Below are 72,089 nucleotides of genomic sequence, written 5' to 3' on the forward strand. Positions count from 1 at the left end.
ATCCTCGCACGACTATAACAACAGTGGGTTAGCCCAATGTACACCACACAAGTCACACGACATGTAAGCATGAGGCCGGACGGTCAACCTGGCTATCCACAACCATAGGTCATCTTACAGGCATACCAGAAACTGATGTTACCTAAACGAAACACCATTATTATACTATATTACTTAATTTTATTATATTATATTTTCATGTCTAAACTTATTATTAGTAAGATGTCTTTCCCCTGTTTGAACTTTAAAATCTGAAACAGCCAGTCACTGCAAAACTATTAGCCATGTATCACTACTTAACCTTCATACCTGATAGCAGGACTAGTATGACTCTGTTTACCTAACAAAATGTGCAATTCAATCATATGTTGTTACACTAAATACCTTGTTATGCCTGCTGCGGCTATTGTGGCACTGCAGGCTTATATGTTAACCTAAACACAAAGTCTGGACTCTAGTACAGACTACAGGGTGCCACAAGCATTAAGATGTGTGGTGATCTAATTAAAGATGATACTGAATAATTCAGAATAATGTCATAAAAATACCATATGTGAAAATGTAAAATCCAATTTATTAGGACAATATCTAAAAGTGCAACATGCACAAAAGAATCAAGAGCCCCTAGAGGTAGCAGCTATACTTATACAATGCTTGAGTAAAGTGCCAAATGCTAAAGTGCAGGACATACAAAGTGTCAATGATATTATCTTTAAGCAAAAGAATGCACAAATACTTTAACAGAAAAAAGCATGTAAAACTAGACTGCTATACCAAAATAGTGGGGTTCTTGCAGGTGCTCGGTGCTCAACGCGTTTCGTCGGTAACGACTTCCTCAGGAGCTTGCTGAATTCCTGCCGGTCTTCTCTCTCTTTTAAATTCGCCGGTCTGGCCGCCAATTAGCGTTTGCGCATGCGCAGTCCGTGCCGTGCGCGCCGTCATACGTAATGACGTGCGGTTAGTCGGAGTGCGCATGCGTCATCCACACTGGAACGCAAATAAACTTTATGTGTAATATACACAGCCACAAAACGAGCAAAACTCCACTTGGAGCGCTCGAAAATAATGCGGTCTGTATTCACAGACCTGCCTACATCCAATCTTTGTGTAATTACAATTTCAGCATCCTAAATAAAGATGCAAATCGGGCCTTAAAGATAGAGAAGACTAATTTTAATTTACTTGCAGAAAATGTGGTATATAAAAAATCTATATATGGTATATGAAAAAATGTGACAATCTACATGTATATATATATAAAAAAGAAAAATAGGACCTGATAGCCCATTTGCATCACTACATTCATGATATAAATAACATATATATATATCTAAGGCTAACATAGAAAAGCTATCTACAAGAGGTCATAAAAATGAACAATCAATCAGTGGATTCTAACGAAATATATGGAGAATATCAAATGGTGGGATATCAAATCCATGAATACAAAATATAGAGATTAAAAAGAGAATAAAGTTCAACTTAATTGGATAGGGAACAGATATAAAATAAACAAATAATATCAAAAAGCCATGGAAGGTTATAAAAAATGGCAACCTCTATATAGTGAGGATCATTTTATGAGATTCAACGAATGGAGGAGCTTTCTCTTGTTTTCTTCATTGCACAAACCGGACCAAAGGTAAATATAAAAAATAATAAAATAAGAATAAGGATATATATATATGGAGAAATCTAGATAAAAAGGGGATATAAACACAAGTTAATATATGCAGGTTAATCCATAAAAACCAGTATGTCAAGATCCGTATTAAGACCCGAGGGAACCGATGATTTCATTCTATATATCCATTCGGTTTCCCTCATTGCCAACATTTTCTCTGTATTCCCCCCTCTCCAGTGTGGTTTAATGAAATCAATCCCAATGCAAATAAAATCCTTCCAGTTAAAAACATTGCAGGTAGTACAGTGTTTCGGAACGCTATGTTTCAAGTTTTTATTATTAATCCCATTAAAGTGTTCAAGCAGTCTAACATGAAGTTTTCTGATAGTGCGACCTATATACTGGACGCCACATTTACATTGTAATAAATATACAACATTTTTACTCTGGCAATTAATAAAATGTTTTATTTTAAAAACCTCCTTTGTGACTGTGCTCCTAAATTCCATAGTTTTGTTTGCTTGAAATTTACAAGTACTACATCTGCCACATTTAAAAAAACCATTCGGTTTCCTGGATAAAAAATGCTCCTTATCCTTGCCTTCCTTAGGTAGTATACTAGGTGCTAGAATGTTTTTCAAATTATTAGTTTTTTTGTATAGCACTTTCGGTCTTGATGGTAAGACCCTTTTTAGATACTGATCCTGTAGTAAGATGGGCCAATTCTTCCGTATAGATCTTTCGATCAGATTCGCCCTGCCATTATACTTAGTGAGGAAGGCAAAATCAAAGTTATTCCTATGGCTTTTATTATTCGTAATCTTATATTTATCTTTATCTACTAGGAGATCTTTCCTCTGGAAACCTTCTATCTTTTGTTGGGTTTTAAATAAAAGATCATTGGGATAGTTCCTGTCTTGAAATTTTTTGTTTAAAATTTGTGCTTGTTGTTTAAAATCGTCCCTGTCTGTACAATTTCTAAAGATTCTCATGTGTTGCCCCCTTGGGATATTTGTCAACCAATTGCGATTATGGCAGCTAGAAAATTCAATGAATCCATTCCCATCTGTGGGTTTAAAATAGGTCTTACTTCTGACTTTTCCTTCTTTTATAAATAGAGTCAGATCTAAGAAGTTTATGTGTGTATCGTGAATTTCCTCAGTAAATTTAAGGCCATAGGTATTAAGATTAATAAAAGATAAAAACTCATTTAAAATCTTCCTTCCCCCCTTCCAAATTATTAAAACATCGTCAATATATCTTCTCCAATGTACCAGGTTCGCACCGAATGGGTTATTCTGCCAAATGTTCTGAAGTTCCCAGTCTGCCACAAAAATATTAGCATAACTCGGTGCGAACCTGGTACCCATTGCTGTTCCACAAGTTTGAAGGTAAAAAATCCCCTCAAACCAGAAAAAGTTGTGAAACAGAATGAACCTTATGAGGGTCAGGATAAAAGAAATCTGCTCTGTGTTCATTTCTGGGTCTTTCATTAAAATCCTATGGACGGCATCTATACCCTTCTCATGATCTATAACGGTATATAAGGATGCTACATCCACAGTTACCCAGATATACTCATCACACCACTCAAAATCTTCGAACTCCCTAATGATCTGGGCAGAATCCTTGACATACGATCTCGCTTGTGCCACGTATTTCTGGAGAAAAAAATCTATGTACTGTGAGATGTTGCTAGTCATTGAGCCAATCCCACTAATGATGGGTCTTCCTGGTGGGGATGTGAGGCTCTTATGTACCTTTGGTAGGTAATAGAAGACTGCTGTCTTGGGGGACGAGATGAACAAATAATCAAGTTCTCCTTTATCTATAATGCCTTTATCATAACCCTCATTTAAAATTACATGTAATTTTTTCTTAAAATCACATGTAGGGTTACTTTTCAAAATTTTATAGGTATTAGTGTCACCCAATATTCTTTGGGACTCTTTCATGTAGTCGTCTCTGTTTAAGACCACAATACTCCCCCCTTTATCAGCCTGTCTAATTGCTATCTCCCTATTGTCTTTCAGTAATTTAAGGGCTTGTTTCTCTCTATTAGTTAGATTCTCTTTTTTCTTATTCGTGGAAATGTTTTCGAAATCACTCATTATCATCTCACAAAAAAACGGGATATGGTCCCCCTTCTCCCAAGTGGGAAAGAATTTGGATTTGTTTTTAAAACCTGAATGGATGGTCCCTGGAGTTTGTCTTGGATCAATAGATGTTCCATCTTTGTCGGGAATATCTGAAACAGTTCCTATCATTGGTGTAATGTCTTTCCTCTTTTCAAAAAATCTTTTTATTGTTAATTTTCTCAAAAACTTTTGAGTGTCAATGAACAATTCAAATAAATTTGGTTCAGCCTGTGGGGCGAATTTTAGGCCTTTGTTTAAAACACTTAATTGTTCTGGACTTAAGATCACTGAGGATAAATTTAAAATGCCCTCACTACTAGGTGTTTTGTTTAGTCGGACATTTCTCCCTCCTCTATGTCCCCTAGTCCTCCAATGGCTCCCAATAATTTTCTCTTTTTTGGTGGTGTCTGAGTAATCTGTAGGGGGGAAAACCTGTTCTTGTGGGTCCATACATTCTGATTCTTTGAATAATGGCCTCTTGGTCGGCTCTCTAAAAAAACTTCCTGCTGGCTGGGCTTATCTTTTGTTTTCCTATTGATAGTGTTAACTTGTATTTCTTTCCTTCTAACAACTCTATCCGTATCTTCGTGGTCCACAACCGTTCTAAATTTCCTAGGAGTATTATTTATACCATAGGGTTTTTTAGCTATTTTGGTTTCATCAGAAGTAGTGTATGTTTCATATCTCTTTCCAGCCCCCTGATTATACTGATGGGGTCTATTATTTCTTATATTCCTACCCTGGGGACCCATAAATCTATTCATCTTCCTCCATTTCCTTTGAGTGCCTTTCTTGTAATCTTCCTTATCACGACTTAATTTATTCTCCTTATTGTTTAAAATTTTTTCTTCTAGTTTTTCCACATTTTTATTTAGTAATTTACTGTTCTCTCTGATGGTTTCTTCGTCAAATGCTTTGTTAATTTCGGATTCCACCAGATGGATCTCTTCCTCGATAGTTTTCAGGCAATCTTCCTGGTATTCCACCAGGATTTCCATTAATTGATTAGAACATTTATCTAGGGCATTATTCCATTTTTCCATAAAAATGGGGTTATCATTACCAAAGGCTGGTTCTTTCTCAATCCTTAGTCCTCTTGGTATGATCCCCAGATTTAAGTATTGTTGGAGATATTTAATCTCCCACCATTTTTTAACCTCTTTTTCTGCCAGTCTCTCTAATTTTTGAAATGAGAAGTTATTCACAGCATGACTCATGGTGGTTTCTTTTCTTGAGAAAAGGCTTTCAACTCGTTTATTTCTAGCATCTCTTATGGTCGTAGTCATAAGCCTACAATATGCCATATTTTCTAGTATAAGATGCACTGGACTTGAAACAGAGAAAAAGGTATATACAATCCTCCACACACCCTATAGAGTGAATTCAATACCCAAAAGGTATAGTGAAGACAAAAGGATAAATTGGTGGGTGGTGAAGGAAATTACAAGTTTTAAAACTTAATGTAGGCAAGCCACTGTTCTGAGGTCACTCCAACCTCTATACAAAAATAAACACAAAGTCTGGACTCTAGTACAGACTACAGGGCGCCACAAGCATTAAGATGTGTGGTGATCTAATTAAAGATGATACTGAATAATTCAGAATAATGTCATAAAAATACCATATGTGAAAATGTAAAATCCAATTTATTAGGACAATATCTAAAAGTGCAACATGCACAAAAGAATCAAGAGCCCCTAGAGGTAGCAGCTATACTTATACAATGCTTGAGTAAAGTGCCAAATGCTAAAGTGCAGGACATACAAAGTGTCAATGATATTATCTTTAAGCAAAAGAATGCACAAATACTTTAACAGAAAAAAGCATGTAAAACTAGACTGCTATACCAAAATAGTGGGGTTCTTGCAGGTGCTCGGTGCTCAACGCGTTTCGTCGGTAACGACTTCCTCAGGAGCTTGCTGAATTCCTGCCGGTCTTCTCTCTCTTTTAAATTCGCCGGTCTGGCCGCCAATTAGCGTTTGCGCATGCGCAGTCCGTGCCGTGCGCGCCGTCATACGTAATGACGTGCGGTTAGTCGGAGTGCGCATGCGTCATCCACTCTGGAACGCAAATAAACTTTATGTGTAATATACACAGCCACAAAACGAGCAAAACTCCACTTGGAGCGCTCGAAAATAATGCGGTCTGTATTCACAGACCTGCCTACATCCAATCTTTGTGTAATTACAATTTCAGCATCCTAAATAAAGATGCAAATCGGGCCTTAAAGATAGAGAAGACTAATTTTAATTTACTTGCAGAAAATGTGGTATATAAAAAAATCTATATATGGTATATGAAAAAATGTGACAATCTACATGTATATATATATATAAAAAAGAAAAATAGGACCTGATAGCCCATTTGCATCACTACATTCATGATATAAATTACATATATATATATCTAAGGCTAACATAGAAAAGCTATCTACAAGAGGTCATAAAAATGAACAATCAATCAGTGGATTCTAACGAAATATATGGAGAATATCAAATGGTGGGATATCAAATCCATGAATACAAAATATAGAGATTAAAAAGAGAATAAAGTTCAACTTAATTGGATAGGGAACAGATATAAAATAAACAAATAATATCAAAAAGCCATGGAAGGTTATAAAAAATGGCAACCTCTATATAGTGAGGATCATTTTATGAGATTCAACGAATGGAGGAGCTTTCTCTTGTTTTCTTCATTGCACAAACCGGACCAAAGGTAAATATAAAAAATAATAAAATAAGAATAAGGATATATATATATGGAGAAATCTAGATAAAAAGGGGATATAAACACAAGTTAATATATGCAGGTTAATCCATAAAAACCAGTATGTCAAGATCCGTATTAAGACCCGAGGGAACCGATGATTTCATTCTATATATCCATTCGGTTTCCCTCATTGCCAACATTTTCTCTGTATTCCCCCCTCTCCAGTGTGGTTTAATTAAATCAATCCCAATGCAAATAAAATCCTTCCAGTTAAAAACATTGCAGGTAGTACAGTGTTTCGGAACGCTATGTTTCAAGTTTTTATTATTAATCCCATTAAAGTGTTCAAGCAGTCTAACATGAAGTTTTCTGATAGTGCGACCTATATACTGGACGCCACATTTACATTGTAATAAATATACGACATTTTTACTCTGGCAATTAATAAAATGTTTTATTTTAAAAACCTCCTTTGTGACTGTGCTCCTAAATTCCATAGTTTTGTTTGCTTGAAATTTACAAGTACTACATCTGCCACATTTAAAAAAACCATTCGGTTTCCTGGATAAAAAATGCTCCTTATCCTTGCCTAAATTAGGTAGTATACTAGGTGCTAGAATGTTTTTCAAATTATTAGTTTTTTTGTATAGCACTTTCGGTCTTGATGGTAAGACCCTTTTTAGATACTGATCCTGTAGTAAGATGGGCCAATTCTTCCGTATAGATCTTTCGATCAGATTCGCCCTGCCATTATACTTAGTGAGGAAGGCAAAATCAAAGTTATTCCTATGGCTTTTATTATTCGTAATCTTATATTTATCTTTATCTACTAGGAGATCTTTCCTCTGGAAACCTTCTATCTTTTGTTGGGTTTTAAATAAAAGATCATTGGGATAGTTCCTGTCTTGAAATTTTTTGTTTAAAATTTGTGCTTGTTGTTTAAAATCGTCCCTGTCTGTACAATTTCTAAAGATTCTCATGTGTTGCCCCCTTGGGATATTTGTCAACCAATTGCAATTATGGCAGCTAGAAAATTCAATGAATCCATTCCCATCTGTGGGTTTAAAATAGGTCTTACTTCTGACTTTTCCTTCTTTTATAAATAGAGTCAGATCTAAGAAGTTTATGTGTGTATCGTGAATTTCCTCAGTAAATTTAAGGCCATAGGTATTAAGATTAATAAAAGATAAAAACTCATTTAAAATCTTCCTTCCCCCCTTCCAAATTATTAAAACATCGTCAATATATCTTCTCCAATGTACCAGGTTCGCACCGAATGGGTTATTCTGCCAAAATAGCTAAAAAACCCTATGGTATAAATAATACTCCTAGGAAATTTAGAACGGTTGTGGACCACGAAGATACGGATAGAGTTGTTAGAAGGAAAGAAATACAAGTTAACACTATCAATAGGAAAACAAAAGATAAGCCCAGCCAGCAGGAAGTTTTTTTAGAGAGCCGACCAAGAGGCCATTATTCAAAGAATCAGAATGTATGGACCCACAAGAACAGGTTTTCCCCCCTACAGATTACTCAGACACCACCAAAAAAGAGAAAATTATTGGGAGCCATTGGAGGACTAGGGGACATAGAGGAGGGAGAAATGTCCGACTAAACAAAACACCTAGTAGTGAGGGCATTTTAAATTTATCCTCAGTGATCTTAAGTCCAGAACAATTAAGTGTTTTAAACAAAGGCCTAAAATTCGCCCCACAGGCTGAACCAAATTTATTTGAATTGTTCATTGACACTCAAAAGTTTTTGAGAAAATTAACAATAAAAAGATTTTTTGAAAAGAGGAAAGACATTACACCAATGATAGGAACTGTTTCAGATATTCCCGACAAAGATGGAACATCTATTGATCCAAGACAAACTCCAGGGACCATCCATTCAGGTTTTAAAAACAAATCCAAATTCTTTCCCACTTGGGAGAAGGGGGACCATATCCCGTTTTTTTGTGAGATGATAATGAGTGATTTCGAAAAAATTTCCACGAATAAGAAAAAAGAGAATCTAACTAATAGAGAGAAACAAGCCCTTAAATTACTGAAAGACAATAGGGAGATAGCAATTAGACAGGCTGATAAAGGGGGGAGTATTGTGGTCTTAAACAGAGACGACTACATGAAAGAGTCCCAAAGAATATTGGGTGACACTAATACCTATAAAATTTTGAAAAGTAACCCTACATGTGATTTTAAGAAAAAATTACATGTAATTTTAAATGAGGGTTATGATAAAGGCATTATAGATAAAGGAGAACTTGATTATTTGTTCATCTCGTCCCCCAAGACAGCAGTCTTCTATTACCTACCAAAGGTACATAAGAGCCTCACATCCCCACCAGGAAGACCCATCATTAGTGGGATTGGCTCAATGACTAGCAACATCTCACAGTACATAGATTATTTTCTCCAGAAATACGTGGCACAAGCGAGATCGTATGTCAAGGATTCTGCCCAGATCATTAGGGAGTTCGAAGATTTTGAGTGGTGTGATGAGTATATCTGGGTAACTGTGGATGTAGCATCCTTATATACCGTTATAGATCATGAGAAGGGTATAGATGCCGTCCATAGGATTTTAATGAAAGACCCAGAAATGAACACAGAGCAGATTTCTTTTATCCTGACCCTCATAAGGTTCATTCTGTTTCACAACTTTTTCTGGTTTGAGGGGATTTTTTACCTTCAAACTTGTGGAACAGCAATGGGTACCAGGTTCGCACCGAGTTATGCTAATATTTTTGTGGCAGACTGGGAACTTCAGAACATTTGGCAGAATAACCCATTCGGTGCGAACCTGGTACATTGGAGAAGATATATTGACGATGTTTTAATAATTTGGAAGGGGGGAAGGAAGATTTTAAATGAGTTTTTATCTTTTATTAATCTTAATACCTATGGCCTTAAATTTACTGAGGAAATTCACGATACACACATAAACTTCTTAGATCTGACTCTATTTATAAAAGAAGGAAAAGTCAGAAGTAAGACCTATTTTAAACCCACAGATGGGAATGGATTCATTGAATTTTCTAGCTGCCATAATCGCAATTGGTTGACAAATATCCCAAGGGGGCAACACATGAGAATCTTTAGAAATTGTACAGACAGGGACGATTTTAAACAACAAGCACAAATTTTAAACAAAAAATTTCAAGACAGGAACTATCCCAATGATCTTTTATTTAAAACCCATCAAAAGATAGAAGGTTTCCAGAGGAAAGATCTCCTAGTAGATAAAGATAAATATAAGATTACGAATAATAAAAGCCATAGGAATAACTTTGATTTTGCCTTCCTCACTAAGTATAATGGCAGGGCGAATCTGATCGAAAGATCTATACGGAAGAATTGGCCCATCTTACTACAGGATCAGTATCTAAAAAGGGTCTTACCATCAAGACCGAAAGTGCTATACAAAAAAACTAATAATTTGAAAAACATTCTAGCACCTAGTATACTACCTAAGGAAGGCAAGGATAAGGAGCATTTTTTATCCAGGAAACCGAATGGTTTTTTTAAATGTGGCAGATGTAGTACTTGTAAATTTCAAGCAAACAAAACTATGGAATTTAGGAGCACAGTCACAAAGGAGGTTTTTAAAATAAAACATTTTATTAATTGCCAGAGTAAAAATGTCGTATATTTATTACAATGTAAATGTGGCGTCCAGTATATAGGTCGCACTATCAGAAAACTTCATGTTAGACTGCTTGAACACTTTAATGGGATTAATAATAAAAACTTGAAACATAGCGTTCCGAAACACTGTACTACCTGCAATGTTTTTAACTGGAAGGATTTTATTTGCATTGGGATTGATTTAATTAAACCACACTGGAGAGGGGGGAATACAGAGAAAATGTTGGCAATGAGGGAAACCGAATGGATATATAGAATGAAATCATCGGTTCCCTCGGGTCTTAATACGGATCTTGACATACTGGTTTTTATGGATTAACCTGCATATATTAACTTGTGTTTATATCCCCTTTTTATCTAGATTTCTCCATATATATATATCCTTATTCTTATTTTATTATTTTTTATATTTACCTTTGGTCCGGTTTGTGCAATGAAGAAAACAAGAGAAAGCTCCTCCATTCGTTGAATCTCATAAAATGATCCTCACTATATAGAGGTTGCCATTTTTTATAACCTTCCATGGCTTTTTGATATTATTTGTTTATTTTATATCTGTTCCCTATCCAATTAAGTTGAACTTTATTCTCTTTTTAATCTCTATATTTTGTATTCATGGATTTGATATCCCACCATTTGATATTCTCCATATATTTCGTTAGAATCCACTGATTGATTGTTCATTTTTATGACCTCTTGTAGATAGCTTTTCTATGTTAGCCTTAGATATATATATATGTAATTTATATCATGAATGTAGTGATGCAAATGGGCTATCAGGTCCTATTTTTCTTTTTTATATATATATACATGTAGATTGTCACATTTTTTCATATACCATATATAGATTTTTTATATACCACATTTTCTGCAAGTAAATTAAAATTAGTCTTCTCTATCTTTAAGGCCCGATTTGCATCTTTATTTAGGATGCTGAAATTGTAATTACACAAAGATTGGATGTAGGCAGGTCTGTGAATACAGACCGCATTATTTTCGAGCGCTCCAAGTGGAGTTTTGCTCGTTTTGTGGCTGTGTATATTACACATAAAGTTTATTTGCGTTCCAGAGTGGATGACGCATGCGCACTCCGACTAACCGCACGTCATTACGTATGACGGCGCGCACGGCACGGACTGCGCATGCGCAAACGCTAATTGGCGGCCAGACCGGCGAATTTAAAAGAGAGAGAAGACCGGCAGGAATTCAGCAAGCTCCTGAGGAAGTCGTTACCGACGAAACGCGTTGAGCACCGAGCACCTGCAAGAACCCCACTATTTTGGTATAGCAGTCTAGTTTTACATGCTTTTTTCTGTTAAAGTATTTGTGCATTCTTTTGCTTAAAGATAATATCATTGACACGTTGTATGTCCTGCACTTTAGCATTTGGCACTTTACTCAAGCATTGTATAAGTATAGCTGCTACCTCTAGGGGCTCTTGATTCTTTTGTGCATGTTGCACTTTTAGATATTGTCCTAATAAATTGGATTTTACATTTTCACATATGGTATTTTTATGACATTATTCTGAATTATTCAGTATCATCTTTAATTAGATCACCACACATCTTAATGCTTGTGGCGCCCTGTAGTCTGTACTAGAGTCCAGACTTTGTGTTTATTTTTGTATAGAGGTTGGAGTGACCTCAGAACAGTGGCTTGCCTACATTAAGTTTTAAAACTTGTAATTTCCTTCACCACCCACCAATTTATCCTTTTATATGTTAACCTCTTTGCATAACAAAAATAAAGAATAAAAAAAAAAAGTTAAAATGTTGTTATAAGTTTGATTGAAATAGCTTTTGATTTCAGTAAACATGCTGCAAACACAACAAATGAAAATTTTCAGTTCTTTACAACCTATAAAGTGTTTTGAAATTTACTGTGCGTAATAATTTGGAACAGTGCATTGTACGTTTATGTTTTTTAAAAAATACTGTTATCATTAGGAGGTTTGTTCAATAAAATTTGAATTGTACTCTTAATAGTTGATAACATGAGAATTATGCTGACTGTTATTTACATCAATTATTTAGGTAAATGAGAAAAATATATTTTACATAATAATTTGAAACAGGGTGTATATACTTTTTATGTTGCTTTTTTTTGTATTGCCCCCGTCTGTGCAACTGATTTTGCACTACTGATCCATTTGTTTTTTTTTATGAAAAAAGAAACAGGAGTAGAGAGACATTGTCAGGTTGCTGCAAGCTAAATTGGGGGGTAACCCCTATAAGTAATTAAAGCAAAAAAGAGGAAGAAAAATGTACTAGTTATACAGAGAGAAGAAGGAGAGAAACCAAAAGGGAGTGTCTCATTCTCAACTCCCTAACTGGAGCTAGTACGGTATAGGCAACCCATAGGCACAAATGTATAATAAATGTAAATATTAAAAAATAACTTTCAATGAAAACATTAAAAATGTCAAATGAGTAAATATGAAAATAAATAAAATTAAATAAAGGCTGTAATAAATAGACCCTCTAGAATGATAGCAAAAATGCTAAATCGCCTTAATCTAATAGCAACATGAGTGGGTATGGTTGAGGAATAAAACAAAAGCAATAAATTGTAGTAGAAAAATAAAATCCTACATGATCTATAATCCCATAGTGGAATCCTCAAAAAAACAAATCTTTAAACCACCCCGGAGATAATAAAATGAAAAAACCTCCTCACAGTTGCAAAACACGTCCCAGCAGCTAAAGGACCTCAATCAGCTATCTACTGAAGTACGTAATGGAAACTAGGCTAGGTAGTTGAATAGGAGAGACAAGGATAACTATAATCCGTTATCTAAACTCTAAGAGCCCTAGGTAGCGAAAACGAAAAACTCCTACTTGCTGAGCGGCCCTGCGGCTAGAAAATAGAGCGACTAAAACTTAAACATATCAACTGAGCTAGAAAGTAAACTGGAGAATTAGTGTCAGCAAACATCCTGTCGATCCCTTATCTTGAACTCCATAAGTAGCTATTGAATAATTGTCCCAACGTGCGTTTCGCCGTAAACTCGGCTCGTCCAGGGGAACCGGGTCAGAGAAAGGTAGTAGTTTAAATATGACTCCCTCTATTGCAATTGGTTGGAATTTTCGTCAACCGTTGCAGAGAGGGGAGGGACAAAAGAGCAAAATAAATTAACCCTTTATGGCCGGGTATAAATAGGCACATCTAGTGATATGGTTAACTGATATAAAACATTCGGCAAATAAAAGAAATAAGACGAATATAGTCTTATCTGAAATGATGATGCAATTATTATCAGATGAAATACAGAATCTCTCAAGGAGATTCGTTATAAATGTCATTATAAATGTAAACTGTATTTCAAAAACCATGATATAAGGCTCGAATGTGGCCTTCCAATTTCACGTGACTTTTCACGATACCTAAGGCTTATACTACATTCCCTATATTTCCCTCGTCCGAATGCGAGATCATAAATTGAGTTTTTGCTGCTTAGTTTAAGTAGAATATCTATCTATCTCTATATCTATCCCTATATCTATATCTATATATATGTAGAAAGGCCATTAGGCCTGAATTTGTGGGAAACTCCCAGCCCCTACTCAACTCTGCCGATCCAGTTGATTGACTATCTCCATAGCAACCAGCACTTCCGGTCTGAGCTTCCCGCCAAGCAGTTCCAGTCTCCAGCAGAAGAGGTGTCCAGCTGAATCCTCCGTCGGTTTTGCAGCCCTGCCACCCGTCTTCTCCCCGGGCACGGTACTTGGCTTCCGGTCACGAGACCGGCACGCTCACGTAAGCTAGTGAGGGAAATAGCGTTCGGCTATTTCCCTCCGTTCGGGCCTAATAAGGTGGGGGTAGGCTCCCTTTTTCTCTCACATTACCCGTTCACATATACTTACCTGTTCGTGCATTTCCGCATTCGCACGACTAAATTAGATGAACGCCCACTATACTTACGTTTCATGGGGCCGTCGTACGGTCAAAAATGCCGATCTACGTACGGGCAAAACTCTGATGCTAATCATTACTACTATTGATTTACTGTTCGGTCATACGCACAAACCATATACATATATACTTACCCGTTCCGACAGTTTAAGTGATTCGTGTATATCCCGTTCATGCCTCGCATACTTACCTGATTCATGCTATTACTATTCGTGCGGAATTAAACAAACGCACATCATACTTTACCTAAGCAGGTCCCTAGTACGGCTAAAACTACCGATCCCTGTTCAAACTAATACAAGCATTTCATGCACACAAATCCAGATAAAACATATTTTCATATACTTTCCGTTCGGTTATGTCACTGTTTGTATTAAACCTGTCAGTATGAGTTATTAAACCCGTTTAGTACTACAACCATTTACCACAAAACCTGTGTTTCCCGGTTAACCCCTTTAAGGACACATGACATGTGTGACATGTCATGATTCCCTTTTATTCCAGAAGTTTGGTCCTTAAGGGGTTAAACTAGGTTTAAAATATAAAAACCTCAGTCACTTCACCCTAGTAATCAGTTATTTATTCCTACACCTACGTGCTTATTAAACTATGTTTATACGTTCATCAATCAATTAACTAAATTCCTCCAGACACCAAATTAAATTGGCAGAATTCTTCAACTCCACGCCAACCCTGTACAAACACTACAAACATATATTAACTAATAACACGATCTTCTAGGGTTATACTGGTAAAACCCTACATTTTAATTTGTATTTACTACGTTTTCTCCTTAGGTTACGCAGTCATTAATTTTAGCCTCTGTTACATTTCTTTGGCTCCACAGATTGCCTCGTTTTCTTGTATTTCTGCACCCTACGTTAAAAAACAATCGAAGGTTCCAGTTCCCGGTTAGAACCCCTTCAAGGTTAGTGTCTACACATCACACCAGAATTACCATTCAACCCATAAGTATACAAGTGAACTGACTTACAGGGTCTAGGCTCCGGCCCTAGCTCACCAAAGTAAACAATCCGGTCCTACGAGGTCATCTCCCAACTCAACACGGAGGTACGGCCCCACGCCCAAATCATAGTTATACGCCTCGCTCTTCTACAGGGCTGTAGTCAGGGCCTCACCTGTCACGGCCACACGTTTTGATTCTCATTACAGTCACCGAGAGGCCAACACCCCGCCACCACGTCTGTGGCTACGAATTTTCCTAAGCCAAATCATAGTTAGAGCCTCTCACCGCCACTCGGCATTAGCAGGGCCTCACCTATCACCAAATTCATAGTTACGTTTTTCGCTTTGGCACTGTCAGGCCTTAAGCCTCCCGATGTCTCCTCATGCTTCCGGGTTTGACGGAGCTTAGCCACACCCCCATTGCCGCGGTCGGCTATTTAATGCGACCGCACCAGCTGATAGACGCTGGATTATTGAAACACGTACCTCGCCAAACTCACCGGCTCACATATCTCGCTGAGACAACCACTCGCTACTAGACCGGACCCGAGGAATATTCAAGTCCCCAACATCTCTCCTCATCGGAGAAAGATACCAACACTCTCGACAACCAAACACTGAAGCAACCGCCTCGGAGGAGAGCTGGGGACACAATCCCTCTACTTCTAGAAGTTAAGTAACTTACAGTCTCTGAGTTAAGAGCTAATAATGCTAAAGCTTTATTTCAACTTACTAAAGTCTGCTATCAAGTTCTCCAGCAAGCCTGCTACAGCTTTCCTCAAATCAAGTATTATTCAAGTTCAGCTGTACCTGTCTTGCTACAGATAATCTTATTTCTTCATACTAAAGTCTGCTATCAAGTTCTCCAGCAAGCCTGCTACAGCTTTCCTCAAATCAAGTATTATTCAAGTTCAGCTGTACCTGTCTTGCTACAGATAATCTTATTTCTTCATACTAAAGTCTGCTATCAAGTTGTCCAGCAAGCCTGCTACAGCATCCCTCAAAACAAGTACTATTTAAGTTTTGCTGCACCATTCTTGCTACTGATAATTCCAATGTATATCATCTCTTATAATTGAACTGTTAACAAGAATAATGGACTCTAATGATTTCTGAACCTTGTCAATGCTAAATGAAACAAAACGTTTATTATTTAAAGAAACAGTACCTGTAATTCTGGAACTGAAGTCTCAGTTCCAACTAAGTGTCTTAATAAAAGATCAAAGTCCTAAGAAATCTGCAGTTGTGTTCCACATCATTTACTGTGAACGTGACAGGCACTAGCATTACCGTCCAGTTCATCTATAATAACCCCCTAATATCCCTCCCGGTTCTCCTACTCCCCGTCTAATATCTCATTCACTAATTCATTTTAGAATGTCTCAAGAACCAGCCCCCATCAATGAGTTGCCCAAAGAGATCCCGGTTACTCCCATCAGACCAGAGTCACCATGCAAATCTCTCACCCCCTCAACTCCCACGTCCTTGAGAGCATGGACTATTCCTAAAATTACGGCCGAACTTAGGCTCAGGGGAATCCACTTTCCAGCTACAGCTAGAAAGGCGTAACTCTACAGACTGCTGACCTACCAAGCCCCTGAGCCTAGGCCAGGCACTAGCTCTCAAGGACAACCACCAAGCGCTGGCACTGCCACCCAGGATACCCTAGCAGCAATTTTGGCCAACCTACAAACTTTGAACAGCAGGCTGTCTAAGGTGGAGAGCGCCATCGCCTCACCAGGTAACACCCCAGGCCTCCCAGCCACCACCCTGGCAGTCCCTGCTGCACCACCATGCCCCCCTATACTCCCTTCTCCAGCACCAGCCACAGCTATATCTCCTTTAGAGTCACCAGCCCACTCCGTCCCAGACTCCATCAGGAAAGAAATCCTAGACGGGAAGGACGTGTGTCTGGTGTCTCTGCTTATAGCATCCCAAGACATACTTGAAAACAGGGCATACAATTATGGGGACATCTCAAGACTAGAGGCCCTAGGCTTAACAAAAAACTATCCATCCCTTAGTTCGTAATCGCCTTCGGGATATACCATGACGTCATCTGCACGGTGTATCCCCACAGAAGAGAGGAGCTAGACCTCTACCTCCACAAGGTGGTGGATTTAGGCATCAAGTACGGGGGCTCCTCTTTTTACGACTTTTTATAAGTCAGTATCAGCGAAGGCGGCGACCCATCTGAAACAGTTTCATGTCAGAATTAACTGGTGTCAGATGGACAGAGAACTATTCTGTTGCCGCTTCGCTGGTCTCAGGCCCCCGTCTTGAGCCGTATGTAACTCTACATCCCATACGGCGGACTTATGCCCTTCCGAAGCCGATCCTACCACCTCCACTCCCACCCCTCATCCCACTTTCACCCCTCACAGCAAATCAGCGGGTGGTCAATGTGATAAGCTGGGTAGGCCCATCTCCTTTCTAGGTAAAGCTCAGGTGTGCAATAATTTCAACGCAGGCTCCTGCAGTTTCAGCGCCTGTCGATTAATGCACATCTACTCCATATGCTTTAGGGCACATATCAAGACCATGTGCCCGGCCAGGTTGTCCCCTAACAAATAACTAACCGACATCAATGTCGACAACCTGTTTTTTTACCTAAGGACACACCCTAGCAGGCATTTGGTGATATCTGACCACTGGGTTCACACATGGTTTTTTCACGGGTATTGTAGCCATCCCCACAGGCACACTGGAATGTCCCAATCTATTGTCAGCATGCCAAGATCCAGTTTCCACAGACACTCTCCTTTCCTGTGAAGTTTCCAACGGTTTCATGATCGGCCCCTTCACCTCCTCACCATTTTCCTCCTGGCGCACTAACCCCATTGGTGTCGCAGTACACAAATATTCTAATAAAAAAGTCTAATTATTGATTTATCGGCACCGCACTCCTCTTTTGTTCCCAGCATTAACGCACTCATACCCGCAGACGAATTCTCACTTCAGTATGTAACAATTGACGATGCCATACAATCCATTATCTCAACTGGTAGTCGCCCCTGGCTCAGCAAAACGGACATCACAAATGCTTTTAAATTACTACCCATGCACCCCTCACTCTGGCACTTGCACGGTGTTAAATGGCGAGAAAAGTATTACTTCTCCACACGACTCACTTTTGGTTCTCGAAGCAGCCCCAAACTGTTTGATATCTTCGCTGAGACTCTATGCTGGCTGCTTCTGAACGTCCTCAGGTGTCACTCTGTTATCCATTACTTAGACGACTTCTTACTGATAGAGCCAGGGGCACATTATCTCCATCAAAAACTATTGGCCCCACACCTAAATTAACCTTTTTGGGGATAGAGCTAGACTTTGTTACCCTACGAGCTAGCCTTCCCCACGACAAACTGATCCGCTTGAGAGGGGAGATAGATATGTTCCTGCGGAATGATGTTTGCACCAGAAGGGAACTTCAGTCCCTTCTGGGATCCCTTAACTTCACCATGCGCATCATCCGTCAGGGAAGGTCTTTTATATCCAGGCTTCTTTGCCTGCTCCACGGAGTACTTGACTCCTGCCCAGTTTCATTGGACCCCCACGCCAAGTCTGACTTAGCTATGTGGGGGAAGTTTTTGGCAGATTGGAATGGTATCTCCATGTTTATCCCCCTCTCTCCATTTCTTCACCCATCATTCACACAGATGCTGCAGCCAACACTGGTTTCGCAGCCATCTTCAGGAACCACTGGTACAGGGGTCACTGGCCCGCTGAGACGGATTCCTTGCCAGGATTCAGGGAGAATTTATCCCATTGTGGCGGCCGCACACACCTGGGGTCATCTCTGGTCCGGCAAGGCAGTAAAATGCTATTCCGATAACTCGGCAGCTTGCGAAATCAAGGGGCGCTCATCGTCCCTTACCATCACGCGGCTGATTCGCAAGCTGACCTGGCTGGCAGCAACCGTCCAGTCTCACTTAGTTTGTTTTCACATCCTGGGTATCCACAACACAGCCGCTCTTTCTCGCTGTCAATTCCAGCTATTCTTTCAGGCACTCCCTAGGGCTCACCACCAGCCATCCAGGACACCACGCTTTCACGAACTAATCCTGGATTGAGCACACTAATGCACCATGCTAGGACGCTCACTCACCAAGCAATATCACCTAACACAGCTATCTCATACAATAGGGCACTTACCATTTTTAATAAATTCACTGCAGAATTCGGTTTACAAGGCGACTTTTCTACACAAACCATGGTGGCTATTGCCTCTTTCTGCCACTTACATCTTAAACTTTCTCACAACACCATTAAACTTTACCTCACCGGGGTTCAGCACCATAGCCTCACCAATTTTCCTAACACCCCCTTCTTGTCATCATATCCCATTAAAAAGGTCTTGAAAGGTATATTAAAGATTTCGGTTCCACTCACCACCACAAGACTACCTATAGATGGGCCTATCTTTAGATCACTTAGCAATCTCCTTGACGAATCCCCGTTCGATCCCAACACAAACCTGGTGATCAAATCTGCTATTTATCTTGCTTTCTACGGTTTTCTCAGACCCAGAGAGTTCACCGTTATTTGCCACGGAGATATCACGCATAGCCTGAAAGCCTCAAACCTCACAAAGGTAGAAGATCATTACGTACTGTTTTGGATCAAAGAAAACTTTGATTATTTGTCTATCTACACCTTCCAAATTGATTGATTGAATGCGTGCACGCTTTCCCTAGAAGTAATTCACACCGGAGACAAAGTTTCTGATCAGTGAAATACTAAGGAATGCTTTATTCCCCAGAGGGGGGTCTCCTTCTTAAAGAAAAAATACGTCACAGTTTAAACATACAATATCAATTCAACAATTGGTTAACAGTCAAAAAGGGTCCCACCCTACAGGATGTGATGTCATCATTACAGAGCTCTTCCCCCCATATTCCAGCTCTGGCTTGGATACATGAAGAAAGGGGAAGTGAGTAGTTTCTTTGTTACTTTAACAGTGATTCTCCATTTTGTTGCACGTGGAATTGGCACAAAGGAAGTGGGGGAGGAGTTAGCAAAGGAGGCTACCTATTAACACAAGAATGTGTAACAAGAAACTTGCAGAGGAAATAATGACTGAACCATAAAGGGGGAAGGGAATATTTACTCTAGCAGCCAGTTTTAACATAGTGAACACAGAATAAATAGACATTAGTAAATAGCTATTTTGGTTTAATTCTTCTGTCCACAACAGTCCCCCCTTAAAATGGCTATTTTACTAATAACTACTATCTCTAACTCTAATACTGTCCCTATAGAAAAATAACAAAAGGCTATCTTGCACATCTGTCTGAACAGGCCTCGAACGCTTCACTGTGCGGGTTACCCATAGCAGCTTGTCCACTACTTCTTCCGCGCCAGACTTCTGCCCGTAGAGACAGACGCTATCCCTGAATGTCCTTAAGAAGAAGTAGCTATTGATTTAGTGCGGTGGGACTGTAAGGGTGTATGTGGTGTATCACGGTCTATGTCATCAATCTCTTGGTGAAGGAAGGTCGGGGTGGTCTGGTCGACTGTCTGATCAACTGTCTTTTGTAGGCATTTCTTAAGACAAGGTAATACACAACAAACAAGAAGAGCGAGGATGATTATCGTTATTAAAATGGCAACACCTATTTGGGCCAGAGCACCTTGCCATCCAGACATCCATCCAAACCATCTTTCCCATGGATCTGTGGCCCCAGAATTCCTTTTCAGTTCATTGGATAAACTTTTTAACTTTTCTATTGCCAACGTTACCTTACCATTAGGGCCTGTATTATCTGGGATATAGGTACAGCATGTCATGGTGTCTGGGAGTATTTTACATACTCCCCCTTTCTCTGCCAGAATCATGTCTAAGGCCAGTCTATTCTGGAAGGTCATCTGGGAAGTAGCTTGTAATTGTTCCGCCAAACCCTGGAGGGCATCTCTTGTATAATTTACAAAACGTTGTTGGCTATAGTAGATGTAATTAATCCAATTTAAATTTTTATTGGCCGTGATGATTGGAAAAATAGATTCAAACCCTGTGGACACTTCATCTCTTGCTTTAAATTCATTTGGCACCCCCCTTGGCACTCCTATGGTATCTATATAAATATGGGGATCAAAACTGCCTTTTACAGGAGTATCTCTCTTTATTCTAGAGTATTGGTGTAACGTACCTGGGGTATCTTGGTGTCCGTCAGAGATTATGTGTATAGGCATAATTACCTTAGCTAGAGCACATTCTCCCCACCATACGCCTTCCAATCTGGTTCTAATCTGCATATCCCCACAAATCCAATATATATCTCCAAGGGATCTTATGTGTTGTTGGATAAAGGCAACTGGAATTGGGCTATATGTGGCACAGTACTTACCAGTGAAATTACCAAAGAATTGGCCTACCCCATCATATATACCATAACAAGTGTAGTTCCCTGGATATATGGTGATACCTTCGTCTGGGTTAATATTTTTAGTAATGATTGGGTATTCATTTTCCATGACTCGCATGCTGACCGCTTAGGTTTACATATAGTGTAGAGACTTAAAAAGCATACCTCATATCCGGAGGAAGGTTCAGGGATACAGTACCTGGGTGAGGCCTCGCTCCTCCGCAGACATAGCAGTAGACTTGTTATGTGTAGTAGCATTGTATTTCATCCATTCAAGTCACAAGTTAGTGTCAGAGAAATCTGTCTCTACAGTCATAGTATCCTCAAATATGGGATGACTACCATGTCTTTTAAAGTCCTAATGTATGGCTTGAGGGGATTAACAGTCATGTACGTGGCACTTACCCATTCAGGTGAGTCCTACATGTCCCATAAGTAAAAGGTCTCCTGTTTATTGTATGAACCTCCTCCCTTCCAATTCAGATTTTATTAGCTGTAATGCTTGGGAGAATAGATTCAAACTTAGTTTATTACCTTAAAATCAGTTGGTACCCCCCTTGACACCCCTATGGCATTAATATATATGTGTGGGTAACACCGCCCTTTATAGGAGTGTTCCTTTTTGTCCTGGAGCATGAATGTGGTATGTCAAGAGTACCTTGATGATTGTCATGTATTATGTGTATGGACATAATATTGGCTAGGGCACATTTACTTATTCTTAATCTTATAAATCTTGTCTCATGCTACCCTAATACTAGCAGACTCAGATCATTTAAAAATTCAATATTAATATCACCACAAACTCATGATAAGCAGATCATTCTGAAGAAGCTTCGACTGTGCGTAGGCACCTCAGGCGTGAGGGCTGCAGAGTAAGGAGTACGTCTGTTTCTCTTTAGTTTCACGAGGTCCCCTTTTAGGGTATTCGGCTTTCCATCGATGACAGGTGGTCAGGCATTATTATGGCCATCAAAACACCCACTTGTTGATATTTTCTTCAGCAAGTATCTTTGCTCTTTAAGAATGGAGTTTCAAAAATTGTCAAGATCAACAAATTCTACTTCCCATGAAGCAGAGGCAGGCTTTATTCTGGAATGATGAATCCACGGGGTGGTGATCCCTGTATCTTTCAAGGTGCACTACTCAGCATGTTGTCTTGGTTATCACTTTGGTGGCTGGGTAGGCCTCTAGCCATCCTGAAAACATGTCTACTATAACTAATGCATATTTGAACCAGCCACTCTTTGGCATTCTGGGTGTAGTCAACTTGACTCCTCTGGAAGAGATACTGAAGTTTGGCTAGATGCTTGGGGCTTTCCTCCATTCTTCCTGAGTTGCCCTTGGCACAAATGGCACAAGATCTACAGTAACTGTTGGTACAAATGGCACAAGATCTACAGTAAGCGTTGGTCAGAGAGGCAATTCCTAGTATTTCAGAATATTTGCTGATCAAAAGAGTTCATGAAGGTTCTGGACAGATATGATGCTCCGTAGGTCCACTGGACCACTGCTGAGTATATGTTCTTGGGTAAGCAGAACTTTAAATTGTTGGGGTACAGTCCGTCTGCAAGGGTTGCCCTTTTCTGTTTCCAGCTTGTGTTTCTTCAGGGTCAGTAGCTGCTTGTGTTTCCTTCAGGAGCTTGAGGTCTGTGGGTAGGATCTTACATGGTGAATATGGGAGTTTCTTCAGCAGACACTCTTCTGTCCACTTCCCTTAGTGCACTTACAACTTATTGGACAGCTTGGCCAGCCAAATAGTTGCCACGTGCTTCCTCTGAGTTCAATCTTCCGTGAGCCTTTATCTTCAGTACGGCCACTTCTTCAGGAAGGTGTAGGGCATCCATCAGCTCTTTTTAGCCGTGCTGTACTTAACTGGTGTGCCAGTTGCTGTAAGAAATCTTCTTAGTTCCTTCAGAGGTCTTGCATGCTGTGGTGAGAGCCTATAGCTCAGCTTCTTGTGCAGACATTGTTGAGGTGAGATACTTGGTCCACTGTAGTGACAGCAAATCTGGAACAGATCTGTTATGGTGAGTTTCATCTCCACCAACAGGAACAGGTCTTCTGAACCACAAGATGTAATGAGGAAGAAGGCTGAAAATAATAGAGTCAGTGTCATCTCATTTCCCCCCCTGGGAAGTGGTAGAAGAGTGGCCAGGTAATAGAGTGTCATCTCTGCATGGTGACAGTGTCCAGCACAGGATTAGCCTATTACAGGGAGAAGTGGGATATTGCAGGGAGAGTCTCAGGGAACCAAGGCACCGTTTGACACCAGAGCCTTAACCTGTTAGGGAATAGCAAGAGCTTGGACAGGCTTCGGGGCGGAGGATAGAGAGGGGGTAGTATGGCTTAAGGGACAGGCTGGCCCCTGGGAGCAACTTCACAGGAACTTGGAGTGGGGAAAACATTGAGGTGTGCAAATCTTCAGGGCCTGTCTAATTCAGGTAAGGGTATTGGGGCAACTAGCTAGGACCCTTGCCTCCTGGTCAGGTTTCACTATGTGGAGCAGAAGAAATAATAAGCAGAGGGCTGTTTTGTCAGCAGCAGAGATTGGTTCAGACATATGAATTTGGCCATCAGGCAGAAAGGTGTTAGAGGCCTGCAAATGGGGGAAGGACATCTGCACCTAGCAGATTGATTGGACAGGTAGAGGTAACTACAAAGCAAGACTTAGTTAACAGGCTACTCCAAGGAGAGCCATCTACATGTATGCAGGAGAGAACAATATTAGACAGGAATGAGGAGTCGGGCAGGCTACAAATAGATTCCATGTGGCCTGCTATACAAGGCCACATATAGCCGATGGGTACGGGCCTTATAATGTACTGAAATCTAAGTCAGAGGAAAATTTGGGACAACCTGAAGTGATAATTTCCACAGATGCTAACTCATCGTGGAGGACATTGGTAATACAGGTAGCCTAATCAGCCAATTTATCTTAGGCTTAAACAAGTCACTCCATGAAGTGGAATGGGTCATTAGGATTCGGGCAATTCTACAGTAAAAGGGCATAGTAAGAGTGGAAGTAATGTTAAGTTAGGAGTAGGCGTGGCTGTGGATAGTAGTAAATCTGCCTCATCCATTCTCATATACTATTCCATTGTCTTCTGTATTTCCAAAACACATGTATGTCCAGTATACAATATACAGTAATCCATTTTGGTCATGATATTAAAATCTCATTCTCATGAATTAAATCAAAGATTTTAATTCAACCCCAGAAGTAACAAGGTTTTCCTTCCGTAAAAAGGAATGGAGTTTACTGTATAATTGCATACACCAAAATAACATACATAAAAACAATGGGAAAAAAAAACAAAAACCAAAAAAACAGTACAGACTAACAACGTAGTCAAACAAACAAACACACATAGATCACTATTCTTGTGCTGGTTTTTAACTCTGGAATCAAATATCTGCAAGATCTTAAATAATGTTGGTTATTGCACCAAACACAAATAACTGTAATAGTTAAGTAGTTATAGTCCTAAAGGAAAAAAAGGAGGGGGTCGAATCTGCACTCCTCTCTCTGCCTCTTCACAAGTTAGTGTAACCCCTTCATTTCTTGATATCTAAGAATAAAACCAACTTCCATCAAAGTACTTTTTTTTTTTTTTTTTTTCTCTAGCAATTACAATTCATTACTTAACTGAGCTTCAGGGAAATTAGAATCAGTCCCTGTGATTACATAAAGTTCTTAACTAGAATATTTGTCCAGCACACACAGTCCTCACTGAGGCTCACAAGCATATCACCCATTCAACTATATGAGTGCTGTACAGAAACATAAAGAATACAAAAGAACAGGAAATAACTCTACATTCATTGCAAACAAAAACACAAGGAGTTACATTACATAAATAAGTAAGGACACAAACATAAATCAAGGATACATCAAGCTACACATACACTTGCAATCATATCACTAACAAAGGAATTCCAACTGGACAAACCTCACTCAGAGGAAGGAGTGAGTCAAAGGAAAGAGGGAGGGGTGGAAGGGGGGGGACAAGTTAGTTGCAAGCACAAAGTTTTTAACCATGTGAGTGCCTAAGCACAGCTCTCCTTAAGACAAAAGATAGAATAGGAGAACTACAAGACACATATAGAATATATAACAAGTAACATATACCCAAAAAAAAAAAAAAAAAAAACAGTATACATGCAAAAGCACAATATATATGCCAAAGCACACAAATTCTTTAAAATAAATGCCAGCTGAAAATAGACTCCTTAAAATAAACTCAGTACATACACACATAGAAACTCACACTCAAGCACACATACAACAACTTAACTCTTTGTTTGTTGTTTTTATTATTTCAACAAACTAAAACCAATTACGCCAGTTTGGTATTTCCCAAAACCGAACTTAAAATAAAAACAATAGAGAATCGCCAGGATTTAATATTAAAATATTAATATAATCCGGCCAAAAACGCCAGGGTAGTCTTATGAACCCCCCGATCTCAAAATAAAAACAACGCCAAGATTTACAATTAATATAATCCGGCCACAACCGCCAGGTTTCAACACCCCGACCTCAAATAATCAAAAGAAAGCAAAACAGATTCTCAAACAGACACTTTCACACATAAAAACTCAAACTCTGGATTTAGTTAGGCTGTAGATAGACAAGTGACAGGGTTTATATAGTTCTATAAGGGGACATATGGGTATATATATACCTGTCTGAAGACGTCATTCACACGAAGCCGTAGTGAAGCCACGGAGAATAAACGAAATCCAAAGAAAGGAAAATATAGGTAGGTAATTAACTCATTTACCATAGCCAGAGTTGATCAGTCTCCTTTTCCAATCTCTGGTAGTCCTTTTGTTCTCCCGTCTTGTAATGTATATACGGCTTTCCAAGTGAATTAACTACCCTTAATGTCCCTGTTCGGGCGCCAATTTGTTTTGGATCAAAGAAAACTTTGATTATTTGTCTATCTACACCTTCCAAATTGATTGATTGAATGTGTGCACGCTTTCCCTAGAAGTAATTCACACCGGAGACAAAGTTTCTGATCAGTGAAATACTAAGGAATGCTTTATTCCCCAGAGGGGGGTCTCCTTCTTAAAGAAAAAATACGTCACAGTTTAAACATACAATATCAATTCAACAATTGGTTAACAGTCAAAAAGGGTCCCACCCTACAGGATGTGATGTCATCATTACAGAGCTCTTCCCCCCATATTCCAGCTCTGGCTTGGATACATGAAGAAAGGGGAAGTGAGTAGTTTCTTTGTTACTTTAACAGTGATTCTCCATTTTGTTGCACGTGGAATTGGCACAAAGGAAGTGGGGGAGGAGTTAGCAAAGGAGGCTACCTATTAACACAAGAATGTGTAACAAGAAACTTGCAGAGGAAATAATGACTGAACCATAAAGGGGGAAGGGAATATTTACTCTAGCAGCCAGTTTTAACATAGTGAACACAGAATAAATAGACATTAGTAAATAGCTATTTTGGTTTAATTCTTCTGTCCACAACAGTACTTACACTCCCATCAACTAAAACTAATCACTCACAACACCCGACCATCATTCCTCTCTTTCCTTCCGTTAACACCTGGTGTCCGGTCAAGGTGCTAGACCACCTACGGTCAACCCATCACGCGCAATTACCAGACTCTCCGCTCTTATTACTACAAGGGCACCCGCTCACCATGGTAAATTCACAGCACACGTCAGAACACTACTATCCAAACTAGGTTACAATCCGGCTTCATTCTCCGGGCACTCCTTCTGCATAGGAGCCTCTTCATTAGCCTCTAGCACAAACACCCCAGTCCACATCATCAAGAGACTGGGTCGATGGAAATCCTCCATATACCATACATATATTCCATGACCGGAAAAAGAGCTTCGTCAAGCTTTCAGGAACTTGGTTATGTAAAAAAGGCAATAAAGTGTGTGTGTATTTTCTCGAACTTCTCTTTTGCCCTCTTTTATTTAAAGGCCCACTCGTGCGTTGGTTTCGGCACACCACAACCAACTTTGCCTTTTCAGATACTATCCATTACGTATTAAATTCCGAGCACAAGTAGAAAGGCCATTAGGCCTGAATTTGTGGGAGGAGTAAGTCCCCTACTTAAACTCCCAGCTCCTACTCACCTCTGCTGGTCCAGTTTATTGTCCCCACCCACCTATGCCCTGTTAGCATTACATTCTCCTTGGTGGGCCCTCTTTTATTTACAGGCCCACTCGTACGTTGGTTTCGGCACACCACAACCAACTTTGCCTTTTCAGATACTATCCATTACGTATTAAATTCCGAGCACAAATATATATATATATATATATATATATATATATACATATATAAATAAATGAGCCTCTCCAGCTATCTATATTTTTCCAAGACCAGAAATAAAAAGTCCCAGTGCAGCCGGTCAAATGCCTTCTGCGCATCCAAAGACAGGAGAAGACACCCGACCTTGGCCTTGCGAGCATGCCAATAATTCTCCTGGTTGCGTCTGAGGATTTCCGCCTTTTGACAAAGCTCACCTGATCGATTCCCACGAGCCCCAGGAGGATCAGGGAAAGCCGCATTGCCAATAGTTTTGCGTATATCTTGTAGTCTAGGTTTAACAAGGATATCAGGGGTAGGTTTGGACAAGTGGTTGGCTGCTTACCAGGTTTGGGAAGGGTTACTATGTGTGCCCTTAACTATTCCCTTGGTGCGGTGCCTGTCAACATGCATTTGCTATATAAGGGCAGCAGAAGGGGGGCAGAGCCTAGCAGCAGAGTGGTCCATACGCAATTATACTTTGCTCCTGTTCTAGCAACTATAATCTGTCCCAACCCGGCTGACACCAACACCAAAGAAGCCCAGAAGTGGAATAATCTTGCGGGGGAACACCCTGGGAGCACACAGATGACCTTTGTTTTCAGAAAGAGTGCCAAACCAGCACCCGTGACCTGCCAGAGTTCCAGGACAAAAAGCCTGAAGGCCGAAGAGAAACACGCTAGACTACTAGAATCCTGGTTCACATACTCTCCTCCGGACTCACCTCCACCAGCAAGAGACACAAAACTACCAGAAATGGGACGCACAACGCCAAAGACAACTGCACGAGGCAAGAGACATAGGCACGCTGCTAGAAATGCATGCCTAGGCCTACAATAACAGACCGAGCCGACAGGGAGGCCTCCACAGACCTTTCTGAAGATGAGGCAATGCCAATTAGGCCTTGGGAACCCAGGACCACTAATATGCAAGGGCCGAACCTAACCACTAATGAGGACATTGCCAACCTGCATGAGACTGCAGGAAACTCTTCAATGCTGACATGGCCCTTGTGAAAAACAGAGGTGCAAGCAGTTACGGCCCACTTACAGGCTATGGAGGAAGAGGTAATAAAGCTCAAAAGGGAGAAAAAATACAGACCCTGCAAACCTCCCACACTGCCACTACCCTCCAAATGGACACCCTTGAAGATAAAACCCGGAGGAAAAACATGAAAATCCATGTGTTGGCAGACACGGTCTCCCCCGAAGAGCTTCCACACTTTCTAAGATGCCTTATTGCATCAGTGATACTGGCCATGCAAGCTAAATCCATTGCAATCGACAGGGCATACCCGATAACCAAATCCCCCCGAGCACCAGCACACCCCCAAAGAGACATCATTGTAAGATTTCAGTCCTACAGTCCTATAAACAGAAGATAATGTCCGCGATACAGAATAAAGCACCCCTAAACTTTGAGACCAATCGCCTCACCTTCTACTCCTTTCCCGGGCTACCTTGCAATGCCGGAAATCCATGCAATGTACTACACAACAGCTGCTCACCACAGGTATTGTGTACCGCTGAACTGCCCCGCGAACTCTAACGGCTTACACCGACGATGGAGCCCACAGAGCTAAATCCCCTGCAGATGCCGCAAAAATCCTCATGGCTCTGGGCCTCACAGCACAGACTCATTCGGCTCATTGACCGCAGACTGCACACATATGGGACGTACAAAATATAATACCCTTCGTACCCAGCTGCAGCAGGGACTCCATGACATAAACTGAGAGGTGACACGCCAGCACCTCACCGTTATTAATCATTATTTTTAGTGATATGTTATACTTACCTTCTTTTTATGTTTATGTTTATTGATAACACCCTAAATCTAGCTTTTCTATGTTAAAGTGCAGACCAAACACTACGCACCAGAAGGTGCCACCCCCATGCGAACGGACCAAAGGTGTTTGTAACAAGCCCCCTTTCCCCCGCTCACTCCCATGGTTATGGGTAGCTCAGCACACTGGAGGTACATGTCCGACCAAAGTAAATGACTCACACATGCCACACACTACTCAGCACTCTGTACCCTTTATGTAAAGCTCTAACTTCCAGTTCACTCTAATTAGCAAACTCATAACTCGATATGTACTTACTCACTCTTTGGCTATCTAACTATCTGTCTCAACTAATATGTTAACTGATAAGTTTGTTAAGATGTCTCGCTACTGTTGAAATGTTAAATGTTCACAATATTATAAAAAGTGTATTGCTGAAATATAATGTACACGTGACACAGCTTAAGGTAGTCTCAAATGTCCTATAATACATTGCCATTAACCATTACAGGCCTGGTGGATCTGCCATGAGACATGCCTCTAACAGCTCTCAAAACCTCCTCCTCCTCCACTGGTTTAGCCAATAATTGAGCTTGTTCCTCCATAAGAGTCAGGAGATGTTTGTCCCAGAGGTGTGTAATGTCCAGGCTCTTATTTAGGTTATATAGGGCGGAGTAGTATCTCAAGCATAACACCTTTGAGCTTTGTTCATTTAGGAGATAAGAGATAGAGGATGAGGCTTGTTGCTTGCGCAGTTTGAGGGCTAGTAATTGGCCTGTTTTATTGCCATGGGAATAAAAATTAGCTTTCAACTTTTTCAGGCAATGTTTAGGCTTTTCTAGTTGGAGCCCATTGATCTCTGATCTAAAGGATTTGATTTGGTCAGCTAGTTGTTGAGTTGGTTTAGTTTTGTAGCGTCAGTCATAAGTCGGTTAATTGTTTAGTTCTGTTTTTGATCACATGTGAAGCATGTGAAAAAAGAATTTCCCCCATATCATGGCCTTATGGGCCAACCATAGAGTTTCAGGTGACATTCCCTCAGTGTTGTTAATGGAGAAGTACTCATGGATATCCTCCGCCACTATCCTAGTAGTGTCTTGGCCTTGGATTAATCTCTAATTCGTCTGCCAACCAGAGTCTGGTTAGGGTCAGGGTCATGACCAGTGGGGTTTGGCTAGAACATGTTATTTGGCCTCCTGAAATTGATGTTAGGTCATTTAGAAGGGAGCGATCTATGAAAAAATAGTCTATGCGAGTACACTTGTCATGTACATGGGAGTAATACGGGTAGTGTCGAGCACCAGGATCCAGGATCTGCCATGCATCAAATAGCCCTTGTTCATGCATCAGGCCTCCAAACCTCTGACTGCATTTTTGCACTGACCTCTTGGCAGAGGAGGTGTGGAAGCCAGAGGCGTCCATGGTTGGATCCAACAGGAGATTGAAATGCCCACACATTATACGCTTGCCCATTTTTTCCTGGGGGGAGCTTGCATAGTACTCTTTTACAATGTAGGGAAGGGGTCTTGCGGAGGGAAATATACATTTAATATTGTCAAAGGTGTTCCATGTATGGAACAGGAGACTAAATTAAAATGGCCACGCAGGTCTTCGAAGTGAGAATGGATCTGGACAGGTAAAGAGGATCTTATGAGTATGGATGTGCTGCATTTTTTAGAGATGTTCATCGAATGAAACATGGTGGGGAATTTTTTCATTTTTTGAAATAGGGAAGCTTTCAGTTTGCAAAGTACATCTCTTGGATGCATATAAGCAAGGCCCCTGACGACTCTGCAGAGTTCCAAAGCATTTGGCATTTGTGAGGCAAGTTTAATCCTCGGGCATTAATAGTGAAAATTTTCAGAGAAATAAGGGCATGTTTGTTCATGTGGAAAGTGGGGGTCGTGGCAGGAGATCTGGCCCAACCCTCAAAACCCAGAGTTCCCGCAACTCCGCCTCCTCTCCCCCCTCCCCCCCCCCCAACGACAAACCTGTCAGCTTTAAAAAGAAACATTAGAAATACACAATGCATTCTGAGGGTGTACCATATTTTTCCCGCAACAGTGATCCCTGTTAAGTTTGCCCGCCCCTGCGGGGCAGTAAAGTCTGCGCCTGGAGTACCTTGTTATGTGTATGGGCTGATGAAGACAGACTTTTCATTGTGAGATGACGGGGTTGGTGACCAAAAGACATATCAGCTTGGAATAAAATGATAGAAATCAAAAGAAAGGAAAGGCATAGAAAGAACACTGAACCATTAACTATATACAATCGTGCTAGTGTTGCACTTGTGGGCATCCCGTTGCACCTTTCAATTTCATACGTTGGGTGACCACATGTGAAAAAAAAATCATAAAACACATAGTGTTACAGTCCACTTTAATAAAGGGTAAGAGCAGATCAGGGCATCCAAATGATTTACAATTTATGGCAATACAGAGAAATTGTAAAGCATGCCGAGGTCTAAATTTTACTATAAAGCTGGAGCATACAGAAATGCAGTGGAGTTTTGAGCTAAAAACTAAAAAAACTCCAGTGATCTAAACAGTGACTGAAATATGTCATTTTTTATAGTATAACATATTTTTCTATATTATTTTAAAAAAACACTTTTTAGGCTGATTGTCATGAAGAAAGTCTTACTGATATGTGGTATTCTATTTTAAAGCTGGAAGCACTTTATTATCATATCACATTTTGTGTGTGGGGGAGACATTGAAGCCATTTACTCAAGCAAGAGGACACCCCTAAGAGAGGAGCTAGTACACCACTACAATTGCAGGACTGCCCAAAGCGTCAAGTGAAGGGAGGCCAACTTAAGAGCAAAACAATCAGCTGGGATTTTAATAAAATTAAAAATGGATCAGCTGCCTGTGGGTGGGGACATTAGGTCCCCCTGTTTAGTAAGTAGCCCTGGTGAGTATAAGCATTGACAAGGAGGGACATTAGGATGTCCAAACCCTTTTTTAAAATTAATAGTCCCCTCCCGCTGGTCACAGGTGCAGCTGGGGCTGGGCAGATCAGACATTTCAATTAAAGTTCCCAACCAGTACCAATGGGTGGAGGGATGGTGGGAACGCGTCCCCCCTGTTATTTTATAGGCCCAGTCCCCACGGGATGGGTCCTTTCTAGCAACTTGGCAGCTCTGGCTGTTCAGTCACAATTTTTTTTATCTTTACTAGGAACACAAAGTCTCCAGTTGGATAGCATTTTGTTTTCCATGTTGCTGATGCTACAATCTCCATTTCTGGACTAGAAAATAATAGTTTTGTTCCTAAACTGAGTTGGATAGGTTCACTATTCGTTGTTCATCCTTTTATACACTTTTGAAGTTGAGGTTATTGAAAACTGACTTAATTCCACTTATTGTTCCTAATAGACAAATTCAAGTATAAACAATTTCAAATATAAAGCTGTATATCACCGCTGTTTATTGCTATGCTGCAATCATTTTCAGGATAACTAAATTTATCATAGCTTTTTGCCATGTAATGATATACATTTATTTGCTACCATTGTTTATACTAGACATGTTTGGCATGTCTGCCAAAAATTTCTGAATTAACAACCCAAGAAAATCATGGTAAGGCATTGTCTCCAGAATATGCTTCACATGTCATCAGAAAAGTGACAGTTCTTTAATTGGATAAGTGCAAATTTGTAGATTTATACCCAACAACACCCTCAATGTGTTATTGGTAAGCAACCCTGCATTAACCTTTAAATTGTTGCTCTCTGAATTATATATGTAATAAAACAAAAGGCACAATTATCTTTATGCATAAGCTCAGTAAAGTAGACTAAGAATCAGAGACTTTGTGAAGTCACACCTCTTCTGTTTATAAGGTCTTCATTAGCAACTGTTTCAGACCAGATGCTGAAAACAAGAACATTTATGATGATCAGGAAGTCTGCAAGTTGTCTGAGCTTTCTGTGAGTTTTAATCTTGGCTAAAAATCCCTTCTGCTCTAATAACGCCCATCAGCTGCCTAATGCACATAGTAGAGTTCCTGGCTCTGATGCCGTGCACACGTCCATTTAAGATCCTTAGACATAAAGCATTTTGTGCTTTGTAAAATCTGCTGATTATCAGCACATTTCTTAGTAGCTTATCAGTTTTTAAAACAATATTCTATGAAGTATTTACATGTAACATTACAGGAGCATGCACGTCACTTTAACTTTCTCATTTTTTTCTTAGATTTATGGGTATTTAACAATGTTTGTTGGTTTTCACAGTATTGCTGGACAGTCCCAGGTAGGTCACAGGAAGCTTGTGTATGTAATGGAAAAATAACCCTTATATTATCTTTAATCACCATTTTTTCTTGTTGTCAATTTGCATTCAAATCTAGGTCAAGTCCATGGGGCTTTCCCTAATCTTTTTCTTTAATTTTTATTTTTTTAATTAAAAGGTCTGTGTTGAGTGGTCATTATATGGCATGAGTGGTTCTGACATCGCTTTAGCTCCTTGTGGACATTTTGACTAATAGCAGTTTCTAACACATCTGATGAAAAGAAAAGTTTAAAGGTTGATCATAACGTAACTGATACTAATCAAGTGAATACTTAATAGAACACAAATAGCATTAAAACCACAGAAGATTAGTGAACATGGGACCAGTGACGCAAAAGGGGAATGATCACATCTCTGGAATGTACACCACTCAATAAAACATTGAAAAATATGTATCATTTGTGTTAACCATTTTCATGAGAAGCTCTGTTTTTATTTAATTTATATTAAAGATTTTAGAGAATTACATTATAATCCAGTTCAGATAAGGCAAAGCCAGGGCAAACATTGCAAATGAGAAGAAAGGGCAAAAGCAAAGGGCATCCGATGGCTATTGTTCCAGAACAACTACAGCTTAATGTATTTGTTCTGGTGAGTAAAATAAGTTCCTTCAGGCTTTTTGAGGTAAACACTACCTCTATGGTATCCCTAGGCTGTAATATTTGCTATATTTAGTGGGGCTACGGGCATGGGTGAGGGGGACGAGGTGAGGAGGGGATTTGGGGGAGAGGCTAGATGGTGTTTTTAACACTATAGGGTCAGGAATACATGTTTGTGTTCCTGACCCTATAGTGTATCTTTAATATGTGTCACAATTTGAATAAGTGGCAGGGGCATACTGTGTTCATCTACTGTCATTACAAGTGTTAATTCTTAGGTCACTGGATCTCTCCCTCATTTGCAAAAGCTTTGATTCAGCAGTTGTCTGTTATAATCATTCTGGAAAAACAGCAGCAGCTTCTGTTTCAGATGACCAAAGTCTGGGCATCTCTGGTGCTACAATGTATGGTGGCAAGTTCAAGGATGCAGAGGTTTTAATTGTATCTCTTGTATCTCTTGCTACTCCAGGAGTGAAATTAATTGCAAATGTAATGTTACAAGAGTCTAGGACTGAGAGGACATCTGAATGATATCACTAGTAACATTACTTTTAGATCCTAGTAAGCAAATTAATCTACAGAGAAGCGGAACCTTAATAAGCTAAATATTCTGACTTGACACTGGCAGAGGCTCTTAACTGACCAGACAGTGATGACATCATAGAATGCGTTAAATAGATGTACCATATTTATATCTTCTTGCTGTAGACATCGATGTCACTAAAAGGAACATGGAAAATATAATTGATATATGTAACACTAGATGGCATTTTTTTCATGCACGTGCTCATGAAAATATGCAACTTTTATCATAAGACAGGAAAATCAAAAGGTGTTTGCTAGTGATGTACCGAACTGTTCGCCGGCGAATAGTTCCCGGCGAACATAGCATGTTCGCGTCCGCCACCGCGGGCGAACACATGCGGTGTTCGGTCCGCCCCCTATTCGTCATCATTGAGTAAACTTTGACCCTGTACCTCACAGTCAGCAGACACATTACAGCCAATCAGCAGCACACCCTCCCTAGCAGACCCTCCCACCTACTGGACAGCATCCATTTTAGATTAATTCGGAAGCTGCAACCATTTTTTATTTTTTTTTCAATTTATTATTTTTTTTTTTTAGTGCATATAAATGTTACAAGTAGATACTACCCCCAGACACTCTGTGTTACTGCAGATACTCCCTCCAGACACCCTGTGTTACTGCAGATACTCCCCCCAGACACTCTGTGTTACTGCAGATACTCCCTCCAGACACTGACACAGAGCAGAATAGGGACTGTTCCCCCTACATAGGGTCACTTGGCAGATATGGATTGACACCTATCCTAAGGATCCCTGATAAACACTGACACGGAGCCCTCCATGGGTGAAGATGGATTAATTTTTTTTGTGCTCGGGTTTTTTATTTTATTTTTAAGTTTGACGGGTATGATGGCTTTTTATTTGGCCTTTTTTGGGGCTAAAAAAATTAAGATTTTAGAAGAAGAAGACGTTTTATAGTAAGTTGAATTTTACTTTACAGGGTAGTAATTTTATTCCCCCTTCACTATTTTTTAGGGTGAGGGGGGTAGGTAGGGGCTTTTTTATTTGGTTGTGTGACTAGGGGCTTGGGGACACACACTGCATACACACTATACACACACTGCACACACTATACACACACTACACACAATATACACACACTATACACACAATATACACACACACTGTACACACTATGCACACACACACTACACACACTGCATACACACACTAGACACACTGCATACACACTGCACACACTATACACACACTGCACACACACACTGTACACACTATGCACACACTGCATACACTATGCACACACTATACACACACACTACACACACTATACACACAATATACACACACACTGTACACACACTGCATACACTATGCACACACTATACACACTCTATACACACTCTATACACACTCTATACACACTCTATACACACTCTATACACACACACACTATACACACTCACTATACACACAATATACACACACTGTACACACACAATATACACACTTTACACACTATACACACACTGCATAAACATACATTTAAAAAAAATTGCAGCTGTTTTTTACATTTCAAAGTTGGGGAGGGGGGTGCCAAATAAAGGATCCGCCCCGGGTGCCAAATGCTCCAGGTACGCCCCTGTATAGAGGGGAGCCATGTTACTCTGTATATAGAGAGGAGCCATGTTTACACTGTATATAGAGGGGAGCCATGTTACTCTGTATATAGAGGGGAGCCATGTTACTCTGTATATAGAGAGGAGCCATGTTTACACTGTATATAAAGGGGAGCCATGTTACTCTGTATATAGAGGGGAGCCATGTTACTCTGTATATAGAGAGGAGCCATGTTTACACTGTATATAGAGGGGAGCCATGTTACTCTGTATATAGAGGGGAGCCATGTTACACTGTATATAGAGGGGAGCCATGTTACACTGTATATAGAGGGGAGCCATGTTTACACTGTATATAGAGGGGAGCCATGTTTACACAGTATACAGAGGGAGCCATGTTACTCTGTATATAGAGGGAGCCATGTTTACTCTGTATATAGAGGACTGTTTGCGGTGCATTAAACGGGGAGTTTGGTCTGTCACTGTGAAGCGGGCGTAACCCTTACACTACCTGATCGATACAACATCATACCTGATGTTTTAAAGCACGTTATTCCAAACAATTTAGGAATGTTAGGTGATTTCTGCCCTTTATGGATTAAAACCAGACTCTGCATCAACTATGTAATTTTCCATGGGAGTTTTGCCATGGATCCCCCTCCGGCATGCCACAGTCCAGGTGTTAGTCCCCTTGAAACAACTTTTCCATCACTATTGTGGCCAGAAAGAGTCCCTGTGTGTTTTAAAATTCGCCTGTCCATTGAAGTCTATGGCGGTTCGCACGGTTCGCCCGTTCGCGAACATTTGCGGAAGTTCGCGTTCGCCATTCGCGAACCGAAAATTTCGGGTTCGCAACAACACTAGTGTTTTTGGATTGGAATTTGGTCATTTTCACTTGATTTTGTTTAGTAAATAACCCTGTTAGAAACACAAATAATAGGACAGAATGTCTCTTACTTCTAATTCATACCATATCATACAACAAATTTATCAAGACATAGTCATAAGTCTATGAAAACGTATAACTTACAAAATATTAGAAAAGCATATACATACATATATATATTGCCGTATTAGTCCACATTCAGATTTAAAATAACAGATGAAATTAATATTTTGTAATACTTAATGACAAGCTTTCGGGAGATCCTCCCTTCTTAAGTATAAAACATTTCTGAGCTATACGACACATAGAATTGAAAGTTGAGTCATGAGGTGTAAATTGACATGACAGCAGTTAGTGGAATCTGCAGATAATACACAGGTCTGAGGGTCTTAGGGACCCTAAATCAGACATGTATATTATCTGCACTAACGCTTATATATATATATATATATATATATATATATATATCGATGCCATTTGCAACCTGTGCCGAAAGAAACTGAGTCGTGGGAAGTCCAACACCCACCTAGGTACAACTGCTTTGGGAAGGCACATGATCGCACATCACAAACGCCTATCAAGATATCAAGACATAGAGGGTTTATATGGATATAGATATATATCTCAAGACATTGTTCCATCTTTTTAATATCCTGGGTTTTGCAATTCACACCCTGAACAGATCAGGCTTTTCTCATGGGAAGATGGATAAAAAAAAAAAAATTCTCATTAGTTGCATCAGTTGTTATGGATTTTAATTTGTCCTTTTCAGTGCTGAAGACAAGAAGAGTTAGAAGAATAAATATTTCAGATGATAAGTATATAACCCTGTTAGCTATTATTAGGGTCGGGTAGGTAGAGTTATTTATTTTTAATGGAGGATAGCTTGGATACTGGGGACCCATTGCCACCCAGGAGTAAGGAAGTTATCTCCAACTATTTTTTTGGGGGGGACATGGCATGGACATAGCATGTCCACCCCACATTGTTAAATTATTTAAAGCACCCACGCAGCACCAATGGATGAGTCCCATGCAGAGGACATAAGGCCATCACTCTGAATATTATTATTAGGGATACCACCAGCTACAAATGAGAAGGTTACTGATGGTACACTAAGTTTCCTTCATTTACATTATTATGGACCCCACCTGCTAGGTAGGGTGGGGGGAAAGCGTAGAAATTGGATAGTTAGTCAAACAAAGTGCTCTAAAAGACCAAGTCTCAAGCGAGGTGAACCTTGGCTATCAAAGTGGTTTTGTTGCTAGCAAGCCAACGAATCAGAGCTTTCTTATGAGCTTAGTCTGGATTTATTTTAATGCGTTGCATTAGATTTTTTTTGTCAGTGCATGTTCAAAGTACAAAATTTTTCAGTCAAAGTGCTAATTATATGTGCATAAATCTCATGTGTTGCAAAACAAAAGTGCTTTTGCAAGAGCATGCAGCAACCAACTGTGCTTTACATCAGCAAGCAAACTACATTTAAAAGGACTGCGTAGCCGACTGCAAGAAAAGTTAAAACAGTGTAAAAATAAGATTATATATACTTAGATCATATATATATATATATATAATATATATGATCTAAGTATATAGATAGACATATACACACATACACATAAATATACATACACTGTCTACGTGTATTTTAATATTAATATATACATAATTATATATATATATATATTAATATCAAAATACACGTACAATGATATTGATTAAATATATATATAATTTTCATTATATATATATATATTTATATATAATAAAAAATAAATATATAAATACGTTAAAAATAAAATTAAGGAGGGGCGGAGCCAACAGCCGACCGAAGCAGACGTGCATCAACAGAGCTCCGCAGGCCAAAGCTTGTAAAACGCTAATTAACTGACCGAGACTAAATAATCTGGAATACAAACTAGATCACCCGAAGATGGGCAAGAAGACCAAACACAGAGGGGCTGCAAAACCGGCGGGGGCTCAAGATATCGGAGCCTTTCTCCACCGCCCTACGAAGGCCGCAGCGGTTCCCGCGCCAATTCAAGATGGCGACACGGCCTCAGCCTCCTCCGGAGAACAGATCCTCGATGAGCTGGACGAATTCCCCGGCACAGGGGGTTTACACAGCACTTCCTCGGACGAGGATAATGAACTGCTCTCCACCAAGGGGGACATAAAAGCCCTCCTGTGCCACATTCGCTCCCTCTTCGCAGCGGACATAGCGACACTGAGGGAAGAGATTCACACAGTGGAGGGGCGAGTAAAGGAGACAGAGGCAGACTCGAAAGACCTCAACGCACGGTGCTTACAACTGGAGGCCCAAAACGCGGAACTACACCGCAGCCAGCTCCGGCTCACCGCCCGCATGGATGCGGTGGAGGACCGACACAGGAGCCAAAACACAAAAATAAGAGGGATCCCTGAGAGCGTGACCCAGGCCGACTTACCCGGATATATCGGACGACTCCTCACCTTTATACTCACACCGCAACAGGCTAAAACGGTCCCAACAGAAGGGGTCTACCGAATCCCGAGAGCCGCCAAGGCCCCGGCGGAGGCACCGAGAGATGTCATCCTTCAATTCATGATACGATCAGGCCAAGCAACCTTCATGGCAGCAGTGAGAGGGAAGGCATCACACCTCTTTGAAGCAGCGGACCTGGCGTTCTTTCAGGACCTTTCTAGGCCCACACTGATATGGAGAAGCCTCCTGAAACCCCTAACAACCACTCTCCGCCAGAACTCAATCCCATATCGCTGGGCATTCCCCAGAAGCTTGATCATCACACACAAGGGCGCAACAACAAGGGTCACCGACCCCTCAGAAATGGACTCGGTTCTGACAGCGCTAGGCCTGCAACCGCAACCGGAACAAGCCACTACCGACCAGATCCCAAAACCCTCTCACAACTGGGACGTTACCAACATCAGAGCATTTCAACCCGCAAACACCAAAGCTTCGTCCTCCACAGCTTACAAGGCACAACGGGTAAACCGACACATGGCGAACACTTGAAAGCCACGGCGAGACACAGGTACCCGAAATGCATAATCTCCCTACCTGAACTTTATGTACGGCCTCGTTTTGCTCGCTACCCTACCCCCACCCCATCGCTGACCCGAACAGGCCCTGAACTTTTCTATAAGGCCCATCGATGACAGGGAAGGGCAGTAACCCGAGACTGGCCTTGTGCCCTTCACAGCACATCCCTCATTAAGACTGTACTGTTTCTTGTTTGGACCAATCACACCTTTACCTTTGCCTTCAACCGATTTTGCCCACAATACCTCAACTGGCTTAGGCACTACACCGATGCTAGCCAGGGGACGTGCACACAAGAAGCAGAAACTTCGCCGGACGCAGCCAGACCCGGAGGGGATCATTGCCAGTGAACTTCAATAGACAATGTGCTCCCGATTCAGTTTAATTCAGTTTCACTCAGTTTAATTTTGCCATACCTGGACTTATTGTTTTTTATACCTTTATTGTCTCACTCTTCTAATACTGCTAGATCCCCCGACTAACTAGGCCTACAATACAGCCAAACTAAGCCAGTGTGTAACCCACTGCCCTTGGCCGGATAAATGTTTTCCCAGCTGCGGTAGCCACACTCACACATTCAACCGCCCTGCAGTTGAAAGTGAACAGTATAGCCAAACTCTCAGGGCTAAGAGCCGAGGTCCACACATCAACCCCTTCCTGACATCGCTCACTTCTGTCCCCTGCAATAATCCCCCCATGCACTTGAATCAGCCCGATTTGCTTACTCCGGCTGCTACAGCTGGTAAAATAGTGACCAGAACGACCCTAGCGAGGTAACTCCCCTGGAGACATAAACCCCAGAGCCCACCAGCCTAACTAGCCGACTCCCCTCTCACAGGGGAGGATAAACCTAAGCTCAGAGTGGACAGGCAATCTCTACCAATACCCCTACAAAATGCATCTTGTACATCCTCCACCCCTAGAAATGGTATCCAGCGAATACTATGCCACAGATTACACTACAGAGTACCAGGTTACTCTATCTTACCCCAGTTTACCTGACGCTGTTAAAGCCTGCCTATCTAGTAAGTCCCGATAACACTTCGCATAGTCGGACATAACATATTTCGGCCTGTATTAATACGTGAATTTCTAAAAAGTTTAATAGTTTCCCCATGAAAATGGGTACGGTTATCTCTTGTACTTTAACTTTACCATAAAACTGTGCAGACGTAGCGTAATGTAACAAAGAAATACCTTGCATATATCAAAATTTTATGTACCAGTTTACATTGTGACTTTTGCATGTTCCTGCATCCGTTGTTGTGACAATGCAGGATGATCTGTACTTCTATGCACAATAAAAATAAAGAATTTAAAAAAAAAAAAAAAAAAAAAAAATTAAAAAAATAATAAAAAATAAATAGATAAAAAATATATAATATATAATATATATATGCGTAATTTCGTTCTAACTGTATTTTAAAATTAATATATATATATATTGATATCAAAATACATGTAGAACGGAATAATATATATATATCTACATAAGTATATACGTATTGTGGCAAGGTCAGAGAGGCTTTCTATGTTAGTAATAGATTGGAGCGATCTCTATTCCCAGCATGATGGGGTTAATTGGGGGGAGTCACCCCTTGAATGTTATCAACCAGGTGAATGTAATTAACCAGCAGGGTTTTAAAAGGTTAGCCTCTGAAGACATCAGGGAGTCTAACAGCTGGGAGAGAGGAGGTAGTTAAGCCTGAGACTCTGAGAAAAAGGTACTGTGTGAAACCTGCTAAAGGTGCTGTATTTCATTTTGTTTAAAACTGGGAACTAGATTAGCTGGCCAGTTGGATAGTTAGTAATACTGTTGTTTAGTAAGTCTCCAAGTTGGAGTAGGATTTATTTTATTTTTGTTTTATTTTGTGGGAGAGCACAACCTTGTATAAATTGTGGAAAGTGACAATAAACTGCAGTACTATTTTATCCTGACTGTTGCACTTGAAGTTTATTGTGAAGAGCCTGGCCATCCTGCCACAAGTGGTGACAGAAGTGAGGTTAGCTGTTTGAACCCTGTATTAACATGGAGGATGTGTTAAAGGCCTTGCTGCATGCTACCACAGTGCAACAGGAAGCTAACCGGCTGATAACTGCTCAAATAGGGGCTGTGTTGCAGGTACAGCAAGAGGACAGGACTGTCCTGAAGGAGATTGTGCAGCAACTCTCAAAAACTACCAGAGAGGAGCAAAGCAGCGGTTCAAAGCCAATACGTGCAAATCAGTATCTGCAAAAGATGATATGGAAGCATATCTCATTGCTTTTGAGCGAACTGCTATCAGAGAGCAATGACCTCATGCTCAATGGGCTGGCATAGTTGCACCTTTTCTGCTTGGTGATGCTCAAAAAGCTTACTTTGACCTAGAGGAAGAGAAGATTCTTGCAAGGACTGGCGTGACTCCAGTGATCCGGGCCCAAAGGTTCTACAATTGGAAATTCCAGGAACAGAAGGCACCCAGGTCACAAATGTTTGACTTGATTCATCTGGCAAGGAGATGGTTAAAACCAGAGAGTTCGAGCCAAGATGGCCGGACGTGTTTGCTAGCAGCTCCTGCACATCTGAACTCAATCCAAACGAATCCTACTTGAATCGATTATAAAACAGAGAGGAGCAGACAGTATATTGCTACCGCAACAATTGTGCGCCCGAGGGTGTCCCTATTTCTGCCTAAGCACCTTGGAAACATGCGGCCTAGCGGGAATGGCGGCCAGATACCTGGGGGAGTTGGCCGATCCCCCAGGACAGAACCGGCAGCGACCGCAAGCAAGTCTGCAACCCCCCCCCCCTTTGGACCGGTGGGGGTTATCCCGGTCCCCCTGGGCTAGCCCCATGGACTCACTAAGCGACCAAGCAAACCTCACATCAACCCGACCGGTAAGGCCTAAGATGGCGGACGAGCTCTCCTCGTGGAGGCCAGGGCTGAGCGGGCCGGAACCGGTCCAACTAGGCCCACCAAACCACACGCAACGACGCATAGATAAAGCGTTCCAACAACTCTGGCGACGACTAGAGGCGTGGATGGTGGCGCAACAGGCCCAATCTCAGGAGAAGGCACGCAAGGCCACGACCAGCAAAAGGCCTAAACCTCCTCAGGGCAAACCGACTCCACAAGTCATTACAAACACCTTCTTTAACCCGACAAGGCGGTGTCCCACTCGGAACAGGAAGAAAAAAAATCATCTCCGACGGAGAACCCGCACCCACATAAGGCGACAACGCAATACGAGACATACAACACCCCACTTACCTGCATACACGAGCGGGAGTAGAGGAGTCAGGCACCAGACCCAAAGCCCTGAGGTGACTTACAACACACGACTGAGACCAAGTCGACGCCATCGGAAAAACGCAACATCTATTCGCCCACCGCAAAAACGTACACATGAATCAAGGTGGGGAATCCAGACGGAGGGTCATCATTTGGAGCTGACAAGCCGGAGGGCAGGCGGAGATGCCGGGCCGAGCCCCACAACGGATCATCTACTAAAGCACACCAAAGGCATTGGCTGACAGACTGCAGCAGCCCTTGATCCAGCTACCAGCCTACTTACAGTATGGGACTTGGTTGTAACAATCGAACCTTTTCACTCTATTTGCCCAGTCCATCTAAACTGTTTAATATTTGTTTTGCCCTTTGAATTAACCGTTACTTTTGTTATTCACCCACATGTGACAGATAATGCCCTAAATAAGCCTGTGCCTTTAAATCCACATGCAGTCAACACGTCACTTTTAATAGCTTCCCGCTTGCCCTACCTGATCAGGCATGACGTGTAGATCTTAAACCTGATGTCTTTCCCTGCTGGACACACACACAACCCACTCTAGGCACACAACGATTAACTGACAGCTTCACCCTGTTGAGCTTCTACAAGCCAGCAGTAGCACATAGTGCACAACTAACACAAACTGTGACATGTCCATTTACCTGAGCCCACTGTATAACTTAACTAGACTGCATACCCACACTAAGCCCCTGTTCAGGGTGATCACAGAGTTTATTCCTGCATAGCTAAACAAACTCTCTCATACTTAAGAACCAATATATGCATTATGTTTTACTCGCTGACCTCAACGTGACCCACTACATTAATCGTACTTAGCCTTTATTCAGCTTGCATTACACTATTCATAAAATTGTGCTTCTTCCCTAAAGGCCAAGCACATGTTCAATTCTGTCATTATATGTTTATAAGCTAGCTATGCATTTCTTGATTTAAATACGTTATGTTAATACTCTTTCAATCAAAAGTGTTCGGTAGTGAATGGTGTTAAAATTCTCTAAACACTCCTTAAACGTGACTAGCTTTGTTAAAGGCTTAATTATTGTAGCATGCTATATAAGCGTTTTCTATTAGCCTGTCCATTTTATAATATAAAAATGTGCCGACTAAACTGCCACAATGTAAAATGCTTTAACTATGCTTGTGGATGCTGTTGTGGCTCTACTTGCTTGTTGTCATCATCTGCACAAGAAAAATAAAGAATTTAAAAAAAAAAAAAACAGAGAGTTCAACACCTGCACAAATAATTGAGACATTAGTTTGGGATCGGTTCTTGCGAGGATTACCCCATGGTCTGCGACAGTGGGCAGGACAGGGTAGATAAACACAAAAAGAATTCAGCGCTAGTAATCACAAAATTAGTCAAGGTAGGCAGCAACCCAAATGAAGGAAAACCCCTCGGATCCTTCGGTGGATAGATACAAAAAGATATGGAAGGGCTGCGCCAAATAAGCGTAGATAGTCCAGTAAAGTATTGCTAGGGTGCCAATAGATGGTCTAGGATACTTGATAGAGTTCCTCTGTGGATGCGTCTAGTGTAGACCGTTCCGTATATGTAAATACAAGAGAGGTAGAGGCGACTAATGGTATAGTATGAAAGTTCAGGGTGTGATAGGTAACAAAATGTAGAGAACTCACATTCAAGAGAGCTATGGCCAGCTCTGGTGTGGATTGCGTACAGCGGTATAATCCCCGCTTATGGGATATGTAGGGAGGGGGTCTCCGTCAACACCGTCTGGTAGTCCAGAACTCGGAAAAGAAAGACAGAAAGCGACAATAGTGCTCTCAATTTTGATGTGGTTCAGTGTGCAGATAAGAAGAGGTAAAAAAACTCACATTTGAGGGAGCTATGGCCAGCTCTGGTGTGGATAGCGTACAGCGGTATAATCCCCGCTTATAGGATTTGTAGCGGCGATACGTCCGTCAGCACCGTCTGGTGATCCAAGGCTCCAATATAGAAAAATAAAAAGCAGCAATAGTGCTCTCAATTGTGATAGGTTAAGAGAGTAGTAGAGGAAATAAAATAATACTCACAAAGATAGAGCAGAGGTACTGCTCTATGGATAGGCGCTGGTGGTATGATCCCCACCTAGGATTTCTTGGAGTACTGGAACTTTAGAATTGCCAGTGGAAGTAAAAGTAACCAGGAAAGGTTAAAATGCCAGGAATAGGTAAAAAAAAAGTTTAAAGTGCATAGAGAGTGCAATAAAAAGAGGATTGGTACAATAAAGTAGCCAAAAAACTTTTATTGATCTAAAATACACAATAAAATACAGAATTAATAACCATAAACGCGTTTCACCATAAGTGGCTTCTTCAGAATGGGATAAAAGTAGTAACCTGGCAGGGGCTGTTTAAATAGGGCTATGTTAATTTGAAAATTGCGCCAAAAGTGTAATTGGCCAATCAGAGACAATTTTTAAAAACACTTTTAAAAATTAGGATTCAAAAGTATGGGAGTGATGTTATAAGGGTGATGAGTCCATTTAAATTATTTAAATGTAAAAACTAGGGTGAGAAAGTTGTTTTTAAAAACAAAACAACAACAACAAAAAAAGGTTGTTTTATAAAGTTCATAAAAAACAAACAAAAAAAAAAAAACAGCAAAAACTGTATATAAAGTTCAGAAAAAAAAGTTGTTTTATAAAGTTCAGAAAAAAAAACAAAAAAACAAAAAAAAAACAGCAAAGGTTGTTTAATAAAGTTCAGAAAAAAAAATTAAACATAAGGAGATGGTTTAAAGGTACAGAGATACAGAGACATATGTAAATGGAGTATGCATGAAAAGGGGGTAATATAATCCCAAACATAATGATTTAAATAGGGGTTACAATATACCCCAGAGTAATAATATATTACAGATGTTAAATGAAAATAATAGATAAAATAAAATAAAAATAAAATTAAAATACAAATACAAATAAATAAAAGGTAACACAGAATGCAAGATACATAAATGGAAAGGCATAGATGAAAAAATTATTAAAAAATATTATTATGAGAGTTGGTTAGGTCCAAACATAAAGAATAAAGGCATGTAGATAAGGGTTGTATATAGGAATTTAAATAAAATTGAACAGGTCAAAATCAACATTTAAACCAGATGGGGTAAGAGTTTTTAGATTAAAAACCCATTCCATCTCAGCTTTACCTAATATATTCTTAATGTTACCACCTCTCCATGGTATTATACATTTTTGTATGCCGATGCATTTTAGGTGTCTTATGTCGTTATTATGTGTACAAAAGTGTTTGGAGACTGAGTGATTCAGGTAGCCTTTTTTGATATTTCTACAGTGTTCACTCAGTCTCACTTTAAGACTTCTTGTGGTCATGCCTACATACTGGAGACCACAAGGGCACTCCAGCAAGTAGATTACATTTTTGGTATCACAACTGATAAAATCTTTAATTTTATAGGTTTTGTTAGTGATATTTGATTTAAAACTGGTGGTTTTGGAAGGGACGGAGGGGTCTGTGTTTTTGCATACAATGCATCTTTTACATTTATAAAAGCCACTGGCATTGGGCATAAAAGAATTAAAAGTAGGTTTGGTTTCTTTTGTAAAATTGGTGGTTAAAATGGATTTGAAGTTTGGGGCACCTCTAAAGACAACATTAGGTTTGTCAGGTATAATATTTTTAAGTATTTCGTCTTCTTTTGAGAGGTGCCAATGTTTTTGGATAATTTTTTTGACATGGCCACTTTTGTTATTAAAATTGAAAATAACAGGAAGGGGCATGGGGTTGGTGGTGGGTTGGGTATTGTAAGTTAGGAGGTCTGCTCTATCTTTTTTGGTGATGGTATTTATAGTGGTGTTGAGGCGGGTTGGTGAGTAATTTTTCTCAATAAATTTTTCTTTTAGATAATTTGATTGTTTATTAAAATCTTCTATTTGGGAGCAATTCCTTCTGAGACGAAGGAATTGGCTTTGAGGGGCACTTTCCAACCAAGGTTTGTAATGGCAGCTAGATCTTTCGATAGCTGTGTTAACGCAGACTTTTTTTAAAAATGTTTTGGTGTGGATGGTGTTGTCTGTAATGAAGATGTTGAGGTCTAAAAAATTAATAGATTCCTTACTTGTTTCGTGGGTTAGGGTGATGCCTCTATTGTTGATGTTGAGGTGGTGGATAAAAGAGTTAAAAAGAGCTTCTGTGCCATCCCAGATAAAAAACAAATCGTCTATATATCTAAAATATGTTACAAGGTTCGTACACTAAGCGTGCCTTCCCCATATGGCCGTGGATTCCCAGTCGGCCATAAAGAGGTTGGCGTAGCTTGGCGCGAACCTTGTACCCATCGCAGTGCCTTGTTTTTGTAGGTAAAAGGAGTCAAAAAACCAAAAATAGTTGTTGGTTAAAATTATATTAATACCTTCTAAAATAAAATCTATTTGGGCTGGGGGGATTCTGTTTTCTTTAGTTAAAATGTCTCTGATTGCCTGGCATCCTATATGGTGGGGTATAATCGCGTATAGCGATTGGACATCACAAGTAGCTAAAATGTAATTAGTTTGCCATTTGAATTTGTCTAAAAAACGTAGTAGTGACATAGTCTTGTAGGTAAGAGCGCATTAATTTAACAGATGGTTGGAGGAGGATGTCAATGTATTCTGACAGATTGCAGAGTAGGGAATTTATCCCTGACACGATGGGTCTGCCAGGGGGGTTATTAATATTTTTATGTATCTTTGGTAAAAAATATATGACAGGGAGTTTAGGGTATTTGATGTTAAGATAGTTGTATTCGTTTTTGGTTAGGATGCCAGAATCCAAGCCTTTTTGTAAAAAAGTGGATAGGGTGATTTGGATGGTAGGGGTGGGGTCAGAGGGTAATTTGTTATATGTTTCTGTATCGTGTAGTTGTCTATGTGCCTCATCTATGTACCTCTTGCTAGATAGGATAACGATCCCACCTCCTTTATCTGCCGGCTTTATGACAATATCTTTGTCTTCTTGTAGTTGTTTCAGTGTGTTACGCTCGGCATGGGTGAGGTTGTGTGAGTCATATTTGTTATATTTAATTTTTTCAAAGTCTTTTAACACAAGTTTTTCGAACATGATGAGGGGTGCAGATTTGCAGTAGGAAGGGTAAAATTTGGATTTTTCTTTCAAATGAGTGTTGATGTTATTGGGGTTGATACGAGGCGTGGGGGGTGGAGAATTGGTTGTGGTGGGTAATTTGCCGTTAAAAAAAAAATCTCTTTAGGGTAGCTTTGCGAACAAATTTGTTGATGTCTAAAAAGGCTTCGAAAGATTTAAAAGGGTTAGTCGGTGCAAATTTCATACCTTTGTTAAGGACGGCTATTTGGGTGGCGGATAAGATTTTGTTGGATAGATTAAAAATACCGTTGCAGGAAGTGTTTGAAGGGTTTACTGTCTGTCTAGCCTTTCTCTTTTGTGCTCTTCCGCCGCTGCGTTTACCTCTGGGCTTAAAATTCTTTTTTTTTGTTCGTGGAGGGTAAGGTGTATTGGTAGTTAAATTTGGGTGGGTGCGAATCTCTAAAAAATGATCTTCGTTTTCTATTTCTGAGTCAAGTGACAGTAATTGGAAACGATTAGGGTGATTGGGAATAGTAGGTGATTGGGTGAAATTGGAATATTGTTGGTGACTATTTGCGTATTGTGGTCTTTGGGGTTTGGGTGAGTGTTCAGGTACATTGTAATAGTGAGGTGATCGTGGTGGTTTATATGAAGTTTTGCGATATCTTTGGGGTGCTGGTAAGTGTTGGGGAGGGTGAGAGTAGGATGGCTTGGAGGAAGGTTGGTGGTGGTGGTGGTTAGTTCTATAAGTGTGTGGTTTGAAAGGAGACCGGTAGGGGGGTCTGTGTCCTTGGTAGTGGTGTTGTGGTGGTCGGTATGAGGGTTTGGGTGCAATTTGTTGGTGATGAGATCTGTCATATTTGTATGGTTCAGAGGAGTATTCATTGTGAGGAGGGTTGTCAGAAATGTATTTTTTGTTTAAGTGATATGTCCTCACTTGTTGGTTTGCGTAGTCGTGTTTGTCTCCAATATAATTCTTGATTTTGAGGTGTTTGGTGTCCATTTCTATTTTGCTTTGAATAAGGATAGAGTTTTGTCTGTATACACGTGTATCCATAAATGGCATTAATTTCTCTTTTAGGTCATTAATTTCTATGTCTAGTAGTGACAATTTTTTACTTTTTTTAGAGACTAGAGTCTCCATGAGTCCGAATGTGCATAGTTCAAGTTTACTGTACCACTCGTCCATAAATTCTAAGTCATCTTGATCTGAGGCAGGGAGTTTGAGCAATCTTAAGCCTCGGGGAGTGATTTGCTCTTCTATGTATTTTTTCATGGTGGCTATTTCCCATTTTAGTTTAATTTCAGATGTTAATGCTTTTTCTAATTTTATGAAAAGTTCTTGTTGGCTTAAGGTGTGGTGTCTGATGGGTACAGGGCTAGTGGGTCTTGTAGGTTCAGAATCAAATACATTATTAACATCAATAACATAATTATTCCTAAAGTCAAAGATGGACATAATTGAGGAGAACAAGCAGCTAAAGACGAGGGGAATAGATATAGATAAACACAAAAAGAATTCAGCGCTAGTAATCACAAAATTAGTCAAGGTAGGCAGCAACCCAAATGAAGGAAAACCCCTCGGATCCTTCGGTGGATAAATACAAAAAGATATGGAAGGGCTGCGCCAAATAAGGGTAGATAGTCCAGTAAAGTATTGCTAGGGTGCCAATAGATGGTCTAGGATACTTGATAGAGTTCCTCTGTGGATGCATCTAGTGTAGACCGTTCCGTATATGTAAATACAAGAGAGGTAGAGGCGACTAATGGTATAGTATGAAAGTTCAGGGTGTAATAGGTAACAAAATGTAGAGAACTCACATTCAAGAGAGCTATGGCCAGCTCTGGTGTGGATTGCGTACAGCGGTATAATCCCCGCTTATGGGATATGTAGGGAGGGGGTCTCCGTCAACACCGTCTGGTAGTCCAGAACTCGGAAAAGAAAGACAGAAAGCGACAATAGTGCTCTCAATTTTGATGTGGTTCAGTGTGCAGATAAGAAGAGGTAAAAAAACTCACATTTGAGGGAGCTATGGCCAGCTCTGGTGTGGATAGCGTACATCGGTATAATCCCCGCTTATAGGATTTGTAGCGGCGATATGTCCGTCAGCACCGTCTGGTGATCCAAGGCTCCAATATAGAAAAATAAAAAGCAGCAATAGTGCTCTCAATTGTGATAGGTTAAGAGAGTAATAGAGGAAATAAAATAATACTCACAAAGATAGAGCAGAGGTACTGCTCTATGGATAGGCGCTGGTGGTATGATCCCCACCTAGGATTTCTTGGAGTACTGGAACTTTAAAATTGCTAGTGGAAGTAAAAGTAACCAGGAAAGGTTAAAATGCCAGGAATAGGTAAAAAAAAGTTTAACGTGCATAGAGAGTGCAATAAAAAGAGGATTGGTACAATAAAGTAGCCAAAAAACTTTTATTGATCTAAAATACACAATAAAATACAGAATTAATAACCATAAACGCGTTTCACCATAAGTGGCTTCTTCAGAATGGGATAAAAGTAGTAACCTGGCAGGGGTTGTTTAAATAGGGCTATGTTAATTTGAAAATTGCGCCAAAAGTGTAATTGGCCAATCAGAGACAATTTTTAAAAACACTTTTAAAAATTAGGATTCAAAAGTATGGGAGTGATGTTATAAGGGTGATGAGTCCATTTAAATTATTTAAATGTAAAAACTAGGGTGAGAAAGTTGTTTTTAAAAACAAAACAACAACAACAAAAAAAGGTTGTTTTATAAAGTTCATAACAAAAACAAAAAAAAACAGCAAAGGTTGTTTAATAAAGTTCAGAAAAAAAAATTAAACATAAGGAGATGGTTTAAAGGTACAGAGATACAGAGATATATGTAAATGGAGTATGCATGAAAAGGGGGTAATATAATCCCAAACATAATGATTTAAATAGGGGTTACAATATACCCCAGAGTAATAATATATTACAGATGTTAAATGAAAATAATAGATAAAATTAAAATAAAAATACAAATAAATAAAAGATAACACAGAATGCAAGATACATAAATGGAAAGGCATAGATGAAAAAATTATTAAAAATTATTATTATGAGGGTTGGTTAGGTCCAAACATAAAGAATAAAGGCATGTAGATAAGGGTTGTATATAGGAATTTAAATAAAATTGAACAGGTCAAAATCAACATTTAAACCAGATGGGGTAAGAGTTTTTAGATTAAAAACCCATTCCATCTCAGCTTTACCTAATATATTCTTAATGTTACCACCTCTCCATGGTATTATACATTTTTTTATGCCGATGCATTTTAGGTGTCTTATGTCGTTATTATGTGTACAAAAGTGTTTTTAACTCTTTTATCCACCACCTCAACATCATCAACAATAGAGGCATCACCCTAACCCACGAAACAAGTAAGGAATCTATTAATTTTTTAGACCTCAACATCTTCATTACAGACAACACCATCCACACCAAAACATTTTTTAAAAAAGTCTGCGTTAACACAGCTATCGAAAGATCTAGCTGCCATTACAAACCTTGGTTGGAAAGTGCCCCTCAAAGCCAATTCCTTCGTCTCAGAAGGAATTGCTCCCAAATAGAAGATTTTAATAAACAATCAAATTATCTAAAAGAAAAATTTATTGAGAAAAATTACTCACCAACCCGCCTCAACACCACTATAAATACCATCACCAAAAAAGATAGAGCAGACCTCCTAACTTACAATACCCAACCCACCACCAACCCCATGCCCCTTCCTGTTATTTTCAATTTTAATAACAAAAGTGGCCATGTCAAAAAAATTATCCAAAAACATTGGCACCTCTTAAAAGAAGACGAAATACTTAAAAATATTATACCTGACAAACCTAATGTTGTCTTTAGAGGTGCCCCAAACTTCAAATCCATTTTAACCACCAATTTTACAAAAGAAACCAAACCTACTTTTAATTCTTTTATGCCCAATGCCAGTGGCTTTTATAAATGTAAAAGATGCATTGTATGCAAAAACACAGACCCCTCCGTCCCTTCCAAAACCACCAGTTTTAAATCAAATATCACTAACAAAACCTATAAAATTAAAGATTTTATCAGTTGTGATACCAAAAATGTAATCTACTTGCTGGAGTGCCCTTGTGGTCTCCAGTATGTAGGCATGACCACAAGAAGTCTTAAAGTGAGACTGAGTGAACACTGTAGAAATATCAAAAAAGGCTACCTGAATCACTCAGTCTCCAAACACTTTTGTACACATAATAACGACATAAGACACCTAAAATGCATCGGCATAAAAAAATGTAAAATACCATGGAGAGGTGGTAACATTAAGAATATATTAGGTAAAGCTGAGATGGAATGGGTTTTTAATCTAAAAACTCTTACCCCATCTGGTTTAAATGTTGATTTTGACCTGTTCAATTTTATTTAAATTCCTATATACAACCCTTATCTACATGCCTTTATTCTTTATGTTTGGACCTAACCAACCCTCATAATAATAATTTTTAATAATTTTTTCATCTATGCCTTTCCATTTATGTATCTTGCATTCTGTGTTATCTTTTATTTATTTGTATTTTTATTTTTATTTTTAATTTTATCTATTATTTTCATTTAACATCTGTAATATATTATTACTCTGGGGCATATTGTAACCCCTATTTAAATCATTATGTTTGGGATTATATTACCCCCTTTTCATGCATACTCCATTTACATATGTCTCTGTATCTCTGTACCTTTAAACCATCTCCTTATGTTTAATTTTTTTTTCTGAACTTTATTAAACAACCTTTGCTGTTTTTTTTTTGTTTTTGTTATGAACTTTATAAAACATCCTTTTTTTGTTGTTGTTGTTTTGTTTTTAAAAACAACTTTCTCACCCTAGTTTTTACATTTAAATGGACTCATCACCCTTATAACATCACTCCCATACTTTTGAATCCTAATTTTTAAAAGTGTTTTTAAAAATTGTCTCTGATTGGCCAATTACACTTTTGGCGCAATTTTCAAATTAACATAGCCCTATTTAACCCCTTAAGGACCAAACTTCTGGAATACAAGGGAATCATGACATGTCACACATGTCATGTGTCCTTAAGGGGTTAAACAACCCCTGCCAGGTTACTACTTTTATCCCATTCTGAAGAAGCCACTTATGGTGAAACGCGTTTATGGTTATTAATTCTGTATTTTATTGTGTATTTTAGATCAATAAAAGTTTTTTGGCTACTTTATTGTACCAATCTTCTTTTTATTGCACTCTCTATGCACTTTAAACTTTTTTTTACCTATTCCTGGCATTTTAACCTTTCCTGGTTACTTTTACTTCCACTGGCAATTTTAAAGTTCCAGTACTCCAAGAAATCCTAGGTGGGGATTGTAACGGACCGTTTCAGCCTAAAAGGGGAAAAATCCGTTTAGGCGATAATCCCCTTTTCTGGATACAGGCACAGCTACTGCAGAACACCACACTCCCGATCTGGATACGAAATAACACTCCGAACTGGAACAGCTGAACAAGAAAAGCATACAATCGGCTTACACTCTTGGCAGTCAGCTTACAATCCAATCCCCCCCAAGAACGAGACGACACTTCATTTTGAGGGTTAAGCAAGAACTCTAGACTGGGACACCCAGTCTGGCTTTTATTTCCAACTCACACATACAGGCCACACCCAGGGGGAGGCATAAAAGAACCAATGACATAGATGTTACCTCCCACACATCCCCTCCCCTTAGTGTGACACATAATCCCATTATGCATACAGAGTAAAATATACTTTTACACAACTTTCATAACTTTAAAACCATACATCACATTCACATAAAAATACATATCCACAATCAATCCATTCAGGGGAACAACATATTAAAAAATGGCATGAATCCGACCAGGGGTTTAAAAGTTACTAAAAGTATCTTTTGGGCCCTGCTTGGCCCAAACAGAAGTAAAACATCCCCCACAATGCATCCCGGCTTCCTCCCTTCTGCCCTGGAGATAATTGGAGAAGTAATCCAATTATCTAGGACTAGAGTCAGACTCCATTAACCACATGGTTGCAAAAAGACAGTAAAAGACATAAAATTACATACTGATACATTTAACACACAAAACACACATTTCTACATATCCCCAGTTTAACTGAACACATAAATACCTACATAATATTTAAGATAGTATTACTGTGATATGTTACAAAGTCTTAAAGGGACATTAGTCCCAAAAGTCCCAATATGTCCATCGCTGATTTTAAAGGGCCAGTAGCAGCAATATAAATTATTACATGCTCAAATATAGTCTTTAGAGTGCAATATGTCCAGGGGCCATAGTCAGCGGGCAGGAGGCTAGCAGCCAGGCTTCTCCAGCCCACAGTGGCGAAGTTGGTTTCGCCACAATTCTCCCCTTTACCAATTAGACTAACAGGGTATCTGACCTCCTGCCGGTCAGTGCCCTGGTTAGTCCAGCAACCCACCCACAGAACAGAAGTAGTAGAGCAGCCCACCCATAATAAACAGTTACCACACCTGGGTGAGGGAGAATTTTGTCCAAGTTCAGGTGCCTCCCCACGGCTGGGTGAGAGACTGATAGGCTGCCTTGGTGGGTTGCTGAGGGGGCAGAGACCAGCGGTACTCTGTCCTGTTGCCAGCACTACCACGGGAGTAGTCTGGTGGGAGCCTGGCTGCTGGAGACCGACTGTCTCCCCTTTAGATATATCGCTCTGTGGCTGGGGGACAGGACCGACCGTCCCTATCCCTTGTGCTGTAAGTGCAGAGACTACGGTCCCATCTGCACAGATGTGGGGCTTAACATCTCCCCTTGGTGGGTTAGGCTGCCGCTGGAGAGAGGGTGTAACAAGCTCCTCTCTCTGGACGGTAAACTGCCGCTGGGGAGGGGGGTTAGCAGGCTCCTCTCCCTGCCACTCTCTCTGCTGGTGGAAAGGGGGACCAGCTGTCTCCCCTTTCATTCTCTTGTCCGGCTGCTGGGGTGCGAGACTGACTGTCTCTGCTCCCTGCAGGACACACTGCCGCTGGGGAGGATGGACGACACCATCAGCTCCCTGGGGCACACACTGCCGCTGGGGAGGGAGGACGCTGCTCTCCTCTCCCTTCGCTTCACACTGCCGTCTTGGCATCTCACTTTGCTGCTGGGGGGCAGGAACAACAACCTCTGCCCCCTGTAACTCAGCCTGCCGCTGGGGAGGAAGGACTGCACCTTCGGCTCCCTTGGACACACACGGCTGCTGGGGAGGATGGACGACACCATCAGCTCCCTGGGGCACACATTGCCGCTGGGGAGGGAGGACGCTGCTCTCCTCTCCCTTCCCTTCACACTGCCTTCTTGGCATATCACTTTGCTGCTGGGGGGCAGGAACAACAACCTCTGCCCCCTGTAACTCAGCCTGCCGCTGGGGAGGAAGGACTGCACCTTCGGCTCCTTTGGACACACACGGCTGCTGGGGAGGATGGACGACACCATCAGCTCCCTGGGGCACACATTGCCGCTGGGGAGGGAGGACGCTGCTCTCCTCTCCCTTCACTTCACACTGCCTTCTTGGCATCTCACTTTGCTGCTGGGGGGCAGGAACAACAACCTCTGCCCCCTGTAACTCAGCCTGCCGCTGGGGAGGAAGGACTGCACCTTCGGCTCCCTTGGACACACACGGCTGCTGGGGAGGATGGACGACACCATCAGCTCCCTGGGCCACACATTGCCGCTGGGGAGGGAGGTCTGCAAACCCCCTGGCCCGCTCTGATTCCCACGGCAAGTACTCTCGCACTGCTTGCTTCACACGCTGCACTCTATATTCTGAGGGGTTGGGTCCGCATAAAGCCAGTATCTTGGTGACCTCTCTGTCATACGCCTCTTGAGTGTAGCTGGGTGCCATGCTTGCTCTGCTGCAGTTGGTTCCTTGTAGATAGGGGCGCTGTACGGGTACTGGCGTTGCCCTCACTTTGTAATCCAGGAATGGTGTTGTCTGTAGCTGTCCCTCTGGTTGTAGGAACGATCCCACCGCTTGCCACCAATTGTAACGGACCGTTTACACTCTTGGCAGTCAGCTTACAATCCAATCCCCCCCAAGAACGAGACGACACTTCATTTTGAGGGTTAAGCAAGAACTCTAGACTGGGACTGGGACACCCAGTCTGGCTTTTATTTCCAACTCACACATACAGGCCACACCCAGGGGGAGGCATAAAAGAACCAATGACATAGATGTTACCTCCCACACATCCCCTCCCCTTAGTGTGACACATAATCCCATTATGCATACAGAGTAAAATATACTTTTACACAACTTTCATAACTTTAAAACCATACATCACATTCACATAAAAATACATATCCACAATCAATCCATTCAGGGGAACAACATATTAAAAAATGGCATGAATCCGACCAGGGGTTTAAAAGTTACTAAAAGTATCTTTTGGGCCCTGCTTGGCCCAAACAGAAGTAAAACATCCCCCACAATGCATCCCGGCTTCCTCCCTTCTGCCCTGGAGATAATTGGAGAAGTAATCCAATTATCTAGGACTAGAGTCAGACTCCATTAACCACATGGTTGCAAAAAGACAGTAAAAGACATAAAATTACATACTGATACATTTAACACACAAAACACACATTTCTACATATCCCCAGTTTAACTGAACACATAAATACCTACATAATATTTAAGATAGTATTACTGTGATATGTTACAAAGTCTTAAAGGGACATTAGTCCCAAAAGTCCCAATATGTCCATCGCTGATTTTAAAGGGCCAGTAGCAGCAATATAAATTATTACATGCTCAAATATAGTCTTTAGAGTGCAATATGTCCAGGGGCCATAGTCAGCGGGCAGGAGGCTAGCAGCCAGGCTTCTCCAGCCCACAGTGGCGAAGTTGGTTTCGCCACAGGGATCATACCACCAGCGCCTATCCATAGAGCAGTACCTCTGCTCTATCTTTGTGAGTATTATTTTATTTCCTCTACTACTCTCCTAACCTATCACAATTGAGAGCACTATTGCTGCTTTTTATTTTTCTATATTGGAGCCTTGGATCACCAGACGGTGCTGACGGACGTATCGCCGCTACAAATCCTATAAGCGGGGATTATACCGCTGTACGCTATCCACACCAGAGCTGGCCATAGCTCCCTCAAATGTGAGTTTTTTGTACCTCTTCTTATCTGCACACTGAACCACATCAAAATTGAGAGCACTATTGTCGCTTTCTGTCTTTCTTTTCCGAGTTCTGGACTACCAGACGGTGTTGACGGAGACCCCCTCCCTACATATCCCATAAGCGAGGACAGGGTAGCCCTACCACTTATGATTCAATGGTGGCACTAGTTGAAAGATATACAGCAGTGAGAGAGTTAAAATCTACAGCACCACCTGCAGTACAACATAACCAAGGACTGATTCCAGGCTCAAAGACCTTGAACTATGGCACAATTCAAAAGCCTTTGATACAGACCAGGAGAACCCCAGTTACCTGCTTTGAGTGTAGGGAGCTCGGACACATAAAGGCTGTGTGTCCACATTTGCAAGAACCTATGGAATGTGGGTATAATTCTGTAAATGAGGACTTTTGCGGACTGATCTGTTTGGTGGGGAAACAAATGGCACTTACACTAACGATATAATTGTTGTGATACGTTTTACTGTTTTGAAACACTAATATTTGTGTTCAGCAAAGTCTCCTGAGTATAACAGTACCCCTCATGTACAGGTTTTATGGTGTTTTCAAAAGTTGCAGAGTCAAATATAAGGTTTGCGTTTCAGTTTTTTCCCATTAAAATTCGCCAGGTTGCCTTTGAGACTGTATGGTAGCCCAGGAATTAAAATTAAAAAAGATAGATATCAGGTGTATAGAATAAAGAAATATTAGGACTGGCAGCTACATACATGCACAAGCGTCTAAAATTGAGTGGTAGCTCAAAAAAGTATACAGAAGTATGTGCGCTCAAGAATGAATATGTCACAAACTAACTATTGTATAAACTGTGACTTAACACTTATACAAAAAATATAGATATATTTATTAAAAAATCAAGCAAAACATTGAAAAAATCACAATGTGTGCACGGATCCACTAACAATGTATCAATCAATTCTCTTTGTAAAATATGTAACACCATACAAAGTATAATCTAGATATTGATCTGTCACCTAACTCTGTATAAAGAGTACAGAGTGTCACATACGGTATCAGAAACAGCTGCCAAAAAAATAATAAAAACCTATATATAAAGAATAAAAATTATAATGCATAAACAGTACCTGCCTCGGTGTGGGCTCCCCACCGAGGTAATAAAGGAGGACAACCCCCAAAAAAAGGAAAAGGGTGTAGAGGAGGGTTCTGTGCCGCCGGTATCCGATCCACTTCAAAGGGGGTCCGTCGAGGAACGGCGATATGCACCGCGGTCGGGATCTTCGAAAAAGACCGCGGTGAACGATGTAGCAGATTATTCACACAGGCACCTGGTGAGTCACTCACAATATATATATATAGATGCCGCGGTCGGTATCTTCTCAAAAGACCGCGGTGTAGTTGAAATAAAGCCGCCTTGAATGAGTAGTCGCCAGTCCTCGGCCTCACTATATCCGGAGGTACAGTAACCCTCACTTCACTTAACCAAGGAGGTAGGTGGCAAGTGAAAAAAACGAAAAAACAAAGGACAAATAGATAAATAAAACAAAAACAAAAAATCTGAAAACCTAGAAAAAAAAAGAATGATGATAAAATCTAAAAAACTGAATGATAAATAAGACAAAACAAATACAGGCAGCCGAAAGGGATCCGGTGGAACCGGCCACACATGCAGTCACGTCATGCAGGAATTAAAATTATCCCCATGATGGCATACCATTTGCAATAGTAGACAACCCAGGGTATTGCAAATAGGGTATGTTCAGTTTTTTTTAGTAGCCACTTAGTCACAAACACTGGCCAAAATTTGCGTTCAAATTATTTTTTTTCATTTTCAAATATTAACACTAACTTTGGCCAGTGTTTGTGACCAAGTGGCTACTAAAAAAGACTGGACATACTCCATTTGCAATACCTTGTGTTGTCTACTTTTGCAAATGGTATGCCATCATGGGGGTTATTCTTATTCCTGGGCTACCATATGGTCTCAAAGGCAACGTAACCAATCTGGCGAATTTCAATGTGAAAAAACTGAAATATGTAACACGCTATATTTGACCCTGTAACTTCCCAAAACACCATAAAACCTGTACATAGGGGGTACTGTTATACACGTGAGACATCGCTGAATACAAACATGTGTATTGTATTGCAGTAAAAGCAAACAGTATTTTGACATTCACAGTTGAAATGTCACGTAGAACTAAACATTTTTAAAAAATTCTATATTTCTCCCATTTTTTTATATTTTTTTCATATAAAATTATGTTCCATACCTAAATATTTGATGTTAAACGAAAGCCCTGTTTCCCCTGAATAAAATGATATATAATAAGTGTAGGTGCATTTAATATGAAAGAAGTGAATTACGGTTGGACAGACATATAGCGCAAATGCCAGGTTTTGTTTACGTTTTTTTTTTGGATCACAACTTGTACATTTGGCTGCGGTCTTAAGGGGTTAAATAAAGCTAAATAAGTATTCCAAACTTTAGGGGTAACAGTTTCTACCAACAAAAACAGAAGGTCCTGACACTATTATACATTTCTTGGGCATTCACCTTGATTCTGTTGCTGTGGAAGCCAGCCTCCCGAAAGATAAAGTCGATAACATTCTCAAAAGTATCGATCAATATATACAAATCGGTTCCTGTAACTGTAAGGAGTTACAATCTCTTCTAGGCTCCCTTAATTTTACAATGAGAATAATCCCGTAAGGTAGGGCATTCATTTCAAGACTCCTTAGCTGACCCCCAGAATTTCACAACGCCGACCTATTCATGTGGCTCAGCCACATCTCCTCGCTAGACCCACCCAGAGCTGAGACTGAACAGTACTGGAAGAATATCTGGGAGAAAGAAGCATCTCATAAAAGGTCTAGTAGCCCAGTGGCTACTAGACCTGAAAACAGACCACTGCATGTTGCCAGTCACCATCACAGTCACAAGATATCCAACACACAAGAGTTGGTCAGCACCAGGACCTGACATGATCCCCAACTACTGGATAAAGAAGTTAACAAGGCAGCATGAACGCTAGCAGCACAAATGAACCAGCTGCTAGCAACAGGCTCCTACCCTGACTGGCTAACACCAGGCAGAACAATACTGGTCATGAAGGACCCTCACAAGGGAACAACACCATCCAACTACCGACCAATAGCCTGCCTTCCCATAACATGTAAACTTCTGTCAGGCTTCGTAGCCTCCAAGATCCAAGGGCATATGAGTCAATACATGAGCAATACTCAGAAGGGAATTGGAAACAACACCAGAGGATCAAAACACCAACTACTGTTAGACCAAGCAGTCACAAGGGATTCTAAGACCAGACAGACCAATCTGTGCACAGCCGGGATTGACTACAAGAAAGCCTATGACACAATGTCACACATATAGATACTGGAATGCTCTACAAGGTCAGCAAGACAATACGAACCTTCACAAGAACTTGATGGGCAAGTGGAAAACAACTCTAGAAGCCAATTCCAGGACAATAACTCAAGTGAACTTCACATGTGGCATATACCAAAGTGATGCGCTATCTCCAATGTTGTTCTGTATAGGCCCAAATCCCCTTAGCCAGATCATCAAGAAGAGTGGATACAGATACAGGTTCATCAGCCACCTACTCTACATGGATGACATCAAGCTGTATGCCAAGAATAAGCGGGACATTGACTCACCGATCCACCTAACTAGGATATACAGCAAGGACATCGGAATGTCGTTCGGACTAGAGAAGTGCGGGCAGCTGATAGCAAAAAGAGGGAAGATGATCAGGACAGAAGGAGTTGAAATGCCAAAAGGCCAAATAGAAGATGTAGAGAACAGCTACAGGTACCTGGGGTACCACAAACGCATGCAACCAAGTAAGAAGCAAGGAGGATAGCAACATCAAAGTACCTCCAAAGAGTCAGACAGGTCATGAAGTCCCAGCTCAATGAGAAGAACAAGATCCAAGTCATCAGGTACAAAGATCCAAGATCCAAGTCATCAGGTACCTGTCATCAGGTACAAAGCTAAAATAATAACCTGTCCAAAAGACGAAACTGGTCACCATGGATGTCAAGACCAGAAAACTACTCACTATGAAGGGAGGATTCCACAAAAAATCCGGCACCCAGAGACTGTACACCTGCCGGAAGGAAGAAGGTTGGGGCCTGATGAGTGTCAAGGCCACAGTCCTGGATGAAACAAAGAGCATCCACAAGTTCATCACGAAGATGGCTCCCAAAGATGAACTGCTAAAGGAATGCCTGAGACTTCAACAGATCGGTCCGCCCCCTATTCATCATCATTGAGTAAACTTTGACCCTGTACCTCACAGTCAGCAGACACATTCCAGCCAATCACCATCAAACCCTCCCTCCCAGACCCTCCCACCTCCTGGACAGCATCCATTTTAGATTCATTCGGAAGCTGCATTCTTAGTGAGAGGAGGGACAGTGTAGCTGCTGCTGATTTAATAGGGAAATCGATAGCTAGGCTAGTGTATTCAGTGTCCACTACAGTCCTGAAGGACTCATCTGATCTCTGCTGTAAGGACAGCACCCCAAAAAGCCCTTTTTAGGGCTAGAACATCAGTCTGCTTTTTTTTCCCCAGTGTAATCTAATTGCAGTTGCCTGCCTGCCAGCGTGTGTGTCAGGCTCACAGCGTATACTGTGCCCACTTGCCCAGTGCCACCACTCATATCTGGTGTCACAATAGTTTGCATTTAAAAAAAAAAAACAGAAAACTTTTTTGACTGTAATATAATAGCAGTCAGTTTCCTTCACACGTGTGTGTTTCAGGGCCTGCCAGGGCACAGTGTCACACCAGTGCAACTCATATCTGGTGTAACAGTAGTGTACAATAAAAAAAAAAATAGAAATTTGACTGTGAATAATAGCAGTCAGTTTCCTTCACACGTGTGCGTTTCAGGGCCTGTCAGGGCACAGTTTCACACCAGTGCAACTCATATCTGGTATAACAGTAGTGTACATTTAAAAAAAAAAAAATACAATTTTGACTGTAATAGAATAGCAGTTAGTTGTCTGCAAGCATGTGTGTCAGGCCTACAGCGTCTACTCTGCCAACTTCTGCCAGTGCACAGTGCCACTCATATCTGTTGTCACAGTAGCTTGCACGCATAGTACCACTAATCGAAAAAAAAATTACAGGCCGAGGCAGGCCACCCTGCAGGGGCCATCGTGGTCGTGGTGCTGTGATTCCCTTTGGCCCTAGAATAATGCCCAGTGTTCAGAGACCACGTACCCTGAACTCGAAAAGTTCTGAGGACATAGTTGACTGGCTAACACAGGACACCCAATCTTCTACAGCTTCCGCTCGGAACCTTGACGCACCATCCTCCTCCAGCTTAGCTTCGGGCACCTCTCAAGTTACCACTCGCCCGCCTGCCACCACCACCAACACTAGCACCACAGCCGCTTCACTTGATCTGTCAGAGGAGTTATTTACACATCAGTTGGAAGAAATGAGTGATGTGCAACCATTATTGGCAGAGGATGTAGATAACAAGGATATGTCTCAGTCAGGCAGCATTACACACATGGACGTACGGTGTGATGATGATGATGATGTTGTACCTGCTGCTGCTTCCTTTGCTGAGTTGTCAGATACAAGTGAAGCGGTTGATGATGATGATGCGTCCGTGGATGTCACATGGGTTCCCGCTAGAAGAGAAGAAGAACAGGGGGAAAGTTCAGATGGGGAGACAGAGAGTTGGAGGAGACGAGTTGGAAGCAGGGGGAGGTCGTCGCAAGGAGCTAGTGGCACAGTCAGACAGCATGCATCGGCACCCGGGGTCAGCCAGACAGTACGCCAATTAACGCATGCTGTTGCCACCACCAGAATGCCGTCATTGCAGAACTCAGCAGTGTGGCATTTTTTTTGTGTGTCTGCCTCTGACAACAGCGATGCCATTTGCAACCTGTGCCAAAAGAAACTGAGTCGTGGGAAGTCCAACACCCACCTAGGTACAACTGCTTTGCGAAGGCACATGATCTCACATCACAAACGCCTATGGGATCAACACATGAGTACAAGCAGCACACAAACTCAAAGCCGCCATCCTCCTCTTGGTCCAGCATCTTCAGCCACGTCAACCACTGCTGTCCTCCTTGCCCCCTCTCAACCATCCGCCACTCCGTCTCTCGCCTTGAGCAGTTCCTGCTCATCTGCACACAGTCAGGTGTCTGTCAAGGACATGTTTGCGCGTAAGAAGCCAATGTCACAAAGTCAACCCCTTGCCCGGCATCCGACAGCTGGCTTGTCTGAACTCTTAGCCCGCCAGCTTTTACCATACAAGCTGGTGGAGTCTGAGGCGTTCCAAAAAATTGTAACTATTGGGACACCGCAGTGGAAGGTACCTGGACAAAATTTCTTTGCACAAAAGGTAATCCCTAACCTGTACTCGATTGTGCAAAAGGAAGTAATGGCATGTCTGGCACACAGTGTTGGGGCAAGGGTCCATCTGACCACTGATACCTGGTCTGCAAAGCATGGTCAGGGCAGGTATATCACCTACACTGCGCATTGGGTAAACCCGCTGACGGCAGCAAAGCATGGAATGCGTGGCTCTGCAGAGGAGTTGGTGACACCGCCACGACTTGCAGGCAGGCCTGCTGCCACCTCCTCTACTCTTCCTACTCCATCCCCTTCCATAACCTCCACGGCTGAGTCCTCTTCTACTGCTGCGTCTTGCTCCACATCAACGGCACCCCCCCAGTTCCCCAGGTACTATTCCACATCCCGGATACGGCAGTGTCACGCCGTCTTGGGTTTGACTTGCTTGAAAGCAGAGAGTCACAATGGACAAGCACTCCTCTCCGCCCTGAACGCACAGGTGGAAAAGTGGCTGACTCCGCAGCAACTGGATATCGGCAAAGTGGTTTGTGACAACGGAAAAAATTTGTTGGCGGCATTGAAGTTGGGCAAGTTGACACATGTGCCGTGCATGGCTCATGTGTGTAATCTGATCGTACAACGCTTTGTGCATAAGTACACAGGCTTACAGGACGTCCTGAAGCAGGCCAGGAAGGTGTGTGGCCATTTCAGGTGTTCCTACATGGCCATGGTGCACTCTGCCGATATCCAGCGGCGAAACAACATGCCAGTGAGGTGCTTGATTTGCGACAGCCCAACACGTTGGAATTCAACACTCCTAATGTTCGACCGCCTGCTCCAACAAGAAAAAGCCGTTAATGAATATTTGTATCACCGGGGTGCTAGGACAGCCTCTGGGGAGCTGGGAATTTTTTTGCCACGTTACTGGATACTCATGCGCAATGCCTGTAGGCTCATGCGTCCTTTTGAGGAGGTGACAAACCTAGTCAGTCGCACCAAAGGCACCATCAGCGACATCATACCATTTGTTTTCTTCCTGGAGCGTGCCCTGCGTAGAGTGCTGGATCAGGCCGTAGATGAGCGTGAAGAGGAAGAGGAAGAGTTGTGGTCACCATCACCACCAGAAACAGCCTTATCAGCATCGCTTGCTGGACCTGCGGCAACGCTGGAAGAGGATTGTGAGGAAGAGGAGTCAGAGGAGGAATGTGGCTTTGAGGAGGAGGAGAAAGGCCAACCACAACAGGCATCCCAGGGTGCTCGTTGTCACCTATCTGGTACCCGTAGTGTTGTACGTGGCTGAGTAGCTCGGCATCCAACCTTGTGCAAATGGGGTCTTTCATGCTGTCGTGCCTGTTGAGGGACCCTCGTATAAAAAGGCTGAAGGAGAACAACCTGTACTGGGTGTCCACGCTACTAGACCCCCGGTATAAGCAGAAAGTGCCTGAAATGTTACCGAATTACCGCAAGTCGGAAAGGATGCAGCAGTTCCAAAATAAATTAAAAAGTATGCTTTACACAGCGTATAAGGGTGATGTCACAGCACAACGGGAATCTAACAGGGGAAGAGGTGAAAGTAATCCTCCTCCTCCCACGACCACGCCGGCAAGGACAGGACGCTTTACAGACGTGTTGTTGATGGAGGACATGCAGAGCTTTTTAAGTCCTACGCATCGCCACAGCCCTTCGGGGTCCACCCTCAGAGAACGACTCGACTGACAGGTAGCACACTACCTCGCCTTAACTGCAGATAGCAACACTCTGAGGAGCGATGAACCCCTTGACTACTGGGTGTGCAGGCTTGACCTGTGGCCTGAGCTATCCCAATTTACAATAGAACTTCTGGCCTGCCCCGCTTCAAGTGTCCTGTCAGAAAGGACCTTCAGTGCAGCAGGAGGTATTGTCACTGAGGAGAGAAGTCGCCTAGGTCAAAAAAGTCTAGATTACCTCACCTTTATTAAGATGAATATATTTCCATATTTGTATATCACATTGTGACTTCTGTTTTAAATACATTTATGTGGTGCCATCCAGAGTGTTTTTTAATTGCTCCCCTATTCTTTTATCCACCCATACATCCTTGGAGTAATTGAAACTTTATGAAACGAACGATCGTTATTTACTTCCCGGTTCTTGGAACGCAAGATGAAACGCATGCGGCGTTCGTGATGATGTCACGTCGTTCAAACAAGCAGGAAGTGCCGCCCAGGCAGAAACGGAACACCGGCCGGGAATTATTCAATAACAGACTCTAACAGGGGATATAAAAGAACTGTGGGAGGGAAATGTTTTTTATAATTTTGTTGTTACGGATCTACCAAGTCCCTGAGGAAGTCCGGTTTTAGGACGAAACGCGTAGGACGCCCAGTGGTGATATAAGATTTGTTTTAAGCTTATATGTAAGTTATTAAATTTCTTTTTTACTACATTCTGGAAGTGCACTACATTTTTTGTATATTTCTTTTTCTGAGCTACATATTCCAACCCTATGATGGGAATGTGAAGATGAGAAAGTACAATGACCATTGAAGAAAGAATTTCACTTAAGGCTGTTTTCCATCTGAAAATTTGTGAGTGGCCAATTGTAATCAACATAGTGTCACTCACTCTCACACAGTTAAACGCTATGTTTTTCCATTTTATCTGTATTTAGCAGATCATCCCCTATTCTATTTGTATATATTTGCTGAAGACAGGAGGAAGTCTTTGGGGACTTATCTGGATACTTCACCTATTACAGGAACGTTCCGGTTTGTTTTAAATCATACACTTTTTTTCACTGGGGTTGTGTTCACATATTCTGTTTGTATATCCTCAGGGATAAAGGCTTGGACTCGGCTGGGCCTCATGTATGCAGTGGACTACTGTCATCACTTCAGAGAGAGAGAGATAGGTCAGACCTCTGTTGCTGAAGTAGGTACCCAGGCTGGCAACTTTTACAGATGTGCTGTTTGCTGGGTCTTTAGGGATAAGAGGCTGAACCCGACCTGGCTTCATGTAGGCTGTATATAACATACATCCCCTGAGGGGGTACCCAAGCTGGCCTGTTGCTGGGTCTTCAGGGATAAGAGGCTTAACCCTGGCATGCAGTGGACCATTTTCATCACCTGAGGGAGAGGTTGGGTCCGACCCCCGGTCACTAAAGAGGGGTACCCAGGCTAGCCACTTTTACAATAGTGCATTGCTGGGTCTTCAGGGCTTAGAGGCTGAACCCCGGCAGGGCTACAAAAATATTGCCCGGTGAGCATAAAAGAAAAATCTAGGCTTGCATAAGCAGACTCCTTCCAAACTGCTGTGAAGGTCAGGAAAAAAGACTGATGGGAAGGGGGAGGATCTATTTATGCCAGTTTCAAAGTTCTATTTCCTGTCCTTTCTGCTGTAAGGGGAGGAGCTAACTCATGAGTAAATGCTGCCATGATTGATCAGGAAATATATATATATGAAAAAGGAGAATTATAAAAGAAAGGAGGTTTATAAAAAGTTAAAAAAGATCCAATTCAATATTCAGACCACATGGTTATAAAGTGTGTAATAGAGGAACCCATTTAATCTCTTCTCTTCCTCTGAAACTAATAAGATTGCCACCACTCCATTTAACTATTTAACTATTTGATGTCTAAATAAATAAATAAAATTAACACATTGGGGTTTTTGCTGAGACATCTTTAAAAATGAGCCAAAACACTCTAATGCTCATAGCCTTTTATAATGTTGTTTACATGTTCATTATAAAGGGGGTGGATAGTCCACTCAACATACTGTAATCTTGTATTAATACTATAATGCTGGAGTCAGAGTTTAATTAGTCAGAGCAGTCCCTATTATATAATTTTCTTGATCTTGAAAAGTTGAAAATAAAGTAATACAAACAAAAAAATACATGCAAATAAACATGGCTGAACAAAATCCCTAAGGGTCAATTCCAGAGGATCTGAAGGAACTGTAATGAATAGAAAGAAATAGGGCTACTGGTTGGCAACTCGAAAACGGATTGCCCTCCAAATAGACCTTATATCCTTATGGTACAGAAAGGCTTGTACTGCAGATACCCACTGTGGGGAGTCTTTTCATGCAGTGAGCCAAAACAAAAAACTCTTTAATAATCCCTCTTGAGGAAAAGAAAACATAATCTGTGTTATATGTACAAGTGTAAGTTTAAAAAAGTGAGGACCTAGTGGGGTAAGGATCATAGCTACGCCTGGCTTTACTGTAATGAACACATAAACTAAGGAGATATCAGTGTGGCTTGAAACATATGCCGAATACTCCACTAGAATATTTGTGTCAAAGAGACCAAGGGTACAGAGTATGCAGCAACAGTTGCTAAAACATCCGGTTATATTTTGTATCAACTAGTAGAAGCTACAATATGTGCACCCAGGATTCCAAAATGCAAGTACAATAGTACCTAATACATGTTTAAATGTATTCCAGATTAGATATCCCTTATTGTGTGAAAGAAACAGGTACGATTGTAGGGAGTATAAACCTGGAAATAGCTTGAAGGCTGTAGACTGCAATGCAGTATAGAAATATACCTTTGAGCGCTATAGACTTATATCCAGTGCATAAAACGAATTTTCCAGTAGTATCCAGTGCATTTTAAGTATATTCTGAGTACATATCACTTTTTATGTGAGGATACCTGGAGATAGCTAAAGAGCTGTTAGGTTACAATGCAATTCAAAAATGGAGATATACCTTTAAATGCCATAAGTTTATATCCAGTGCAAGAGACAAATCTTGATTTTTAAGGCAAAAGGTATATAGAGACCCATATTAGATCATAAAGAAAGGCATAGTAATGAAATATGTAACCATATGTACAAAGATGCCTAAACAGCTAAATGAGATTTGGGGGTAGGAATCCCTAGCATCTTGTGCATATCATATACATATATACTTAAGTGGTCTTTAAACAGTGCTCAGGATCGTAGAGATGTCACAGCCCCAGAATTGTCCAAACAAAAAGTTAAATTAAAATAGGATGAATCCGCTCATAAAGAGCTGCTCAACGCGCGTTTCGGCGATACACGTCGCCTTTGTCAAGAGCCGTTTGTAGAGTGGACGGCGCCTCTTTTTAAATGAGTCTTAGGACTTCCCACAATATGACGTAAAAATCCCTGTCCAATCGGAGATTCCGTACGGACGGAAGGGGGCGGAGTAATCCCTTTACTAGGTACAAGGTCCAGATTGCAGTTAACCCTAGTCGGGAAACAAAGTGCCGGTATAGATCACACCAATGACTCGGACACTACAGAAAACTGCAAGGGATTGATTGTTCTCCTGGAAAATCCCAAAAGATAGCAATACTAAGACACTATTATGAGTCAAAAGAAATAAAGGACGTCCTGAATAAACGGATATACGAACTATTGGAACTAGTACTTAAGGGAGGCTGGAATAATCCAGTATATAAACCAGAGTACAACGAATCCAGTTATTATATAGGACAATATTTTTGCTATGCCATGATAAGGGACCGAACTGGAAGTTCTAAATATGTATAAAAAAAGAGGCGAAAATGGACATTTATAAAAAGATAAACAAATGTTCATTATAAGTTGAAAGAAGTAATAAGTTTCTAACATACAGAGAAAAACAGAGAATTTGTTGGGATGGACGTGTTGTGTTGACATGTATTATTAAAGGGTTAATAACTTAACCTTGGGTAGGTGAAAAGGGGGGGGGGGGGGTTTGACCAAACATCTTTTAGATATACATACGAAATATTTACATAGTATTTACAAAGTAAATTTTGCAAATTTTGCAAAATGACCTGGCAGGATATTTGAATTGGTATTGTTAGATAAATGGGGCGAAGGAAAAACCTTCATTGAGACCTTTTGGGTGTAATGTTTTAAGTTGGAAAATCCAAAAACTTTCCCGTTGTCTCAGAAAACGGTCGTAATTGCCCCTGCGTCTATCTTTACGGACCAATTCTAGTCCACAGAACCGAAGTCCCTGTGGATTACCAGCATGGGCCTCTTTTAAATGACGACCTATGGGGGTATCAACGAGCAGTTTAGGTGATCTGACGTGCTCTTTGATACGCTCCTTAAAGGGTCTAAAGGTTTTTCCCACGTATTGCAGGTGGCAGGTGCATGTGAGGAGGTATACTATGCCTGCGGTATTGCAGTTGAAAAAAGATTTGATCTTAAACGATCTTTTTCCAGTGCTATCGAAGATTATAAAAGAGCTTTAGAGGCAGACAGGGATAGCCTTCTATTACCTAAGAAAGTGGAGTTCTCCACTAAACCACAACCCCCATGTTTGATAGCCACATTCGATTCAGGCTGGGAGGCCGTCAGAACTGTATTTCAAAAGTTCTGGCCGTGCCTTTTGGATGATACCCACCTCAAAAGGGTCTTGGGACCTAGAGTCGAAATGACCGCTCGTAGAGGGAAAAACCTCAGAAACATCCTCGTTCCGAGTCATTTCCACTCCCCCCCTTTACGTACCTGGCTACATAATACCACGGTGGGATCATATCAATGTGGCCACTTTGTGGCTTGTAAATTTATCAAACGTGACTCCAAGATCATCTTCGATAGCACTGGAAAAAGATCGTTTAAGATCAAATCTTTTTTCAACTGCAATACCGCAGGCATAGTATACCTCCTCACATGCACCTGCCACCTGCAATACGTGGGAAAAACCTTTAGACCCTTTAAGGAGCGTATCAAAGAGCACGTCAGATCACCTAAACTGCTCGTTGATACCCCCATAGGTCGTCATTTAAAAGAGGCCCATGCTGGTAATCCACAGGGACTTCGGTTCTGTGGACTAGAATTGGTCCGTAAAGATAGACGCAGGGGCAATTACGACCGTTTTCTGAGACAACGGGAAAGTTTTTGGATTTTCCAACTTAAAACATTACACCCAAAAGGTCTCAATGAAGGTTTTTCCTTCGCCCCATTTATCTAACAATACCAATTCAAATATCCTGCCAGGTCATTTTGCAAAATTTGCAAAATTTACTTTGTAAATACTATGTAAATATTTCGTATGTATATCTAAAAGATGTTTGGTCAAACCCCCCCCCCTTTTCACCTACCCAAGGTTAAGTTATTAACCCTTTAATAATACATGTCAACACAACACGTCCATCCCAACAAATTCTCTGTTTTTCTCTGTATGTTAGAAACTTATTACTTCTTTCAACTTATAATGAACATTTGTTTATCTTTTTATAAATGTCCATTTTCGCCTCTTTTTTTATACATATTTAGAACTTCCAGTTCGGTCCCTTATCATGGCATAGCAAAAATATTGTCCTATATAATAACTGGATTCGTTGTACTCTGGTTTATATACTGGATTATTCCAGCCTCCCTTAAGTACTAGTTCCAATAGTTCGTATATCCGTTTATTCAGGACGTCCTTTATTTCTTTTGACTCATAATAGTGTCTTAGTATTGCTATCTTTTGGGATTTTCCAGGAGAACAATCAATCCCTTGCAGTTTTCTGTAGTGTCCGAGTCATTGGTGTGATCTATACCGGCACTTTGTTTCCCGACTAGGGTTAACTGCAATCTGGACCTTGTACCTAGTAAAGGGATTACTCCGCCCCCTTCCGTCCGTACGGAATCTCCGATTGGACAGGGATTTTTACGTCATATTGTGGGAAGTCCTAAGACTCATTTAAAAAGAGGCGCCGTCCACTCTACAAACGGCTCTTGACAAAGGCGACGTGTATCGCCGAAACGCGCGTTGAGCAGCTCTTTATGAGCGGATTCATCCTATTTTAATTTAACTTTTTGTTTGGACAATTCTGGGGCTGTGACATCTCTACGATCCTGAGCACTGTTTAAAGACCACTTAAGTATATATGTATATGA

Source organism: Pelobates fuscus, chromosome 7, assembly GCF_036172605.1.
Source record: "Pelobates fuscus isolate aPelFus1 chromosome 7, aPelFus1.pri, whole genome shotgun sequence".
Classification (NCBI taxonomy): domain Eukaryota; kingdom Metazoa; phylum Chordata; class Amphibia; order Anura; family Pelobatidae; genus Pelobates; species Pelobates fuscus.